The 71,202-nt window shown below is 47.6% G+C and overlaps 3 protein-coding genes and 2 long non-coding RNA genes across 6 annotated transcripts; 2 read left to right on the forward strand and 3 right to left on the reverse strand.

The window, feature by feature from the left end:
• Positions 1–6,545: 6,545 nt before the first annotated feature.
• On the reverse strand, positions 6,546–9,241 carry LOC100284453 (uncharacterized). The gene is made up of 3 exons (NM_001157348.2): positions 8,730–9,241; positions 7,685–7,803; positions 6,546–6,926 (listed from the first exon to the last, which is right to left on the reverse strand). Exons 1-3 carry the CDS (start codon positions 9,150–9,152, stop codon positions 6,779–6,781), a joined length of 690 nt encoding a protein of 229 aa, NP_001150820.2. The 5' UTR covers positions 9,153–9,241; the 3' UTR covers positions 6,546–6,778.
• A 1,821-nt stretch (positions 9,242–11,062) lies between these two features.
• On the reverse strand, positions 11,063–22,090 carry LOC100281406 (potassium channel AKT2/3). 2 transcript variants are annotated; one of them, XM_008649575.2, is made up of 8 exons: positions 18,460–18,480; positions 17,614–17,679; positions 13,636–13,852; positions 13,228–13,545; positions 12,562–13,122; positions 12,289–12,468; positions 11,492–12,167; positions 11,063–11,396 (listed from the first exon to the last, which is right to left on the reverse strand). In XM_008649575.2, the coding sequence occupies exons 3-8, from the start codon at positions 13,828–13,830 to the stop codon at positions 11,236–11,238; spliced, it is 2,091 nt and encodes a 696-aa protein (XP_008647797.1). In that variant the 5' UTR covers positions 13,831–13,852; positions 17,614–17,679; positions 18,460–18,480; the 3' UTR covers positions 11,063–11,235. The 2 variants fall into 2 exon arrangements, with proteins under 2 accessions (XP_008647797.1, NP_001147796.1); NM_001154324.3 differs by lacking the exons at positions 17,614–17,679; positions 18,460–18,480 and adding exons at positions 21,426–21,644; positions 21,806–22,090 and having other exon boundaries at positions 11,072–11,396.
• A 9,279-nt stretch (positions 22,091–31,369) lies between these two features.
• LOC103631533 (uncharacterized) lies at positions 31,370–31,789 on the reverse strand. Its single transcript, XM_020540138.1, has one exon. It carries the CDS (start codon positions 31,787–31,789, stop codon positions 31,370–31,372), a length of 420 nt encoding a protein of 139 aa, XP_020395727.1.
• Positions 31,790–52,912: 21,123 nt separating this feature from the next.
• LOC103630386 (uncharacterized) lies at positions 52,913–53,298 on the forward strand. Its single transcript, XR_555019.2, has 3 exons — positions 52,913–52,978; positions 53,055–53,127; positions 53,224–53,298. It is a non-coding gene; the product is annotated as an uncharacterized lncRNA (long non-coding RNA).
• A 1,520-nt stretch (positions 53,299–54,818) lies between these two features.
• On the forward strand, positions 54,819–55,158 carry LOC109940294 (uncharacterized). The gene is made up of 3 exons (XR_002262977.1): positions 54,819–54,838; positions 54,915–54,987; positions 55,084–55,158. It is a non-coding gene; the product is annotated as an uncharacterized lncRNA (long non-coding RNA).
• The last annotated feature ends 16,044 nt before the right edge of the window (positions 55,159–71,202 follow it).

Raw genomic sequence — 71,202 nt, forward strand, 5'->3', positions numbered from 1 at the left:
CGAACAATATGGTCACGATCTTCATACCATCAAAAGTAACACTCCCATACGCATCTATCCCCACACTTCCTCCATGGTATAGTGTCACTATGGTGTCCATCTATTGTAAAAATGGATTACTAACTCAATATCCATTTAATATGGTATGTGACTAACACTATATAGTAAAAAAATTGGGCAACACCTCCCCTATATGGTCAGGTTTCTAAAACCTGCAAATAAACCTTCAGCGCGATGGCTGAACATATAAATGCTACAAAATAAATGCTAAACAATGTTAATAAACACTAGCTACTGCTTACAAGTAAAACACAAACCTTACACTAGGCTACAAAATAAATAACTACTTACTAACGACTAACTAAAAACTAATAAATAACCTAAACCTAACTCATTACTAACCAATAAATACATAAATCAAATAAATGGCACATGACATGAGAACTAATTATAAATAACTAAAAACAAACTAAACATTAACACAAAAAATACATATAAAATATTTTAAAATTACTAAATAAAATACCTTGAGCAGAGGGCGGCAGGGCGGGTGGCGCGGGGAGGACGGGCGGCTCGGGCGTGGTGGCGCTAGAGCGGCGCGGCGAGGGAGAGCTCATGCGTGGCGGCGCTACGGCGGCTCGGCCGTGCCGGCAGAGGGGCGGCGAGGGAGCGGCCGGCGTGGAGGCGAGGGAGCAGCCGACCTGGGAGCCGCCTCGGCGTGGGAGCGGCTTCGGCAGACGGGCGGCGAGCGAGCAGCCGGCGAGGGAGCAGCGAGGGAGCCGCCTCGGCGTGGCGGCGAGGGAGCAGCCGGCGAGGGAGTGCTCCGGCAGAGGGGCGGCGAGGCAGCGGCGGCGCGGCGATAACGGCGGCGGAGAGAAAACAGAGACAGTGGGCAGAAAATCGCGGTGAGGAGGTAGCCGCGCGATTTCATCCTAGCTCGACGCCAAGATCTGTGGCGCCGAGCTAGATGCCACGCGGCCTGCCACATCGGCTTCGCCACGTCATTGCTCGGCGCCACACTCTATGGCGCCGACATGTGTAGGTTATGACGCCGAGCTAAGGGTTCAAATCTGAGATTAAAATTTTTTATGGTCTATACGTGATTTTACTTCTGTTTAAGGACCAAAATACAAAAAATTCGGCCGGAGCGTCCAGTCACTGCCGCTTCGGGGTAGATAAGTAGATTAGATGTGACTTGCCTGAATCCAGGCCACACGAGATGTACTACTACTACAAGTTGAGAGGGCATCCAGATTCCAGATCGAATGATTTTGAGCGTCACCGTCAGATTGATGCCCTGCCCCTCTCGTCTCGCGGCCATGAGAGACGATGCACGCTTGCCTGCCGGTGCCGGAGCAAGCTAGCACCGTACGCGCGAAACCGTACAGTTCCGGACGCCGTACGTCCGTTTGCGTGCGACCAGAAGAACGCAGGCGAGCAGGCAGCACTGCTCTGCGTCCAACTGAACCAGCTAGCACACAGCACAGTACGCGTGCATATCAGACTAGCAGTTAACGATGAAGCCACGGCCCCGCCATGCTGGTCCGAACCAGCCATCACCGGATCAAGGCCCCGTGTGTTTTTTGGTTCTTGTTCACTGCATTGTGGGCAGAAGGTGGGAATTCTGAATCAAAATGCAGCCAAACAAGAGGGGAGGGAGGAGGACTCGAACACTTGCGTACGACGGCATGAGTCTCTCCTGAAACGATCGTTACTCATTGCCGTCTGAATCTCTCACGATCCCACTAGGATAATTACTCGCGCTTTTTTTTACAGCTCCGTCCATAAGTAACTGCTCCCCGGAGGCCCGGAAGTCCTTGCAGCATCTATTACTGAACGTGACTCTAGAAGCAAAAAAAAAAAAAAGGATGTCAGAGTCACGGAGAGCAAAGGAAGACAGAGACAACCGAGCAAGGGGCCAAGAGAGTAGAACTGCTTGTAGGTAGAGGGTCACTTCAGCGCCCAACACAATAATGTGAAAAAAATCTAAACGAACTTGAAAAAAAAAAGAAAGAAAGAAAGAAATGAAAAAAACCTTGAAGAAATGGAAGTTTAGGATTCTTGACGCAGATCCGTGAGGTGTTTTTAGCTGACACGTCACGCGCTTATCTCCTGGAGCCAATGCGGCCACACAACATGCGGAAAAAGAAATTAGTTGCGGTCATAAAAGAAGGGATGCTAATGCTACCCCACAACCACAGTGTCAACATGTACGGCATGTCGGCATCCCGGACCTCAGGTCCCAGCATCTCCCAATCGTCGCATCTAGCTTATGTGTTCTCGGTATGCAAAGGTGAGGACATGGTTTTTTTAGAAGTACTGATATTTTATCAACTTGTGTATGAGAGAAGTACTGATATTTTATCAACAATGTTTTGCACAACCATATACACAATCTGCTGGAGACAGCCTAAGCTTCCGTTATGTAGGAGAGAGGTAGGACAATGGTCCTTGAGGCGTGCCCGCTGGCCTATCTCATGGGATTGTTTAGATACTTTAGTATTCATCCTAATCCACGTGTATTGATAGGGCAGTTGTCTGAGAGTAAACTCCATCCGGGTGGCAGAATGTACCCCTAATCCTAATAAGGGCTTGTTCGGTTATTCCCAATACACATGGATTGGATGGGATTGGAAAAAATTGAGAAGAAATTTGACTTGTTTGGGATTCAAACCCATCCAATCCCACCCAATCCACATGGATTGAGAGCTAACCGAACAAGCCCTAACATGGAGCAACCTATGGTTTGTCTAACAATATGCAGAACAAAGGGTTTAGAGTGGTTAGGGGCCCCGAAGCGTAATACTCTACTGTAAGTTGTATTGCTGAGAGCTCTGGGTGGATTTCAGAAAGCATGTTAGCCATTTTATCCTCGATAGACTCGAGAGAGCCGGTGAGTCGGCCTCCTCCTTGTAGTGCATGTGTCCTCCCTTTTATAGTATAAGGGGCATGTACATGGGCACTGGGCCCCGACAGGTGTGCCTAGGAATATAATAATATAAAGCATGGAGCAACGAATAGAGCTGGTGGACCGAGGTCTTCTCCTGTGGTGGGCAGATATCTTCTCTTGGTCACCATGCGGATTTTCTGACTAGACTCACCTTCGCCCTGTCTTGTCAGCGTGTAGGCGAAGGCTCTAGTGTTGGCTACGACGTAGATTAGCACGACGACGTGCGTAGAGGTACATAGTCGGTGTCGTCATGTCCCCTCCTACTATCTCCTTCACCTGTCTCTATAGCGAGAACGATAGAAGTCGTGATAAGAGTCGTCCATGCGCGGCGGTGAGAGTCAATGGTCTCGCCTCGGTAACACGCGGGTTACTTCCGCGACACATACCTTGCGGACTACGCACGTCGCCTACATTTAATGCGGGAAGCACACCGTCTGTCACTAGTGCGGATAGGCGCACATCCTGTCCGCATTTGATGCGGGGTAGCCTCCACGCTAGAGGCTTACGTCCGGATATGTCTGGCGGCTTTCGTCATGCGCCACAGTACACGTGGCAGCATCGTATCTCTGCCTGAGTGGAGAGCGAGGGCTGAGAGCGCATGTAGACGTGGTAGCCTCGTACCTCCTCTAGCTAGGGGTCTGGAGGGCACTTGTGAAAGTCCCAGTCCTATCCGTAATGGCCCGGACATGTAGCATCACCAGACTTCCCCTGGTGGGAGGTCTGGATGGCACACGTAGGGGTCCGGGACCGTCCCATGGTGGTTCAGCTCGAGGCTATAACCGCGGTGTGCTTTTACTTTAGGGACATGCGACAAATCCAGGCCTCCCCCTGTCGGGGATCCAATGGGCCCTTGCGGAGGTCCGAGACCCACCCGTGGGAGTCCAGACCCATGATCAAAGTTGTCGAGCAATAATGGGACACGTGGTGACACCGGCCCGACGACCGGTGACCCTGTCGGGCGGGCCTAGACTCTAAGTCAGGCTAGACTATTCGTCACTACATGGCTACAGATAATCACAAGGGTCCTGCCTTGACCCAGCAAGAGTGGGTACCCTGTTTTAGGTACCTACAGTAAAGTGGCATTCTTTTTTGTAGGACACAGGGACGTCACGAACTCACACCACCACTACACACACCACATGCACATACACTCGTGCGTGTCCAATATATACATTAGAAAACGGTTAAGAGGCCTAGATCTCTAGTGCGTGGGAAACACGCAGTACCATTGAACGCGCATGCGTGTGTAAAACCCTACCGAAAATCCCGAAATGGGCACGAGGTGTCATATTTGGAGATCAAACTCATGCACAACCGTTCGTACATATACAGTGTGATTGGTTGCTCGTATAATATTATCCCGGGCCATTGTGTGCATTAACCTTGTCAGAGCACATGTTTAGTTACTTTCACGTGTAGACACGAGATACATGAATGGATGCAAAATAAGTTGTGCTCGTTTAGTTACTTTCACGTGGAGACACGAGATACATGAATGGATGCAAAATAAGTGACTGTATCGGCTTGTAAGCCAGAATTTACCGTATGTGGCCGGCCTGGCTGCGCATAGGCTGCCTGCGTGCGAGCTTGTAACCACGAACAAGCTGGGCTACGGCCCAGTCCGCTAGTGTTGGCAACGTACGAAATGTGTAGTGTTCGTCCAATCGCCCCTCGCCTCATGAAAATAATGTAGAGTTCGTTGGGCCGAACTGGCACACGCCGGGCCGAACGAGGAACCGCTTCGCATCGCTATGGCCCGCTGTCCATCCCATATTCCGGCTCTGGTCGAAGAGGAGCCCGCGAACCAAACACTCGCGCTCGCCGTTGTGCCCGCTCGGCTTACCGACCCGGCGGCCTTTTGGGGTGTCGGACTCCAATTATTGAGCTCAGCTCAAAGCTCAATTTCCTCGACAGCAAAACAAAGAGATCAATATTTGGAACAGCTTCATGGCCATTGGCCTCAAAAAATGAATTATGTATCTAAAATATATTTCGATTCACTGTAGAGCAAATCTACCAGTGCACTCGTGATTCATTAAAATTAATTTAGTTTGTTAGTAATAAAAAATCATGCTTCGACACCTCCTGAAATGAGATACCAAATGTACCAACTTCCTAAATATCACTGTTTAGTTCTAAAAGTTGAGAAGTTTAGTTCGCATTACCAATAGCCTATTTCGCCCATTCATTACACCATGAAAATCACTTGTCTGCCATCAAGTTTACCCTCGTGTACAAGTGTCAAGTGATACACTTTAAATTATTTAAGCTGTGGAAACAATAGATTTTCCATTGAGTTAGCATAACTTCAAATATATTTAACAACTCAAAGATTAGGAACTGTCGGAGGTTAAGTTTGTTTTTGTTCCCGATATGCATTTAGCAACCTGCTAAGGCCCTGTTTCAATCTCGCGAGATAAACTTTAGCAGCTATTTTTTAGCTACTTTTAGCCATTTGTAATCTAAACAGGTGAGCTAATGGTGGTAATTGAAGCTAAACTTTAGCACTTCAATTCATATAGCTAAAGTTTAGCAGGAAGCTAAACTTTATCCCGTGAGATTGAAACGGGGCCTAAATCTAAGTTTATACAACTTTTCGAAGAGAACTACCGGATATGCTCTTATTAGTCTACGTCTGTTTTACCCTTTAAAAGATTTTGCATATAATTATCATATGGCGCGGGGCTGTTTCGGTTCTTAAATATACTGTATACTAGTTCAGAATCATGAAGCGTCAATAACAAAATCTGAAAAAATAAAACAAGCGTTTGGTGGAATTTTCTTTTCTTTTTTTTCATATCGCCTCTTCTATCTTCTTCATCTTACAGCAGGAGATCAAAAGGTACAGTGTACACCATCACGAGTTCACGACTCCGGGAAGCGTAACTGCCGCCATGAAATCGGGTCGGCGGAGCGGCACCTTCAAGTCCCGGGAATGATGTTTCATGATGAACCAGCCTGCACCCGTGGTGGCAAAAGCCTGTGCCCAGGAGCTACGTAGTGCCACCATCCTCGCCTCGCCTCGCCGCACCAGTCGCCCGGTACGACCCGCACCATCATGGCGCCCGCGAATGCCGAGAGGGAACGGGCGCGCGGTCGACCAGCCGTCTCCCGTCCATCTCCGCGGCCATAATTGTGCCCTGCGCGGCAGTGAAGAAGATTGCAATTTTCCCTGACTCCCTGGCGGATTTGTCGCCGCGTCCATCCGTCGGCGTCCCGATGCCGATACGGTTTGTTCTCGGATCCTCGGCTAGGGTCTCGTCTCGGTGGGGACGGGGCACCCTGCGTTGCGTGTTTAGGAGCCTGGCTGATGTGAAGCAGTCACTGTTGCGTGTTAATGAACCTGGGCCAGGTCGAGGAGGGCAAGGGTTTAAACGAGGTTGCCGTCCTATTGTAGCTGTAGTAACTACAATTAGCAGTTTGGTGCTAATTAGTTGTACTACCAGCAAAATGCCAGGGCCTAGTTTTGACATCAAAGCAAGTTCGTTTGCTTCCAGCGTCCTGGAGAGCATATTAAGACGTTGAGAGAAACAGGATGAGAGACAACTGGCGAGGAAGAAGAAGAGGACACACGGACGCGAGGAAGAAGACTGATGACGGAAGAAACGACGTTCATATATAGAGGACTATCCCGTCCCTCCGACCTGCAGGGATTAGGTACGTTATTCCCGAATCCATGGAAACACGCTCACTCCTGTAGGCGATCCCAATTCCCAAACCTCGTATCCCTGAACCAAACGCCATTTCCCAGCCCGTTCCGTTCCATCCCATGCTTTCAAACTCAAACCGAACGCCTTCCAAAGAAGGGGGGAAATATATGGTTGTGGATCACGCGAGGAGCCAGAAGTTCTTCTGCCACCGGGTGCTGACGAGGTAGCCGCCGACGCCCTTGCTCTGCCGCCGCACCGCCAGCGTCAGGCACTCCGCCCGGTCGATGCACTCCTCCACAAGCTCCTCGCTGCTGCTCCGCGGGAAGCTGCAACATTTGTCCACAACGGCCAGCCACTGACGCATCAGCGATCTATACCACTAGCCGTAGCTAGAGAAACAACTGCATAAACATGGAGGCTTTAATTTGATTGTACAAGAGGTGAAAAGGTAGCAGCTTTCCCTTTAGTAACTTTTCTGACGATGTAAGCTTTTTCGTGTGGTCTTAAACTTTCTTTCCGGATTTTTTTTTTTACTTTTACAGATGTGTGTGCAACGCAGAGATGCAGGGCACACAGTGACAGTACCCCTACGGTTGTTGCTGGTTCCTCTTCCTCCATCCGGGGGGAGATGGAATTTTTAAACTGCAAGGACAAGGGAAGGACATCTCCGGTTTATGGATGGCACATGCCTCTACTAGTCTTTGACCTACCCATCCCTGTCCCTGCACCTGCACCGCTCTCTGGTAAAGTCCCTGTTCTTTTTAAAAAGTTGGCAGCTTGTCATTTGTCAAACAGTTCTTGCTACCAAGAAAACAAGACTTTCAGCTGCCAAATGTAGATGCTCTCTGGGAGTTTCAGGCATCTGTTTCTGAATTCTGAAGAGTAATAATGGGCAAGAAGAGCAGTGCGATAGCCAGCCGATAGGCCGTGCCCAGCTCCGCGAGATTCTATCCCTCCCTCTTTCGCTCTGCACAGCCCAACCCGTGAGACGAGCGACGCATCACACACGGACACGGATGTGAAGGCGGTGCGTGCACATGACATGCTGCATGCATGCCGCATGCGTGTGTGCTGCTGTGCTTACCAGCAGAAAGGCGAGGGGCTGCGTTGGCTCAGCACCAGCACGGACGCCTCCAGCTTCTTCACCTGGCTGAGGATGGTCGGCAGCTTGGGCCCCTGGATCACAAGCGCCTCCACCTCGACCTGTAACATCCACGACAAAAAGGAATTAAAAAAACAATTTTGTATGACATCGCACCAGAGATACCGTGATGTAGGGCATCACGGGCTAAAAGACGAGCAGCTGCGCATGCTTCCACTGCAAACACAGTGACTCAAGTACAATGAAATCTACTATGCTAGTACATTTTTCGTACAGACAAAAGATAATAATGGGAAAAGTTACAGTTTGACTGTACTTTTATTAGTTCCTACTGGCGACAGAAACTTTGTGCCGAGACGTCCTTTCTCAATTGTTTGGGAGATCAGGGTTTAATTCCTGCCATGATCCATCAATAATAAAAACTTTAAAGCGTGACTATGATGCCACCTGCTCGCATAACTTGATCCAAGAAAAAGCCACAGGACCAATCGTTTCACTCTGTAATAAGTACAAATTTCACCACATGCGCTGCATAAAAGACCAGCAAAGCTTTTGAGTTCGGGCTAACTAACTCGATAAAGATAACATTATTTATTTCCAATTTTCCATCAGGGTTCAGCCGCGCCCCCCTGAACCTGTGAGGAATTTTATAGAGATTGTATAAAGATTTTATAGGAACCACTTCATTTTTTTACAGTGAAAAAACAAATGAAACGGGAAAAAGAGCCCGCAAACGAAAACCGTGCCTTCTTATTGTTAGCGTAGGTTAACGTCATAATGCACATTGTTGAACACCTCATGGCATGCTCCAAGATCCTAAAATGGACTCCAAGGCAATGTCTGTATTTGCCGAATCAAATGGAGCTTCTAAAAGAGAATGCCAAACACCTATCTCTCCAGTTTGACTGAAGCTTCTGAAACAAAAATGCGGCGACGGCGAGCATACCTCGTCTTGTTTTGGATACATGTTGTAGAAACAAAACAAGCTGCGTGTGAGTCAAGTGAGTGAACAAGACAGTAGACGCACCTCAGGCTTGCAGGCCTTGCAAAGCGCGCCGAGGGAGTTGGCGAGCGCGGAGGCGTCCTCCGCAGCACCGCGGCTGCTGTGGCCGCTCTCCGGCGGCAGGACGTGGAGCAGGGTGAGGAAGTCGCCCTTGTTGGCCACGTGGGTGAGCGCCCACAACATGGCGTGCTTGGCGCCGGAGCTCTGGTCCACCACCACCATTACCCGCTTCCGCCCCGGCGCAGCCTCCTCCGCCCTGCAGAACCCGCCGCCGCGGCGGCGGTGTCCCCGCGCCCTGGTCTTCTTCCGCGACCCGCGCCTGCTGCCGCTGCCGGTGACGCCGCCGCACTCCCACTCTCGCTGCAGCAGATGGTGCGGCGCGCTGCCGCCGTCGCTCGAACTCAGCTGCCGCAGGAAGTGCTCGCTGCTGCCCCCGCTGCTCCCCATCGGTCCACTACTCCACTCCCGCAGCTCGGTGTGCGTGAGCGTGGCTGCGCGCTGTGGTGGTGTCGAGTGCTGGGCTTGGGCGCTTGGCTTTGGTGCGCGTGTGTGCGTGATGTAACGTTCTTTCTTGTTTTAAAGTGGAGGGCATCAGGGCACACCCGCAGAGGTCACAGGTCAGAGTTAATATACGCCCCCCCTATATAATCAGGTGTTTCGTTTAAGTGTGGACGTGAAGATTGATCGCATATTAGTTCTCAAGACGACAAGATCATTAAGTGCGGGCGTGAAGATTGATGGTCACATAGCACATTTATATTGTATATCCTGATTCTTGTTCATGTGCTTTATCTTTTTAATTAGTCGATATGTTTGGAACATTGGTTTTATGAGATATCCAATAGTTCTCTAAACAACTCTCTAAATCTAAAATTTAAGAAGCAAATAGAAAAATGATTCTCTAATATTTCCCTAAATAGATTGTTAAATTTAGTTACTTGTTATCTAACCCCATCTAGGTTGTCTCTAGCAACATCCTCTATATCCATCCTCTATATTCGTTCTTTACAGTCTCCTTTAAAAGATTTCATTCTCTATATCTCCTTCCTCTTCAACAATGTCCTCTAAATCATATCCTCTATGCGTAAATATCTATATCAGAGACATTTTTTTTATTTTTGTACATACATATTTGTTATACTCTCAAATATATTGTACATATTTTATTTTTGTTAAACCGGTTATTTAAAGTATTCAAATGGACAGATGATCGTTTAGAAAAACTCTATATATAGAGAGAATCCAAGAGCGTCCTCTAAATTTAGAGGATCGTTTAGAGGACGCTGCTGGAGAGTGTAGAGGACCGTTTGATCCTCTACATTTAGGGTACAATAGCTTTTAGGGTACCTTGTTGGAGACAGTCTTACTCCCCACATTTGGCAATTCGATAGGAACTCACTAAACACAGTTGTCGATAATTTCTTTACGCTCGTGTGCTATTTTCCCCTTTCACACACAGTGAGGTAGCCAAGTATGACATGTTTTATTTCCCGTTTCCCGCATAGCGAGGCAGCTAGGTTCAACACGTGTGACACAAGTTTTTTCTTTATTGTCAAACCACTGCTGCTCCATAGGTTGCGCCATCGGACATCTACTCCTCTACATGTCGTGTCAACTGATCTTTTCTCCTCTCCCATCGACATCCTCTCCTCTCAGTCTTGCTGTCAGCCAGATCCTATAGGGGCAGACCTGCCAAAGATAGATTCAAAATCGAACTACTCTCTAACTCTAAATATAAGCAACTATTGGAGACCAAACTAGTTTTTACATCTAATAGCTATTTAGCAACATGCTAAATATGATTTTAGCAAACTCTCTTTTAGAAAACTATTGGAGTTGGAGTTGATAAAGCTTAGTCAAAAAACTTTAATTGCATATAAGATCAGGGGTGGACCCAAGACAATTAGAAGTAGGGGCATACTTGCAAACAAGAGCACTAAAATGTTAGAGTGGGGATATCCAAGTTAGCTGAGCATAGACTTTATGATGAAAATCTGATCGCTACTACTTGCAACCGATAAATAAGCAAAGTTTGGGCACATCAGGGTTACCCATCCCGTTTTCTACATGAATTTTGTCCCGCGACGAAATGGCATTTAACTGAATTTTGCATTTACCGACCGGTTGACTTTTTCAAATTTGGCTAACTAAATTTCACTTTTTTGGACCGAATTTTACTGCTTTCTGACCGAATTAAGTTTCTCGAGATGGATTGGTTATTCAACATACATTTTTCGTACTGAAATAGTTATCGTTACAGTAATCATGTCGCTCAAATTTAACTAGAATTGTAAAAAAGTATTAGCAACATTTATATCTCTAAACAAATTTGTTATAGAATAGATTAAAAGGCTATATAATAATATACCATAAAGTTTAGTATTTCTGTATATATTCGATCAAAATTTAAAAAGTTGTATTTAAAAACATGAAATATTGACTATCTTGAGACCCCGAGGAATACACATTTTGTTAGTTGGGTGCACATCTACCGTGTGACTTGCTACGGAAAAACCTGAATCTACAAATGCTATGACGAAGGCACCGAGTCCATTGGTGCCAGCCGCGTCAGATCTTCTTCGGTGACCACGAACAGCTTGTCGTTGTCCCGGATCACGTCGATCGAGTCGACCTCCGCTCCTTCGTCGTTCACAATCAGCGCCTTCTCCGTATCAACCTTCAATTTCTCACCTGAAAAAAAGCGCGACAGCATGCTTGAGTGCTTTAATTAATTTGTCACTGCAACTGCAATTAACTGAATGAAGTAGTGTGCTTTCTGCTCCTACCGACGACGGCTATGAATTCTTCCATGGTGGCTGGCAGATTGATCAGCTTGCCAGCTTCAGAGCTGCGGTTTCTGAGGAACGGGTGGCCCCTGTATATGCTCACCCGAGGCCAGCGCGTGTTGTCCGAGCCTGTGCTCTGTAATCTGCCCGGACGGCTGTGCCCCGACGAGCCGCCGTCCGGGACCACCGGTGGCGAGTCAGTGATGGTTATCGAGTGGACGAGCTCCCGCTTCTGCAGCAGCTCGTGCAGCTCTGTCGGCGACATTGTAAGCCGCGCGGCGCCGGAGCCGGAGCCGTCGTCGTCGAGGCTCGCCTTGTCCACGCTGGCCCCGTTCGTGATCAGGAACCTTGCCGCGTCCGCGTGGCCCTCGGCCATCGCGACGCGCAGCGCAGTGGCGCCATCGTGGTCCTCCGAGTCCACGTCAAGGCCGAGCTTGAGGAGCTCCCGGAGCGCGTCGAGGTCGCCGCGCCGCGTGGCGAGGCACATGACGTCTCCGCCGGCGTGAGGGTTCGACGCGCGCGCGGAGTGGTACAGGATGTTGAAGATCTTGTGGTGCCCCGCCGCGATGGCGTTCCACATCGCCGTGTTGCCCTGCGCGTCCCTGATGTTGGCGTTGCACGCGTGCTTGAGCAGCACCAGCACGCAGTCCTCGTACCCCTTAGACGCCGCGATGTGCTGCAGGTGGCGTCGCCAACAGCAGAGTAAGCCGCTGTTTCCCCTTGGACGCCGCGATGTGCTGTGCGTGGATGCAGAATGCCCTGGGTACGTGTGTGTGTGTGTGTGTGTGTTCGCTTACCAATGCTGTTCTGCCCATGGCGTCACCGACGTCAGCGTCCTTCCCTGCCCTGAGGAGGTCTTCGAGTAAGCCGCTGTTTCCCATCGCGGCGACTGTGAGCACATTCGCGTCGTCGTCGTGCTCGCTAGTGTTGTCTCCCAGCGAGTCATCGGCTTTCATGCCATGCATCTCGACCTGATGCTGAAACACATATGGACGGAGGTGCAATTTGTTCAGACCTGAGGTGCAATTTGTTCAGACTTTTGCATACAGCTGTGTGAGATGACTGCTAACCTTGACGTAATTCTTGATGATGATGACGCTGTCGTCGGGCCAGCTCTGCATGGCCTCCTTGAGCGTGGCCTGCTTCAGCCGCAGCAGCTGGCTCAGCGTCCTCGTCCGGAACGTGAAGGGCGCCTGCGGCCGGTCGCTCAGCGCGCTCACCTCGCCGAAGATGTTGCGCGTCCCCAGCGTCGCCTCCACCCGCTCGTCGACGCCGTCGAACAGTACGACCTCCACCTCGCCAGAGACGACGACGTACACGTCGTCCGGAGCCTCGTTCTGCACGATCACGTCTTCCTTGGGCGGGATGTACTCCGGCTTCATCTTGGTGGCCAGGGACAGCAGCATTTCCCTTGAGACACCCTTGAACAGGTAGACATCCTTGACGACCGGCACGAAGAGGTGCTCGCAGATGCTCTTGCAGATGGACTTGGGCAGCTGGTCCATGAGCTGCTGCTGGTTCAGGCTCTCCGCCCTGAACTTGAGGCACATGTAGGCCAGGATCTGCTGCTTCAGCCGCGGCGGCAGGTGGTTCCGGCCCACGAAACTCGACGCTGTCCTTACGCTGTTCCTCTGCATCCAGATGCAAGTCGGTCGTGTCATCGTTTTTGCACACAAAGCAATAGCATGAGATTGCTACAAGGCCAAGGCCAGCAGTCGTAGTGAGCCGGTGCTTACAAACTCCATAGTGCGGCGGGTGCCCTCGACGACGAGGTTGGTCATGTTGCCGATGAGGTAGGCGGTGAGCCCGAGGTTGAAGAGCATGTAGAATATGTTGAAGATCATCTCGACGGTGTTCTGGGCGTGCAGGTCGCCGTAGCCGACTGTGGTCATGGTGGTGATGGACCAGTAGACGGAGGAGATGTAGCGGATCCGCAGACTAGCCTGCCGGAAGTTGGGGTTCACCGCGCCGATCCACGTCTTCTCCCTGTCCGGGTACCGGTCGGCGATCAGGTAGTACAGGCACCCGGCGCAGTGGACCAGGAACAAGGTCACCTGAGCGTGCACGCGCGGCGCGGCGCCAAATGGTTCAGAATTCAGCCGTCGGAATTCGGAATTGCGCGGTGACAAATGCTTCCAACTAACCGCGATTAGACGCGCGCTGCGGATCCAGAAGTAGCTGAAGCGGATGTCTTTCTCGAGCCTGGTGAACAACTGCTTGACCCTGCGGAGCCGCCAGAGGCGTAGGACGCCCAGCATGCTGTACGCGGCGTTCTCCCTGACCTCGCCGGTGATGAGGTAGGCAAGGCTCTGGAACGGGATCGTCGATGCCACGTCCATGATGAAGAACGTCGACAGGTACCTACGGGCAGAGCGCACAACAGCAAAGCCCGAAGCGTCAATTACTTGATGAAGCAATCATTCTGCTTACCCTTTTCATTTTTTTGTGGGATTTTTTGTCTTCATATAGGAGGAAGGATTGATCAATAATCAATGCCCTGTTTGAGCAAGGGGCCGCGCTAACTAGTGATATCATATAGACCAAGAACCAAAAAAAACATAAATCTAAGAGCTAGTTTGGAAAATCAAATCTCTTTTAGAATTTGAGGGGATTAAGGGAATTTTTTCTGAAAAAAATATAACTATTGTATGCCACATATATATGCTTGACGTTTTATGTAAGTTTCTTTTTAAAACTAGACATTTTTTAGCCAACGGGAGCTTTCTCTTTTAATTAAGCAGAAAAGAGAGTTTATGTACAAGAATAAAATTTAAATGACTAATTATTGGAAATTATCTTCGCAATCTGTACAGCCGGCCAACTAAACCCTCCGGAACACGCAAATAGAAAGGCCTTTTGGAAAAAACAATAATCTGTGCAAATCTCGGGCACTTCTATACTCCCTCTAGTTTCTCTTAACTACTGATTGGTTACAGCGCTCCATGCGCTCAGGCTGGCGCTGGCTTGGACCCGCTAGAGATTATCCCTCACCGAACTTCAGTAAATCAAATAGTGGGTCTCTCTTTAATTGTTTCTTTTGCTCTTCCCTCTCCCATTTAAGTTCTCTTGCTTGGATCTTTCATTCAAAATCACTTGAATTGCTCTCTAAGTTAATTCTGCATCCATAAGCAACAAATGCAAGAGAACCTCTCTCTCTACTCTGATTCGATCCTCTCTCGATCTAACCACTAATTTTGGGATCTAGTGTGTTTTGAGTGTTGACATTCAAGTGTTGCATATTCATCTCTCTCTAGACGACTATCACACTACTTCAGTCTTCCTCGTCTCTCTCAATCGATGACCTTGCCGGTGACCAGAGGAGCAGGGACCTGACCCCTTCATAGATTTAGTTTTTGTTGATCCTTGTTATTTTAAGAGTTTTTTTTATGTCATCAATGAGGTGGCGGTAGTGATGGTGCACTGGATCCAACCTCTCCCTGCCTCGTAGATGTTCGATTCAACATCGAAGGATTAGTGAGAGTATGGTATATCAGATGTGTTGGTTTTCTTAAGATCTTGATATTGTGATTATAAAGGGGAAAGTTAGTTATCTTTTGATGCATGATTATGACCTTTTTTGGTCTGTTCTATTGCAAGGTCTAGTATCTCCAACGGATGGTGAAAAATTGTAAGCCTACATTCCTTGGAGAGTTCTTCCAATCCATGTTGTTTCGTCATCGGGTATTAGATATCATTGCCAATGATGAGTGATTTTGTTGTCTTCAAAACTTTGTATGGTGAGGGTATATGTATGTGTTTCTTCTTATTTTTGTGTGTGGTTTTCAACCTCTAACGGATGGTGGACGATCGGAGAAATAAACTGATTTTGGTCTTCTATATACTCTTATTTTTTACGGATCGTTTTGTGTCAAGATGTTCACCATTTTATAGTAGCTATTATTTTCCTTGATATATATATCATACAATATTATTATTCTAAAAATAAAGTGTTTAAAAATTTTCCAAAGAAATTCAAATTCATTCGTGAGTATTTTTATTCTTATGATCCTATCAAGTACTAGAATAATCAATAACAACATTTGGCTGTTCATCATTTAAAAAATATTCATACAAATATCTAGAAGAGTTAACACTACACGACGGTTGATCTTTAGCGACCCTTATTTGGGACCGACGGTTGGTCGCTAAAAGTTATAGACCGACGGTTGGTCGCTAAATGCGTTTATAGCGACGGTCTGTGGGTCGCTAAAAGTCTAGAAATTTAACGACTTATGGTCGGTCGCTATAGAGGTAAGTGTGTGACTGATGGTGGGTCGCTATAGGGGGCCGCCCATACCTGCTACCCGTCGGGGACCCGATATGACAGGTGGGACCATTACCTCAGTGTCTCAAATGTCTCAGCGTGGAATACCATATCCTCATTTCCAAGCAGCCCGGCCCAAGGAACGCTAACCCTAGCTTCTGTTTGGCACTTTGGCGTGGGTGGCGGCTGCTCCCGAGGAAATCCTCATCGCCAGAACGCCGCTCGCCCGCAGCCCACTCCCTCCCTCCCTCCGCGGACCGCGGTCCCCTGCCGCCGGCAGCCCTGCTCCGCTGCCTGCTCCCTGCTCGGGCGGTCGGGCCAGACGTCCTGCTCGGGCCAGCACCCTGCGTCCCTGGCGCGCTCGTCCGTCCATGCTCGCCCAGCTCGCGGAGCTCCCTCCTGCTCTGCTCGTCGGCCGCGCGAGCTCGCCGGCGTGCTCCTGCTCCAGCTATGGCGCGCACCCCTGCTTCCATGGATGTCGCGCCCGCTGCTTGCTCCCCTTGCTTATCCAGTCCGAGCTCCTTCCCCTCGTCTTCCCATGGCCGGCTTCGAGCTCACCCAGCCCCTGCTCTGTTTCTCCCACGGCCGAGTCCCTTTTTCCATGGTCGCCGCCGTTTTCCTGTGCCGCGGCCTCGCCCAGCCGTTCTCCTCTTTCCACGCGGATCTGGTATAGCATATAGCACGTCCACGCGGATCTGGTATAGCACATCCCCAGGCGGCCAGGCGTTCTGCATCCGCTCGAGCACATCCCCAGGCGGCCAGGCGTTCTGCATCCAGGCGGCCAGGCGTTCTGCATCCAGGCGGCTAGGCGTTCTGTACCAGTTACTACTTTTTCAGGTATAGCATATATTGTTTTCAGTTACTTTTTCAGGTATATACTACGGCAAATTCTGTTTTGAGTGATAGCAGTAAGTCATCTAGACTTGTTCTCACAGCATAAATTTTCAGTTGGAAAATCAGTATATATAAAATTTAATTCTCCAACTGGGAAAATGTCAGCATATATTACATCTTTAATTCTCCCACTGGGGGTCCAGGTAGTTTAGATGTGGAGTCAAGTGAGCTCTACCGTTATAGTCGATCTTTTGTAATCCAAGTACGAAAAGAACAAGATGAAGGACCGGATAGAAATTCCATAGGCAAAACTTCCATTAGACATTATCACGATGCAATTCGACATCATCAACCTAGGCAGAAGGATTTAGATAAAATGCAATAACTAAAGCATGAAAACAAATGAGAATGTGGACCAAACATCCAAAAAATATCTAGACTATTTACCACTAAAATTAATCATAAGAGGTATTCAGATTCCATAAATGCAGCAACTAAATTGTCCATGGGGTGCAACCATTTGGAATTATCATCCAAAGTTAAGTCAGAGATCAAATTCATAAAATGATAAAGGTATGGGTATGGTTTCTAATATCAAATATAAAATGCTTCTCTGGAAAGTTTGTACAAGGATATACATGTTGACCAATATTTAAAAAACATGGAGGCTATTTTTACTGCAGTGAATCCTTGTATTCAAAAACAAGGTGACTTCAAACACAGTAATCTATAACCATTGTCCACCCACAAATTAAGATATATCATTGACATGGTGAGACCGTAAGAGACACATTGGTGCTACATGTACAGCTTTCAACATAAAAAATAGGCCAAGATATCGCATCAGATATCCAAGGCTCCAAGCTTTTGGACAGCTCGCATTTAGTAACTAAATAGATCAACTTATACCATTCAATGGCATATTTCAATAATCCGACATCAAGGTGACAAAAATGACATTAATGTGATATTACAATATATCAAAATATATAAGCAGTCAACTGTAGTAAAAATACTGTCTTACCTAAAATAATTCCCTGAGCACCTCTGTAGTAAGAACTAGTTATTGTCCTAAACCTCTCCTGGCCAGCTGCAAAGCATTGTAAGTATTTATTATTTATTTATTTTTAAGGAAAGTGGCAGGAGCTCTGCCTTACATTGAAGCAAGGGGAAAAAAGAGACGAAGGTTTTGCCTTGATGGCAGGCACGCCTCAACAGGCTACAGTGCAACCACGAGCTCTTGAGAGATCCAACCCACAAATAAACATAAACAAAAAGCACACGATGGACTCCAAGTTTTTGGAATATTGAAAATATCAGAAAACAAGGTAACATAATTTATGTCGTTAATAGATAACTTAGAAACCTTCAAGTTCTAGCAGTAGTAGACAGAGGTAACATGGTGAAGCACCTAGATACCTTTGGGCAAAATGAGTTGGTGGGGCTAAACAAGAAAACTTTTAATAATATTGGAACGTAGGGTCACAATGATTTAGAGATGTGAGGGCTAACATGGCGAAAGTAGCCAAATATTTTAGGCACAAAGCAGCAATGTCGAGCTAAAATCTGTGAATAAGAAACCCCAATAGCCATGATGTAAGGACAGGCGTGGAAGAAGAAACCAAATATATTAGCTGAAAAGCAAACCTTGATTCTCAAACCACTAACAGTAATGATAGCAGAAAAGGGTGGAATTCTAAAATGAGTAAAAACAGAAGCATTTAGCAGCAAACATTGGAATGTCCAGCAAGTTCTGATGAAGATACCAAACTGCATGCAAAACAGCCTTGCTAGCATTGTGTATTCCCATAAAAAAACAGAGATATAATAACAAATAGTAAGTTTTTTTTTGCATAATCTAAGTTCTTACCAGTATCCCATATTGTCAACTTTAGTTTCTTTCCACCAACTGTAAGGAACTTGATTTTAAAATCCACACCTGGCAACAAGTAACACAATTCATACTTTTAATTAGATAAGAGTGTCACACACCAGAAGCATGCAATACAGAAAGATGCTATTACCAAACTGGAATCAAAGAGATGTCTTTGTTAAGATTGCAAAATAAGTTGTTAGTACATGAAAAGAAGTTTATTTGCGGGGAAGAATAAAACACATGCAAATAATACGTTCAACTCACATGTAAGTAATATGTTAACTCTTTTGTTAGAATTTTGTTGGCAGATGCCTACATCTCTTATATGTTCGCAAATTCTTATTGTTTTGGATAAATCAGGTCATGTTGAGCTTAAATGCTTGTTATTTGAAATCCATTGGTTCACTTTCATCAAAGTCATATACTTAGGGGGTGTTTGATTTCTAGGGACTAATTTTTAGTCCTTACATTTTACTTCATTTTAGTTCCAAAATTGCCAAATATAGAAACTAAAACTTTATTTTATTTTCTATATTTGGCAATTTATAGACTAAAATGGAATAAAATGAGGGACTAAACATTAGTCCCTAGAAACCAAACACCCCCTTATATGAACTTGTGGATTGCTTCGTCTTACTTAAAAAATAAACTTATGATGTGTTGCAGGAGTTGCTATTTTTGGGGGGCCTGTTGCACATGAAGTATTGTGCATTCCAGAAGCAAATTCATTCCATCATAAGGCTGCAACACCATCTAGTGGAGGTAGATAAGGCATCAAAACTGTATTTTTATTTGCAAATGCAGCAACAATATACTAATTTGATGTACTTTTTTCTAGGGTGTTCTGGACAAAGAAAGCTTGTACCTTAAAACAGGAGGATACAAGAAGCTGGAGTGGTTGTCTGAAGGCTTTTGAACTGCTTGAAGCATTAGTGTAGCTTTGGTACTTTTGTGACTGATCAGCTCTGGAGCAGCTAGAGTGATATAGTTGTGGGCTTTTGAACAATAGTTGGAGTGATATGAAACATTAGTGATCTAGTTGTGAATGATATTATAATTGTGATACTTTTGTGAATATATAATTGTGGTGCTTTTGTGTTTATGTGATGGATCTATGACTGTGGTATACTGATTAACTGTGTATGTCTTTATGATTTGTGTATAAAAATCTATGATTTGTGATGCTTAATTAAATGTATATTATTATTAATAACAACTATAAAAAGGGTGACTTTCTGTTGGTTGCTAAATGTATAGAATGGCGACTTACGGTTGGTTGCTAAATCTATAGTACAACAACCCACGGTTGGTCGCTAAATATACAATATTAGCAACGGACGGTCGGTCGCTAAAAAGATGTCGGTCGCTAAAGCCTTTAGCGACGGCACATACAGCGACCATCCTTATGGGTCGCTAAAAGTTTTTAGCGACCAACCGTAGGTCGCTGAAGGCCGTTTTAGCAACCAACCGTAGGTCGCTGTAAGTGAACCGTCGTGTAGTGTAAATGCATGAGAGGACCTGAACTTGTCAGGGATGTCACATATCTATGAACTTTAAAAACACATTTTTAGGTTTTAAACTTGTTAGAGCATCTCCAACAATGCCTCAAACTAATGCCTCAAATCGAAATATAGGGCTCTACACAGGAAAAACCACTCCAACAGTGCCTCAATTCAATAAATTTTGTCAAAAAACTATAGGGCACCCTCTCAAGTGCCTCAAATATACTACACCGTAGTGGGCTGCACTATAATCTAAATTTGGGGCTTTACTGTTGGAGAAGGGTGTTTTGTTGGTGCCCTAAATTCTATAAAATTTACTTATTTTTAAATTATAAGGCATTTTTATAGGTCACGTTGTTGGAGATGCTCTTAAGTGGCACACCACAGTTGTCGTTATGGTCCAAAAATAGTCATGTGATGCACCATTTTTATAAGTTTAGAGACGTGTGGCATATCACTTAACAAGTTTAAAGACTTAGAAATGCATTTTTAAATTATATGGACCTAAGTGGTATCGCTAGTAAGTTTAGAGGTCACCGATGTATTTAACTCTATCTAGAAATACTACCGGCATAAAAAAAAAATCTATCGGCGTTCTTTGCTTTCTAAAAAAATTAAGCAAATATTGGTAGTCAATAAATACATAGTAAAATTTAAAGCTGGTGCTTTAAAAGCTGCTCTAGTGCCTCCAGAATATCGAATATGTCAAAGAGGAAGGTGATGAGACGATGTGGTACATTTGGGCTGTCTGGGAGCTGCACACTCAGTACTGTGCTCGCGTCCAATCTCGAACATATATTTAGTCTAAAACGAATTATATTTTAGGATGGAAGACGTAGTTTTTTACTTATTTGCTTTCTTGACGGAGTGACCACGTGTCGTGCTTCCCGAAACCTCTCTATCGTTGTCTATAGTGTCACGTTTAAAATATTATCTTTGATCTTAATGGTGTGATGATAATTGAATCAAGCATGGTATGAGCGTCACCTACGCACCTGTGATTCATTAATTATTAGCGTGTCGCACACATTATTCTGTTATCCATATCCAACACCTACTTTAAATTTCGTACTAAAGAATTACAACACATATAGGTTGAGGTGAATCTCTGTAGTCATCTAATGAAGGCCTGGATGATCAGGGTGATATGCAACAACACCTCGCTCGAACTACGCTTGCCATTTTCTGACGGACCGATGAAACTTGCATCCGGCCGAGACAGGAATCGAATGGCGATGCAAGCAAGAGCTAGTTTCAGCGATCACCTAGCTACTACGCTATTTGCAGAGGAAAAGGTGGCTCATCAGTCATTACAGCCACAGATGCTTTCGTAAACTCTTTGACCAATGTCAAGACACTACTGTATACCAATTACAGCGTGCCTATACTATGACGTTGCAAGTTTGCAACAACGCAGAGGGATCGAGCAAGGCAAAGGCATGCATGGTGTGTGTGTACCTGAGGGTTATCTTCTTCCTGTCGCGGACGAGCAGCTGGGTCCTGGGGTCGATGTAGGCGACGAAGAAGGTGAGCACGATGTCGACGGCGAAGAAGAGGTCCACGACCATGTCCGCCACCTCCAGCCCGCCCTTCGGGGACGCGTTCATGAAGGCCACCTCGAACGGGTACACCCACGCCGAGTACGCCACCAGGACTACCATCAACGTGTCCCACCACCTGATCGATGCATGCATGCGTGGATCGAGCACCCATGACATGTAGTATGTCAGATTGACTAGCTAGCTCGAGAACTAGAATGGCATGCCTGTTGGACCAATAATGAGCTTAAGGCCTAAGCACGCATGACCAGACGTCGTCTCTACGGTTCGTTGCATCACCTGTATCTGGAGTCGAGCGGCGAGATGACCCACTTGTCCGACCCGCCATGGGACTGGCTCTGGCCGGACGGCCCGCCGAGCGGCGGGAGGATGACCTTGGACAGGTTCCGGACGTTGAAGGAGCCAGAGCCGGACCCGCCGGCGGCGGCGCTGCACGTGTTCTCGAAGCTCGGGTTGTTCTTCATCACGCAACGCTGCGACTTCCTGCTGCTGCCCAGCAACTAGTGTGCTATATCTAGGACTAGCTTGGATGCGCGGCTTGTGGTACGCTGGAGCGTGCTGGACGCCTGGACGGGGGAATTACGCGAAGAAAATATAGCTGGGCCGGCAGAGAAAGGAGAAAGGAAAAGCGAGAATCAAATCGGGTCCGGGGAGGCATCGAAATAATGAGGCCGAAGCATCGAGGCGTCAATAATGGAGCGAGGAGGATGAGGATCTGGCCGCTGGGGGGGAAGGGGATGCTGTCCGGGATGGCAGTGACCACCAAGCGCAGCTGCTGCACACATCTCGCGAGACACGGCCTGCATGCAGGTGTGTGTGTGTTTTGTAGTTGTAGACTTGTAGTTGTAGAGAGAACGGCCAGTGGATGTGGCTATACGCGTGCATGCAGGCCGGTGGTCTGGCCCGAGCATGGCTTGGCCCAGTGGCCAGCGGGTCTAGCTTATGTATAGACCCATATATGATCCGCTATTTAGATATGTTGAACGGTATAATTAGGCGGGTGTTTAGTTTATATAGACTAATTTTTAATATCTCCATTTTATACCCTAAATTACTAAGTACAAAAATTTAAAAATTTATTATAGTTTTCGTGTTTGGTAATTTAGAGACTAAAATAAAACAAAATGAAGTGACTAAAAATTAGTCCCTATAAATTAAACACTCACTAAATCCGACATATAAAGGTATCAGCTCGATGACCCAGCACGTGACGAATCCCACTGCATGCCTACTTTATATCCTAACCCTAACTTTCTCATCCTCGTCTTTTTTATCCCGCGTTAGCACTACCGGAAACATGTTCTTTGCCGAGTATATGAAGCACTAGGCAAAGCCCGAAAAACACTTGGCGAAGGCTTTACCGAGTGTGACACTTGACAAATAGAGCTCGGCGAACTGCACATCGACAACGACTTTTTTGCCGAGTACTTTTTATCGGACACTCGGCAAAGACTTTGCCGAGTGTCACAAGGTACTCGGCAAAGAAAAGTCACCGTCACGACGGCTGGTAACGGAGACAGAGCCTTTGCGAGCGTATTAGGTGTCGCAGACTACCTCTAGGCAAAGAGGTCGCTAGCGGGCCCAACAAAAAGCACTCGGCAAAGAGCTAGATTCCGGTAGTGTAGGCTTAGTCCCTCCCAAGTAGGCTGTATAAACGATCGTGCTAAAGAACTATTTTATACTGAGTTGAGTTTAACATAGAGAGTATGATAGTTGGTCTGAGATAGAGAGTGAGTCAATCTAAGGGCCTGTTTGTTTACCCCCATGAATTATATAATCTAGATTATTTTTGGAGGATTATATAATCTGGATTATATAATCTAGATTATATAATCTGAGTAGTCATGTTTGTTTACCTAGATTATTTGAGTTGTTAATAGGATTCTTTTGTATGAGGAAGACAAGAATGCCCTCTATATTTGTACTAGGTTGAAACTCATATATGAGATAAACAATGTAACAAACGTTTCTGAGTATTCATAATTTATTACATAAATAATTTGAAAAAAATAATTCAATTGACATTGGCAAATATTACATTAGTAATATTATCACGAAAGGCATTCATGTCACCTTCTTCATCCAAGGAAAAAACGATTCGGTGGATTATAATGGCAATGATGGGTAATTTCTAGGAAACTTGAAAGGGTAGTGGGGAAGTGGGAAAAAAATAATCTGAAATAAGCACCTCCTCACTTGCTTATGGATTATCATAATCTAAGGGGTTAGATTATATAATCTGGGCAAATAAGCTGGACTGTTTGTTTGCCTCTTAGGATTATTTAATCCAGATTATATAATCTAGGGGGTAAACAAACAGGCCCTAAGATAGTTTACACTCAAAAGTTTTCCGGGGTATTCATTCCTCGTGTGATGGTGATGTGCATGTGCGAGTGCGTCTCTAGGGACTTGTTAGAGAACAAGAGGCTTGAAGGGGCTACCTCACCTCTCGTCTTGTCCGATAGATGACTGGATCTGAGGGCTTGGCTCCTTCCTCCCTTGCTCCCTAGTGTCGAGTTGAAAATGTTGGATTAATGTGGGCTTGGCCCAAATTAATATTCAATAATAGTCAATGCTAATGGCCCACTTTAATGCTATGGTGTACTAATTATTTAGTACCATATTGGAAGTTCAAAGGACAAATCAATCAACTTAAATAGGTGGACCATTGGTGCATCTATTGAGAAGTTGAGAAAAGGATGAAGGACTGCCACACGCGCGCGCGCGCGCGCGCCGCCGGCCGGGCCGGGCCGTGGCCGTGGCGATGACCGTCTGTTTCCTGTCTCTGTCCGTTGTCCTTCTCCCTTCTTCTGACCTTCTATAAGAATGGAGAGGGAGGGCTCTTCCAGTTACGCGAATTATCTCACGCGAATTGCAAACAACACATTCCCGTCCCATCTTCTGCGAGCACAGAGAGTGGGAGAGCAGGCCTCCGAAATCACCGACCGCAGAGATACACTTGCACGGGTGTGCGGGCGATCAGATTTTTGGGGAGCGTCTTCACGACAGCTCGCGTGATCTGTTTGTCCAGCTGCTTCGTTCGACGTCTTCCCGAGTGCTCGCGTGATCTGTTTGTCCAGCTGCTTCGTTCGACGTCTTCCCGAGTTGACGCGTGCTGCTGTTCTTCTTCCCGGCCGCTGGGTACACTCTGTTCTTCGTATTTGTGCATGTTTCATTGCTGTTTACTGCTTATGCGAGTAGTTATACACACATGCACATACATGTCATCACATATATCGCACTGATTTTCTGGATTAAATTAAAACTAAAAATGCCTAACTTTCTAACAATCCAAAAATCTGATATTAGGCATTTTTCTGTTAGTGGTTTTGCTGCTGCGTTAAAACAAGTGAACCTTTTGATGGGACGTTTTACAAGAGATGGCGTAGTAAGATGATACTGTGGTTGACCGCAATGAACTGCTATCACGCCGCACAGGGGAAACCCGAACAGTTCACTCCTGAAGAGGAGAGAATGTTCGACGTTGCCGATAACCTGTTTCGAGGCGCCGTGATTGGCGCTCTTGCCAACAAGTATGTTGATTCTTATCTAACGTGCACATCTGCAAAAGAGTTATGGGATGCATTAGATGAGAAGTTTGGTGTTTCTGATGCTGGTAGCGAGCTGTACATCATGGAGCAACTATTTGACTATAAGATGGTGGAAAACCGTCCTGTAGTTGAACAGGCTCATGAAATACAGGCACTGGCTAAAGAACTCGAACAATTCCCATGTGTCTTGCCTGACAAGTTCGTGGCCGGCGGTATTATCGCTAAACTGCCACCTTCTTGGACGGACTTTGCTACCACTCTAAAACATAAGAGACAAGAGTTTAGCGTGGCTGAGCTTATTGGTTCTCTTGATGTTGAGGAGAGGGCGAGAGCAAAAGACACTCGTGGAAAAGGAGTTGAGACTTCTAGTGCCAATATGGTACAAAAGAAGAACTCCAATGCATCACATAATAATAAAAAGAAGAACAAGCAACAGAATGCCACGAAGCCCAAGCAGGCAGCCTCGTTCAAAAAGAAGAACAAAGGAGCTGGTTGCTTTGTTTGCGGGAGTACTGATCATTGGGCAAGCGCTTGTCCAGACCGCAAATTTAAGCAAGAGAAAAAACCAGCTCAAGAGAAGAAAACAGTAAACATGGTTGTTAGCGAGACTGCAGAAGGAACATCGGGGTATGGTAATCTTTTACCTACTGTTCTTTCAGTGTGTCAATCCCCTGAGTGGTGGGCTGATACCGGTGCTAATATTCATGTGTGTGCTGATATTTCTTTATTTTCTTCTTATCAGTGCAAAGGGACTGGAGCCTTGCTGATGGGGAACGGATCACATGCGCGTGTTCTTGGTGTTGGTACAATCATTCTGAAGTTTACTTCGGGAAAGACGGTGCTATTGAAGAACGTGCAGCATGTCCCCTCCATCAAAAAGAATCTAGTTAGTGGCTCTCAATTGTGTCGAGATGGCTACAAAATTGTCTTTGAGTCTAATAAATGTATACTGTCTAAGTATGGAACGTTTGTTGGAAAAGGCTATGACAGCGGAGGCTTGTTCCGCTTATCTTTGCATGATGCGTGTAACAAGTCTGTGAACAATGTTGTTTCGAATGAGTCGTATATTTGGCATTCACGACTTTGTCATATCAATTTTGGTTGTGTCTCGCGGTTAGCAGATTTAAATTTAATCCCGAAATTTGATTTAGTCAAAGGTTCTAAGTGCCAGGTGTGCGTGCAATCTAAGCAACCTCGCAAGCCTCACAAGGCTGCGGAGGCGAGGAATTTGGCACCACTAGACTTAATACATTCCGATTTATGTGAGATGAACGGAATATTGACTAAAGGAGGCAAGCGATATTTTATTACTTTTATCGATGACTCTACTAGATTTTGTTATGTGTATCTCTTGAAATCAAAAGATGAAGCTTTGCATTATTTTAAAACCTACAAAGCTGAAGTTGAAAATCAACTCGAGAGGAAAATTAAACGGTTAAGGTCTGATCGTGGTGGAGAATATTTTTCGGGTGATTTTTCTGATTTTTGTGTGGAACATGGTATTATTCATGAGAGGACACCGCCATACTCACCACAATCCAATGGGGTTGCTGAAAGAAAGAACCGTACTCTAACTGATTTGGTTAACGCCATGTTAGAGACTTCAGGGCTATCTAAGGAATGGTGGGGTGAGGCGATCTTGACGGCATGTCATGTCCTGAATAAAGTTCCCACAAAGAATAAAGAAATCACACCATTCGAGGAATGGGAAAAGAAGAAATTAAATATCTTCTATTTGCGCACCTGGGGTTGTTTGGCTAAAGTGAATGTGCCAATTAACAAGAAGCGCAAATTAGGACCGAAAACTGTTGATTGTGTTTTCCTTGGATATGCTTTCCACAGCATTGGATATAGGTTTTTAATTATAAACTCTAGAGTACCGGACATGTTGGTTGGTACAATTATGGAGTCCAGAGATGCTACGTTTTTTGAGGACGAATTTCCCATGAAAGCTACACATGATACGTCTAATGATGAACCAACGATACCCCATGAGCATTTTATTCCGGTAGAACACACTGTGGAATCCCATATACATAATCATGTGGAAAATGACAATGTATCAACTCGAAAGAGTAAGAGACCAAGGATTGCAAAGTCCTTTGGTGATGATTACATTGTATATCTTGTGGATGACACACCAAGTACCATTGAAGAGGCATATTCCTCTCCTGATGCTGACTTTTGGAAGGAAGCAATAAGGAGTGAGATGGATTCTATTATGTCTAATGCAACTTGGGAGGTAGTTGAGCGTCCTTATGGGTGTAAGCCCATTGGAAGTAAATGGGTGTTCAAGAAAAAACTTAGGCCTGATGGTACTATTGAAAGGTACAAGGCGAGGCTTGTAATTAAAGGCTATTCACAGAAGGAAGGTGAGGATTTCTTTGATACTTATTCACCTGTGGCTCGATTGACCACAATTCGTGTGCTACTTTCTTTGGCTGCCTCTCATGGTCTACTCGTCCATCAAATGGATGTTAAGACATCATTCCTAAATGGAGAGCTAGATGAGGAAATTTATATGGAGCAGCCAGCTGGGTTTGTAGCAAACGGTCAAGAAGGCATGGTGTGTAAATTATTGAAATCTTTATATGGCCTAAAACAAGCACCTAAGCAATGGCATGAAAAGTTCGATAGAACTTTGACATCTGCCGGTTTTGTTGTGAACGAAGCAGACAAGTGTGTATACTATCGGTATGGTGGGGGCGAGGGAGTAATTTTATGCCTATATGTTGATGACATTCTAATCTTGGGGACGAGTCTTGATGTGATTAAAGAGACAAAAGACTTTCTGTCTAATAATTTTGAAATGAAAGATTTGGGAGAAGCTGATGTTATTCTTAACATTAAGCTACTGAGAGAAGGCATTGGTGGGATCACACTTGTGCAATCCCACTATGTGGAAAAGGTTTTGAGTCGCTTTGGTTTTAGCGAATGTGAACCTGCTCCAACGCCTTATGATCCTAGTAAGCTATTAAAGAAAAATCGAAGGATAGCTAGGGATCAATTGAGATATTCCCAAATAATTGGTTCACTCATGTATTTAGCTAGCGCTACGAGGCCTGACATCTCATTTGCTGTGAGCAAACTTAGTCGATTTGTTTCAAATCCGGGAGATGATCACTAGCGTGCTCTTGAGAGAGTTTTGCGCTATCTAAAGGGTACTATGAGTTTAGGCATCCATTATACCGGGTACCCAACAGTGCTGGAGGGTTATTGTGATGCAAACTGGATATCTGATGCTGATGAGATATATGCCACAAGTGGATATGTGTTTTCACTTGGAGGTGGTGCTGTTTCATGGAAGTCTTGCAAGCAGACCATCTTAACGAGGTCGACTATGGAAGCAGAACTCACAGCATTAGATACCGCTTCAGTTGAGGCTGAGTGGCTTCGTGAACTCCTTATGGATTTACCGGTGGTTGAAAAACCTGTGCCGGCTATTTCCATGAACTGTGATAATCAGACTGTGATAATTAAGATAAACAGTTCTAAGGATAATATGAAGTCGACAAGGCACATAAAGAGGCGTTTGAAATCTGTCAGGAAATTGAGAAACTCCGGAGTAATAGCGTTGGATTATGTCCATACGTCTAAAAATCTGGCAGATCAATTTACTAAGGGGCTATCACGTAGTGTGATAGATAGTGCATCAAGTGAGATGGGCATGAGACCCACCTAAAGTTTATCATAGTGGTAACCTGTTCTATGTGATCGGAGATCCCGTGAATTAGAATGGTGAAACAAGCTAGTGGTAGACTGAGAGGAAAGACCCTTAATAAGGCTCATTTCAGATGCATATCTTTCCTTACTGTAAGGTAGGTTGGTGTTTACACCTTAATATGTTCCAAGTGGCTTTGTGAAGCAAAGATGTTGTCCTACAGAACATCTTTAGAGGAACATACCTATATGGGTTAACTGCTAGTCACAGTTTATGAGATCTGGGTGGTTTCTAGATACCCATGAAAGGCTATGGAGTTTGACTTATATGCTCCAACCAGAGGGGATGCGTTCAGCAATCTAGTACTGGTAAAGAGTTTAGATGAAACTCATTCCACGCAAAACTGCCAATTCAAGGCCTAGTCCATTGTGCAGTTGTGGTCAAGTGTAGTCTAAGTTCTAGGTGGATGTTCAACTTAACAGTCTCCATCGAAACACCAGTATATCAAACGTTTGAGATGATGAGAGCCTTTTTGTGTGACTTAGCATTTGGTGGGGATTGTTGGATTAATGTGGGCTTGGCCCAAATTAATATTCAATAATAGTCAATGCTAATGGCCCACTTTAATGCTATGGTGTACTAATTATTTAGTACCATATTGGAAGTTCAAAGGACAAATCAATCAACTTAAATAGGTGGACCATTGGTGCATCTATTGAGAAGTTGAGAAAAGGATGAAGGACTGCCACACGCGCGCGCGCGCCGCCGCCGCCGCCGGCCGGGTCGTGGCCGTGGCCGTGGCTCGTGGCTCGTGGCTCGTGGTAGATCGGACCTTGGTGGCTCGTGGCTCGTGGCTCGTGGTAGATCGGACCTTGGTCCGAATATTCCTTTCAAACGATTGCGCATTTTGCCTGGAGTGATGACCGTCATGATAACCGTCCGTTTCCTGTCTTATGGCTAGTAACGGACGTCAGTTTCCAGCTCTAATGCGCGACCGTTTCTGTCCGTTGTCCTTCTCCCTTCTTCTGACCGCCTATAAGAATGGAGAGGGAGGGCTCTTCCAGTTACGCGAATTATCTCACGCGAATTGCAAACAACACATTCCCGTCCCATCTTCTGCGAGCACAGAGAGTGGGAGAGCAGGCCTCCGAAATCACCGACCGCAGAGATACACTTGCACGGGTGTGCGGGCGATCAGATTTTTGGGGAGCGTCTTCGCGACTGCTCGCGTGATCTGTTTGTCCAGTTGCTTCGTTCGACGTCTTCCCGAGTTGACGCGTGCTGCTGTTCTTCTTCCCGGCGACCGGTGACCGTTCGAGGGACTGCACAGCGTACATCTTCCTGCACCGACTTCGTACGGCTACATCGAACAAACACACGAGATGTCTCGTGTGAATGGAGCCACTGGTGCCTTGAGCATCGGTCCCTCCGCTGGGTACACTCTGTTCTTCGTATTTGTGCATGTTTCATTGCTGTTTACTGCTTATGCGAGTAGTTATACACACATGCACATACATGTCATCACATATATCGCACTGATTTTCTGGATTAAATTAAAACTAAAAATGCCTAACTTTCTAACAGAAAAGAGGACGATAGCGCTCGGCGAAGCGTAAATGGCGATGTGGGAACACAAGTCGCTTGCCTGATCTGCTCGGTTCACAACGGACAACGGCGCTCGTGCTCCTTCACGGCGTGGGGCGAGGTCGTAGAGGCAGAAGTGACGGCATGGAGGCTCGGTGTTTGATTTTATAAACTAAAGGTTAGTTTAATGTCAATTACGAGTATTAAATATATACTACTCTATTAAGACAATAGCTTCAGCGTCCACAACCTGTGCCCTCGCCTGCCCCTGCTTCGCGTTCCCCTCTCCCCGCAGCCACTCCCCTCTCCCCACAGCGATAGGTACTTGGCGCGCAGGAACTTGCCAAGCCCGCCCCACCACGGGCTCCTCGCGTCCAGGAACGAGCTCACCGGCTCTGCCTTCATATCCGTGAAGTTGAAGTCGCGGCGGTGGAGAGGTGAAGCTCGTCCAGGAAGCTGAAGTTGAAGCCGCGGCGGTGGAGAGGTGGAGCTCGTCGAGCGACGCCAGGGTCCGCCCCAGCAGGTGGAGCCGCGCCTCCAGGGCGCGCTCGGCGCGGAGCTCGGCGGTCACGGAGCTCCTGGCGCGCTCGGCCTCGACGTCCCTTGCCCGGAGGTCCGCCGCGACCTCCAGCGTCACCTCCCCCGCACCCGTAGGCTGTCGGACCGCTCCCCCTCCCGCCGCTCGCGTTCTCCGGCCAGACGTACAACGAGGCGGCGGCGTTGCTCGCGTCCATATACCCCTCCGTCTTCCCTGTCGCCAGGGGCGGCGCCGCGCCGCGTCGCCTCCTCGGCCTCGCCTCCGCGCTCGCCGACGACTCGTCCTACTCCGACCTCCTCCCGCCGACCTCCTCCTCACGTCGATGGAGCGGACCGTGCGCGCGCTGGACCGCCAGATCTCGCAGTTCATGGCCATGGACCGACTGATTTGGGCGGACTCCACCGACGCGAACGCGTTCCTGGAGGTGGTCGACGATCTCATCGGCACCGTGCAGGAGCTGGACGCTGCGGGGACCAACCGTGCCCTGCTCGACCGCGCTGACGAACTGCTCAGCCGGTGCATGGCGACGGCGCGTACGCGTTGCACCGGAAGAACCGCTGAGGCGGGGGAGGCGCCGGTGGGACCGCGCCCTCGCCGAGCAGCAGCGGGAGCGCGGCGGAGGGCAGCGTCGAGGGGCTGAGCAGCGCGTCGCGGTTGGGCGAGCTGGAGACGAAGAAGGCGTCGTCTAGGGCCAGCGCGCCCGCGTAGAGCGAGCCCAGGGAGCCCAGCGCGGGCTCACCGCGCTTGGCCAGTGCGCGCGCCGCGAGGCCCGGGGGCACGCGCAGCAGGCCAATCAGGAAGTGCACCGCGTCCTTGCGGGCCTCCGCGTACAGCACGCGCCGCGAACGCCTGTCCACCAGCAGCTTCAGCTGCGGGCCGCTAGCGGCCGACGCCGGTTTCACGTCTGTAGCTGCCGTCATGGACGCCATTGCTATGGCTGGTGCTGGCCTAGCCTGGTCTGCTTGATGTTGAGAGCTGCAGAGCTTTCCTTGTCTTGTACGTGGCCGGGGCCAAGTTACTTATACTGTGCAGTGTGTTTGTCCGTGTCTGGTTGCGAAACTTGCCGCGTCGCCTCCTCGGCCTCGCCTCCGCGCTCGTCGACGACTCGTCCTGCTCCGACCTCCTCCCGTCGTTCCCATTCACCGGCGGCGACACCGCCTTCCTCCTCCATGATCTGTCGACGCCGCCAACTCTGACGCCGCGGATCCCCGGTTTGTCATGCATTTCAGACTCTTCATTCTCCCTGGTTTCACCGTCAGAAGGGAGCTCATCCTCTGCATTGAAAGAATCGTGGGCTATCTCATAGACAGGAGTTGGCACATAATCTCCATCGCTATGTGTTGCTTCCTCGAGTCTTGCACCAAAAGATATATTCCTCTCTGATGGTTGTTCTGATGACTGCTCACCCTTTTTTCTAGGGGAGAACTTGAAAAGCCTTGAACACTTCTGTAACAAAGAAAAACGACCACCTGAATTAACAAGGGTTCCTGTATCTGGAGTTCTGGACCTGATGTATCGGTGGTCAAGGCATGATCATCTCCCTCAACAGCCAAACTTGGATGCTCAATTTCAGCACTCTCTTTAAGCAGCAGAGAATCCAATCCCTCAAAAATAGAAATCCCACAGTTTTTGCACGCCTTGTACTTTTCAAATAGTTCGACGAGTCTGCTCCTGTCCCTGTTATATGCCTCTCGACGTTCCTTCAAACTCTTGCTCAATGAGTGCAGACTCTCAATATCCCTTCTAATATCTGCCTTGTCAGTCTCCATTTTCCTTCTTTCCTCCAACAGTAATTCTCTTTCCATCTGCACCTCCCTTTTCTCCAATAATAACTTCTCAATCTTGGACTCATTCAACTCAATTGCATGTCGGAGTTTATTTTCCACAAAATCTATTCTTATTTAACTCATTTTCCTTTTCTTCCAGTTCCTTCTCCTTCGTGGCTTGTTTTTGCTCCATCTCCATCTCCAATTCATGTTGTTTGAGTTGCAATTTACGTTGAAGATCAGAACGTTCTCCCTTCAGAAATTCATCATTTTCCATTTGCTTGTGCTTCATATCATCACTCAAAGCCTTTTCCTTGCGCTCAAGACTCTCCAGCTGCTGCTTGTATTCTTCATCCATTTTGAGTTTCATATCATTTAACCTTTTTCTTCGTTGTCACGCCACCGTTCTAAATTCATCCTCTCAATGTTCAACCTTTTGTCCTCCTCCACTGATGATGAAGTATATTTTTAGTTAACTAAAAAAAGATAGATGCCATATATTTGGCATTCGATGAAAACTAACTCAATAGCAGATAATAGTAACAGAGGTTAAAGTTTTGGGACACTGAAATGAGAACCGAAAAAGGAAAAGGTGAAATATCCCGGTTCTAAAGACACATATTTCACAACTAATGGTTAATCTAAACCAAACAATACATATAGTGCAAGTTGGTTAAATAAATAAGGAATTAAATTACAAAGTGGCTCACAAAATCAACCATCATAATTAACAATGGTATAGTAACAATGGTGGTCATCATATTCGTTTAATATAATATAGTATAGGTCAGTTCTGTTATTTCTTTCTAATTATCTATATATTTTTTGATTTATCATGCTTCATGCTCTTCTCTTGTTTGGTTTACTCTTATTTGATTTTCTGAAGCATTTGGAGTTGCATTTTCTATAACAACATTTTGTGTTCCGATCAGTGAGATCAGTCATCCTCAATTGTTATATATTATCATTGCATGTTCTGCTAATAAAGAATTAACATGCCTTGTTATGTCATGAATTAATTAATATCACATCACAATTTGACATATGCTTCGATTAGTGGATGTTTAGGGTTTATGATTAAATGGTTGAAAAGTAAGCACATGAATTATATTGAATTAGAATTAAAATTTATATATGCAACAGATTAAGTAATATATAATAATGCCAAACTGATGCGTGGTGGGGGTATTGATTGGGGTATAAAGTTTATACGCATGCGGCCGGTATATAGAGGTTGATACTTTTTTAGATAAAATGGTAGATGGAAGGCTGCTTTTCTGTACGGAGCCCCTGCATCCGTCCAGAATCCTCTCTCACCCCCTTCTCTTCATTCTTCTATTCCGGATCTACCAATCATGATAAAGCTATTTATTCAAATGAGTACTAAAATGAACCCGAACGCCTCTTTTACTACACCGAATTGAAAATGCAAGTTTATCTAACATATTTTCCATAAAAAATGTTTCGATGGAACCGACTGTATTAAACCGTGAAAGAAATGCAGCGGACCCTCGTCTTCGTGCAAAGCTAGATACCAATGTATTGATAAATTTATTTGAATGTTGGCCTGACATGGAGTATAATATTTTAGATTGCAGCCAAGTAAGCTATTACTCCTTTATATTTTTTGTAATCTTTAATTTTGTTCTCTTAAGATATTTGTTTAACTTGCAGATTCTATTGCCCTTTTGTTTCTTGGGTCACTTCAGTTTATATGTATTTAACATGAACACCAGAAGCATCTATATAATGGACTCCATGCCTCTACCATCATGGTTTAAGGGTAACGATCCAAGCATGCATTATATTCACAAAATACATAATATTGCCAATAATATGAATGTTGTCATGGAATTGGCTAATCCTACATGGAAGGACGATATTTATATGTGGCGTCGTGTAGTACCATCACGGGTTCCAAAAACATTAAACTAGTAATTTCTTATACCTTGAAGACAACTAAATAATTTTGGCTATATATACGTAAGAACGAGTTATTTTAATTTGTAGGGATTTATCAGGCTTTCTTGTTATCAACTTTATGCACTCGTGGAATGGTAAAAGGTTACCCTGCATTTCCACTGTGAGTAACTGTGTAGTTCTAATTCTTGGTCAATATCATTTTTCTATAACTAATTGTCTTTACTGAATTTAATGTTGTCTTATATTGAATGTACAGACTTCAAGTGTACTGAGGACCAAATTCTTGGTAGAGTTGATGAAGTACCAGGAGAATGAATGTAATGACAATATTTCAGAAGAAATACAAAAGATTATTAAGCGCATCAGTGTTTAGTTGACTTAGATATATGTGATTTTATTTGCAAATACTCGAGTTTACGATAAAAACAAAGATTCAGAATTTTTGCTCACTTGTTATTCCCGTCCTTTTAGTATGAATTTTAATGTATATTCACGTTTGATTGTAAATTGATTTGTATAATTTATAAGATTGTGATCCATAATATGTGTTACTTGTTTTTATGTAATCATTGTGCATGAATAATTTGCGTGCCGTCGCAAAGAACGGGCACTTGACTAGTAAGGAATTAAATTACAAAGTGGCTCACAAAATCAACCATCATAATTAACAATGGTATAGTAACAATGGTGGTCATCGTATTCGTTTAATATAATATAGTATAGGTCAGTTCTGTTATTTCTTTCTAATTATCTATATATTTTTTGATTTATCATGCTTCATGCTCTTCTCTTGTTTGGTTTACTCTTATTTGATTTACTGAAGCATTTGGAGTTGCATTTTCTATAACAACATTTTGTGTTCCGATCAGTGAGATCAGTCATCCTCAATTGTTATATACTAGTATCTTACTCGCGCCTTGCGCGAGTTTTGTCCAGTCAACAAATTGTCTTATACACATAATACACATAAGAGAAGTAATTTACAGTAGTGGAATAGTTCAGTTAGCAGTGGCGAAATCAGTACTCAGTAGAACCCCCGGTGGCCCTTCCATCGCCCCAAAACGATGTACTTCTAGATCCTCGTACTGATGACCCACACATAACTGGGAGTGATCTGAACCACTAAACTGGACTGATCTGAACCACTAAACTGCAATGTCCCAGAGCAGCTGTGAATACAAGCAAAGAGTTGAGATCCCCTAGAGCTGCAAGTCTGCAACCGCCTGCTTTGAGATCATCTTCATAGTATAACTAACACATCTGGTGGTCTAAATTCTTTTTATATTTAACAATCCCATATGAACTATGTATTTTCAGAATAATTTTGTTTGAACAGCTTCAGAATAAAAAGATAGTGGAACTCAGTTTTTGAGCTACTAATAAATAACTGCATATATTTTGTACAACTAAAAAGCCATGTGTTGAATCTACAACCAGTTTTCTGACACAATAATAAATGAACTCTGTTACCAACAATCTTTACTATGAATACCGAAGTGATGGACACCAGTTCAAGAATGATCAGGTAAACTGCATGTAAGCAAACAGTTTTGGAAGTGTATATTTGCCAAACAATAATTAACTGCCACAAAGAAAATGATAATCATGGTAACAATACTAACAATTCATTTTAAATTCAATATACGATTTTAAATGGCATTAGTAATAGAAAACCACAACTCATTTGATAATATTAAGATCATTGCTACATAAAGTGTTTTAGATTTTATATAGTTTTTTTCCGAGAAGGCATCTAAAGTTGTGTTGTTGCTTTATTAGAAGAGATTGACCCATTTTAAAGGAAAAACCTAGCCCAAAACCCTTTTTAGATTTTATATAGTCATAGGATTTTTGTTTCGAGAACATAGAAACATTTCTACATAACACTTTAATTTATTTCTAGCAGTCATCATTCCTTGATTTAGTGCTAAGCTATAAAAAAGATAAGTTATGATGGAAGTATGAAACGTTTTGCCTTAACAGTGCTGCACAGTTCAATGCTTTTCTAAGACCCATCTAGCAAATTTTTGTATGCACAGTTCTTATACGACAATGAGTATATTCCGTTCAAAAAAATCATTTTTTTTGCAAAAAAGGTAATCCAAAACAGACTTTGAATCATGCCCCATTGAATTCATACATGCGAAACCCTATCGGATTTAGATGCTTATTCTTGTTGGCCGAACGACGTTCTGTACCTGATGCCCACTCGTCACACTTCGCTGAAACAAATTGTGGTTTGTGATGCTCCTGGGCCTCTTCTTGCCAAAACTGCTGAAGGAGTTGGCCCTTAATACATCCTCTTCCTTGGTCCTTCTAATTGGATTGGTGTTCTCAGGAAAATGTCCATTCTGATGCCAATTTTGGGTGATTATTGGATAGGTTGCAACGTTGGACTAGCCTTCTGGGTGGTTAGAAGGGCGTTTCTGAAAGGTGGCAACCAATGTAGATACATTGAAGCTGCTGATATATATGACAATTATGAAATAGAAAATGGTGACGCTATATAAGAGGAACCTGGATAGTATGGCTCTTGAGGGAAGGATCATCGAATGCAGGTTGCTTGGAGATGTGAACATAGTCGATGATATCTCCATCGAGGCTATGGTAACTAATTGTCCAAAAAAATGTTTGTCATTCAGTGGCCAATGTGTCTTAAAGTTTACTGACCTAAAGTGAGTATCATGTAAGTTTAATTCGTGTGTTGTGATTTGTTCCCTCAGAATATTATGTTCTTTAACACCTAAAGTGTTTTAGATTTTATATAGTTTTTCGATAAGATAGCAAAATCTTTGTTATTGTTTTATTAGAAAAGATTGACCCATTTTAAAGGTGAAAATCTTGCCCTAAAACCTTTTTAGATTTTATATAGTGATAGATTTTTTGTTTCGAGAACACATGAACATCTCTACATAACACTGTAATTCACTTCTAATAGTTCTCATTCCTTAATTCAGTGCTAAGCTACCAAAGAATAAGAGATTGACCCATTTTTAGGCGGAAAACCTTGCCCTAAAACGTTTTAGATTTTATATAGTGACAGATTTTCTGTTTTGAGAACACAGGGACATCTCTTCATAAAACTGTAATTTACTTCTAGCAGTCCTCATTCATTAATTCAGTGCTAAACTACCAAAAGATAACTTACGATGGAAGTATGAATTGTTTGCCTAAACACTACTACATAGTTCGATCTTTTTTCCGGACCGAGCTAGCAAATTTTTGGGGCAACAATCTTATGTTCTCAGCATGCGGGGAAATAAATCATGGATAGAATGTGTGATAGACATGTAGTAGTTCTGATTCTGTGAGGATGGTGCAATGCATAGTATTGTAAGTGAGGGGGAGAGGAAAAACTCTGCATACCTAACATGAACATTATGTTGCAAATAAACCCGTGAAGAGGAAGGGCGGAGATATCTCGCATGTTCTGGAAGCTGTCGTCGTTGAATGACAGCGTCACAAATAGCCACTTGGAGACGCCGACACCACCGTGCACAGAGGTGGCGCAGAACGACGCCGCAAGAGCGCCACGTGGGGCCCACACGAAGGCAGTGACAGATGGGGAGGGCAGTCATGAGGAGCCTGTGAGCGACAACGGAGCAGGGGCCGGTGAGCAACAAGCCTGACGCGGTGGCAGGACGAGGAAAAGCGCGAGAGCGAGCGAGATCGCAAGAGAAGACGCGAAGGCGGCGAGACATGTGGTGGCGGGTTGCGTGAGGAGGGCGAGGATGCACAGCATCACATCCTCCGGCCTTTGTGCGTTTTAAACATGTCGGGGACCATAATTAGGGGTACCCCCAAGACTCCTAATCTCAGCTGGTAACCCCCATCAGCACAAAGCTGCAAAGGCCTGATGGGTGCGATTAAGTCAAGGCTCGGTCCACTCAAGGGACACGATCTCGCCTCGCCCGAGCCCAGCCTCGGGCAAGGGCAGCCGACCCCGGAGGATTCACGTCTCGCCTGAGGGCCCCCTCAAGCAACGGACACACCTTCGGCTCGCCCGAGGCCCAGTCTTCACCAAGAAGCAACCTTGGCCGGATCGCTACACCGACCGACCGTATTGCAGAAGCATTTAATGCAAGGATGGCCTGACACCTTATCCTGACACGTGCCCCTCAGTCGATAGAGCCGAAGTGACCGCAGTCACTTCGCCGCTCCACTGACCGGCCTGACAAGAGGACAGCGCCGCCTGCTGTGCCGCTCGACAGAGTGAGGCTGACAGCAGCCAAGTCCGGCTTCGGGCGCCATAGGAAGCTCCGCCTCGCCCGACCCAGGGCTCGGACTCGGCCTTGACCCCGGAAGACGACGAACTCCGCCTTGCCCGACCCAGGGCTCGGACTCGGCCTTGGCCCCGGAAGACGACGAACTCCGCCTCGCCCGACCCCAGGGCTCGGACTCGGCCCCGGCTCCGGAAGACAACGAACTCCGCCTCGCCCGACCCCAGGGCTCGGACTCAGCCTTGGCCTCAGACGATGGTCTCTGCCCCGCCCGACCCGGGGCTCGGACTCGACCTCGACCTCGGAAGACAGACTCGACCTCGACCTCGGAGGAGCCTCCGCCTCGCCCGACCTAGAGCTCGGACCGACCACGACACAGGGGGGGCCATCATTATCCTACCCCTAGCTAGCTCAGGCTATGGGGAACAAGACCGGCGTCCCGTCTGGCTCGCCCCGGTAAACAAATAATGATGGCGCCCCGCGTGCTCCATGACGACGACGACTCTCAGCCCCTTACGGAAGCAAGGAGACGTCAGCAAGAACTCAGCAGCCCCGACAGCTGTCCTTCTGCAAGGCTCCAACGCTCCTCCGACGGCCACGACATCACATGAACAGGGTGCCAAAACCTCTCCGGCTGCCACGACGACATGTACTAAGGGCACTAGCTCCTCTCTGCTAGACACGTTAGCACACTGCTACATCTCCTATTGTACACCTGGGCCCTCTCCTTGCTCCTATAAAAGGAAGGCCCAGGGCACTCGTACGAAAAGGTTGGCGCGCCAGGTAGGGGCCTGCTGCGTGTTGACGAACAGCTTCCCGTCAAGCTCCAGATGGGTAGTCTCCAGCAACCTTTTCAGCCCGGGACGGTGCTCCATTTCGGGAGTCTTGAGTTCATGTCCCTCGACGACAGTTACGACATGATACTCCTTCCCCCGCCGCGCGACAACGACAACGGCGGCCGACAACCCGCCTGCCGGCGGCGGAATCGACGACGTCTTCCCCACGTGGTGGAAGAGCAACATTCGGGTTTGTCCCGTCGCCTCCCCCGCCGACGGAGGAGGAGGCGGGGCAACCAAGGCCAAGCAGGAGGCGGCACCTCGTCGGCTGTCGAGCGAGTCGACGGCGCCGGCGCCCCAACGGGGGACTCGTCGAGCGTCGCCCTCGCGTCTGATACGAAGACGAGCGCCGTTTCCCCGCAACACGCCAACTCCAAGCGGACGGACGACGCAAGCACGCTCGCAAAGGACTTGCTGGGCGTCACCCTCGTACCTGAGACGACGGTGCAGTCTGCCCCTGACGTGACTTCGTCACCGCCCGTCGACCAAGAGGTACCGACCGATTCCCATCTTGTGCCTTTTGGATTCAGCCTCGACCCACCAAGCGACTTCGCTTTGGTGGACGCTTTCATAGAGGCGTGTCCAAACCCTCCGGGGTACGGTATGCGGTCAACCTGGGACCGGCTGACAGCCGTCTCGACCTACGGGCCCTTGGGTTCCGAGGAAGATGACGAGCCTGACTTTTGTTGGGATTTCTCCGGACATGGTAACCCCAGTGCCATGCGGGACTTCATGACCGCATGCGACTACTGCCTTTCCGATTGTTCCGACGGTAGCCGCAGCTTCGGCGACGAGGACTGCGGCTCAAGTCGTGAATGTTTCCACGTCGATCTAGGGGGTCCCAGCGAAGGCAACCATCTTGGTATACCAGAAAACGGTGATCCCCCTAGGCCTGCGCCTCGCGTTGACATGCTTCGGTAGCTAGCCGTGGTCCCAGTCCCTGCGGGGGGTCAGGACTCACAGCTCGAGCAAATCCGCGAGATGCAGGCCAGGCTCGACGAGGGAGCAGGAACACTTGAGTCGTTCCACCGGGACATCGGGCAGGAATGGGCAGGCCAACCTCCGGCCGGAGAAGCGCGCCATCTACCCCAGGGCATCCAGCACCGCATCGCCGACGATGTCAGGGCAAGGCCGCCACTGGCTTCCAGTGGGGTCGGCCAGAACCTAACTGTAGCGGCAATACTTCTCCGCGCGATGCCGGAGCCATCAACCACCGAAGGGCGGCGTATCCAGGGAGAGCTCAAGAATCTCCTGGAGGATGCCACGGTCCAACGGGCCGAAAGCTCTGCCTCCCGAAGGCAGGGATACCCCTCAGAGCATCGCGCCGCGACTTCCCGATTCATGCGGGAAGCCTCGGTCCACACCGGGCGCACGCGCAACACAGCGCCTGCGGCCCCGGGTCGCCTCGGCAATGAGCACCATCACCGCAACCGTCGAGCCCACCTCGACGAGAAGGTGCGCCGAGGCTACCACCCCAGGCGTGGGGGACGCTACGACAGCGGGGAGGATCGGAGTCCCTCGCCCGAACCACCCGGTCCGCAGGCTTTCAGCAGGGCCATACGACGGGCGCCGTTCCCGACCCAGTTCCGAACCCCGACTACTATCACAAAGTACTCGGGGGAGACGAGGCCGGAACTGTGGCTCGCAGACTACCGGCTGGCCTGCCACCTGGGTGGAACGGACGATCACAACCTCATCATCCGCAACCTCCCCCTGTTCCTCTCCGACACCGCTCGAGCCTGGTTGGAGCACCTGCCTCTGGGGCAGATCTCCAACTGGGACGACCTGGTCCAAGCCTTCGCCGGCAACTTCCAGGGCACGTACGTGCGACCTGGGAACTCCTGGGATCTCCGAAGCTGCCGCCAGCAGCCGGGAGAGTCTCTTCGGGACTACATCCGGCGATTCTCGAAGCAGCGCACCGAGCTGCCCAACGTCACCGACTCGGATGTCATCGGCGCGTTCCTCACCGGCACCACCTGCCGCGACCTGGTGAGAAAGTTGTGTCGCAAGACCCCCACCAGGGCGAGCGAGCTGATGGACATCGCCATCAACTTCGCCTCTGGCCAGGAGGCGGTTGAGGCCATCTTCCGGAAGGACAAGCAGCCCCAGGGCCGCCAGCCGGAAGATGTCCCCGAGGCATCCACTCAGCGCGGCACCAAGAAGAAAGGCAAGAAGAAGTCGCAAGCGAAACACGACGCCGCCGATGCGGACCTTGTCGCCGCCACTGAGTACAAGAACCCTCGGAAACCTCCAGGAGGCGCCAATCTCTCCGACAAGATGCTCAAGGAGCCGTGCCCCTATCATCAGGGGCCCGTCAAGCACACCCTTGAGGAGTGCGCCATGCTTTGGCGCCACTTTCACAAGGCCGGGCCACCTGCGGAAGGTGGCAGGGCCCACGACAATGATAAGAAGGAGGATCGCAAGGCAGGAGAGTTCCCCGAGGTCCACGACTGCTTCATGATCTACGGTGGGCAAGTGGCGAACGCCTCAGCTCGGCACCGCAAGCAAGAGCGTCGGGAGGTCTGCTCGGTAAAGGTGGCGGCGCCAGTCTACCTAGACTGGTCCGACAAGCCCATCACCTTCGACCAAGGCGACCACCCCGACCGCGTGCCGAGCCCAGGGAAATATCCGCTCGTTGTCGACCCTGTCATCGGCAACGTCAGGCTCACCAAGGTCCTCATGGACGGAGGCAGCAGCCTCAACAACATCTACGTCGAGACCCTCGGGCTCCTGCGGATCGATCTGTCCACGGTCTAGGCAGGCGCGACGCCTTTTCACGGGATCATCCCCGGGAAACGCGTCCAGCCCCTCGGACAACTCGATCTACCTGTCTGCTTTGGGACTCCCTCCAACTTCCGAAGGGAGACCCTCACGTTCGAGGTGGTCGGGTTCCGAGGAACCTACCACGCAGTGCTGGGGAGGCCATGCTACGCCAAGTTCATGGCTGTCCCCAACTACACCTACCTCAAGCTCAAGATGTCGGGCCCCAACGGGGTCATCACCGTCGGCCCCATGTACCGACACGCGTACGAATGCGACGTGGAGTGCGTGGAGTACGCCGAGGCCCTCGCCGAATCCGAGGCCCTCATTGCCGACCTGGAGAGCCTCTCCAAGGAGGCGCCAGACGTGAAGCGCCATGCCAGCAACTTTGAGCCAGCAGAGACGGTCAAATCCGTCCCTCTCGACCCCAGCAACGATGCCTTCAAGCAGATCCGGATTGGCTCTGAGCTTGACCCCAAATAGGAAGCGGTGCTCGTCGACTTTCTCCGCGCAAACACCGAAGTCTTTGCGTGGAGTCCCTCGGACATGCCTGGCATACCGAGGGAGGTCGTCGAGCACTCACTGGATATCCGAGCTGGAGCCCAACCCGTGAAGCAGCCTCTGCGCCGATTCGACGAAGAAAAGTGCAGAGCCATAGGCGAGGAGATCCATAAGCTGATGGCTGCAGGGTTCATCAAAGAGGTATTCCATCCCGAATGGCTTGCCAACCCTGTGCTTGTGAGAAAGAAAGGAGGGAAATGGCGGATGTGTGTAGACTACACTGGTCTGAACAAAGCATGTCCGAAGGTTCCCTATCCTCTGCCTCGCATCGATCAAATCGTGGATTCCACTGCTGGGTGCGAAACCCTGTCTTTCCTCGATGCCTACTCAGAGTATCACCAAATCAGGATGAAAGAGTACGACCAGCTCGCGACTTCTTTCATCACACCTTTCGGCATGTACTGCTACGTTACTATGCCGTTTGGTTTGAGGAATGCGGGTGCGACATACCAAAGGTGCATGAACCACGTGTTCGGCCAACACATCGGTCGAACAGTCGAGGCTTACGTCGATGACATCGTAGTCAAGACGAGGAAAGACTCCGACCTCCTTTCTGACCTTGAAACGACATTCCGGTGTCTCAAGGCGAAAGGCGTAAAACTCAATCCCGAGAAGTGCGTCTTCGGAGTCCCCCGAGGCATGCTCTTTGGGTTCATCGTCTCCGAGCGGGGCATCGAGGCCAACCGGAGAAAATCGCGGCCATCACCAACATGGGGCCCATCAAGGACTTGAAAGGCGTACAGAGGGTCATGGGATGCCTTGTGGCTCTGAGCCGCTTCATCTCGCGCCTCGGCGAAAGAGGTCTACCCCTGTACCACCTCTTAAGAAAGGCCGAGTGCTTCACTTGGACCCCTGAGGCCGAGGAAGCCCTCGGGAACCTGAAGGCGCTCCTCACGAACGCGCCCATCTTGGTGCCCCCCGCTGTCGGAGAAGCCCTCTTGATCTACGTCGTCGCTACCACTCAGGTGGTCAGCGCCGCGATCGTGGTTGAGAGACGAGAAGAGGGGCATGCATTGCCCGTCTAGAGGCCAGTCTACTTCATCAGTGAGGTACTGTCCGAGACCAAGATCCGCTACCCACAAATTCAAAAGCTGCTGTACACGGTGATTCTGACGCGGCGGAAGTTGCGACACTACTTCGAGTCTCATCCGGTGACTGTGGTGTCATCCTTCCCCCTGGGGGAGATCATCCAGTGCCGAGAGGCCTCGGGTAGGATTGCAAAGTGGGCGGTGGAAATCATGGGCGAGACAATCTCGTTCGCCCCTCGGAAGGCCATCAAGTCCCAAGTCTTGGCGGACTTTGTGGCTGAATGGGTCGACACCCAGCTCCCAACAGCTCCGATCCAACCAGAACTCTGGACCATGTTTTTCGACGGGTCGCTGATGAAGACAGGGGCGGGCGCGGGCCTGCTCTTCATCTCACCCCTCGGGAAGCACCTACGCTACGTGTTGCGCCTCCATTTCCCGACATCCAACAACGTGACTGAGTACGAGGCTCTGGTCAACGAGTTGCGCATCGCCATCGAGCTAGGGGTCCGACGCCTCGACGCTCACGGTGACTCGCAGCTTGTCATCGACCAAGTCATGAAGAACTCCCACTGCCGCGACCCGAAGATGGAAGCCTGCTGCGACGAGGTTCGGCGCCTGGAAGACAAGTTCTACGGGCTCGAGCTCAACCACGTCGCCCGATGATACAACGAGACTGCGGACGAGCTGGCTAAGATAGCCTCGGGGCGAACAACGGTTCCCCTGGACGTCTTCTCCCGAGACCTACATCAACCCTCAGTCAAGACCAACGACACGCCCGAGCCCGAGGCACCCTCAGCCCAGCCCGAGGCACCCTCGGTTCAGCCCGAGGCACCCTCGGCCCCAGAGGGTGAGGCACTGCGCGTCGAGGAAGAGCGGAGCGGGGTCACGCCTAATCGAAACTGGCAGACCCCGTACCTGCAATATCTCCACCGAGGAGAGCTACCCCTCGACCGAGCCGAAGCTTGGCGATTGGCGCGGCGCGCCAAGTCGTTCGTCTTGCTGGGGGACGGGAAGGAGCTCTACCACCGCAACCCCTCAGGCATCCTCCAGCGATGCATATCCATCGCCGAAGGCCAGGAGCTCTTACAAGAAATACACTCGGGGGCTTGCGGTCATCACGCAGCGCCTCGAGCTCTTGTTGGAAACGCCTTCCGACAAGGTTTCTACTGGCCGACCGCGGTGGCTGACGCCACTAGAATTGTCCGCACCTGCCAAGGGTGTCAATTCTATGCAAGGCAGACCCTCTTGCCCGCTCAGGCTCTGCAGACGATACCCATCACCTGGCCGTTTGTTGTGTGGGGTCTGGACCTCGTTGGTCCCTTGCAGAAGGCACCCGGGGGCTACACGCACCTGCTAGTCGCCATCAACAAATTCTCCAAGTGGATCGAGGTCCGACCCCTGAACAGCATCAGGTCCGAACAGGCGGTGGCGTTCTTCACCAACATCGTCCATCGCTTTGGGGTCCCAAACTCCATCATCACCGACAACGGCACCCAGTTCACCGGCAGAAAGTTCCTGGACTTCTGCGAGGATCATCACATCCGGGTGGACTGGGCCGCCGTGGCTCACCCCATGACGAATGGGCAAGTAGAGCGTGCCAACGGCATGATCCTGCAAGGACTCAAGCCACGGATCTACAACGACCTCAACAAGTTCGGCAAGCGATGGATGAAGGAGCTCCCCTCGGTGGTCTGGAGTCTGAGGACAACGCCAAGCCGAGCCACGGGCTTCACATCGTTCTTTCTAGTCTATGGGGCCGAGGCCATCTTGCCCACAGACTTAGAATACGGTTCCCCGAGGGCGAGGGCCTACGACGACCAAAGCAATCAAGATAACCGAGAAGACTCACTGGACCAGCTGGAGGAGGCTCGGGACATGGCCTTACTACACTCGGCGCGGTATCAGCAGTCCCTGGGACGCTACCATGCCCGAGGGGTTCGGTCCCGAGACCTCCAGGTGGGCGACTTGGTGCTTCGGCTGCGACAAGACGCCCGAGGGCGGCACAAGCTCACGCCTCCCTGGGAAGGGCCGTTCGTCATCGCCAAGGTTCTGAAGCCCAGGACGTACAAGCTGGCCAACAGTCAAGGCGAGGTCTACAGCAACGCTTGGAACATCCGACAACTACGTCGCTTCTACCCTTAAGATGCTTTCAAGTCGTTCGTACACCTCGTTCACACACAAAGTCTAACCATCAAGGAAGGGTCAGCCTTGCCTCGGCAAAGCCCGACCCTCCCTCGGGGGCTAGAAGGGGGGAACCCCCTCCACGTCAAAATTTTCCTCGGAAAAGATCTTTTCTGCCAGAACGTCTTTCGTGCTTTTCGACTACTTCAAAAGTGGGATCCTGAAAACGATGGAGTACACGTAAGCAGCCAAGGCTGACCGAGCCGAGGGACTCCTACGCCTCCGGGATACGGATACCTCACTCATCACCTTCTGCGATAAGTAACTCACGCTCGGATAAGTGATTCCGCGGACCGAACAAGTCTTCACGCTCGAAAACTCTTCTGCCGAAACGATTTTTTGGGCCTTCTCGACTATATCGATAGCAGAATCCTACGGACGAGTAAGAGTACACGTAAGCGGCAGGGCCGACCGAGCCGAGGGACTCCTACACCTCCGGGATACGGATACCTCACTCATCACCTTCCATGAAAAGTAACTCTCGCTCGGACAAACAATTTTGTTACCGACAAATGAGTCCAGATACTCAAAACAGGAGGAAAAGAAACGCAGCTTTACAACACGACGACAATATGTTTGGGCCTCGGCGGCCACAGAAAACATACGCACACTACAAGATGAACCAATCCTGCAGGCTCAGACGTCGACGGAAGGGGAGCAGCAGCACCCTCGGTGTCAACCCCACCTTCGGCGAAGTCCGACCGAGCCTCGGACGGCAACGCGGTCGGAGGATCTCCACTCCGAAGGACGACGTCAGCACTGCGCCCGGGCCATCACCGCCAGGGTCTTCTCTAGGAATCTGGCCCGAGCAGACGGCTCGGCCGGCCGCCCCGAAGCCTCAGCCAGCTGTCCCCTGAGGACACCAGCCCGGCTCGTGGCCTCGGCAACTCGACTCCGGCGTCGATCCCGCCAGTGGACGGCCCGGCCAGGCTCCGGCCGATGAAGTCTTCTTTTCGAGCCAATTCTGCCTATGTCCATGCTAACACCGCTGCCTCCGGCTTCGGCTCATTGAAGAGCGGCTGAGGGTTCCTTTAACTAAGTAAGAGAAGCCTCAGGCAGCGAGGCCGACCGAGCCGAGGGACTCCTACGCCTCCGGGATACGGATACCTCACTCGTCACCATCGCACGAGGCGACTCACACTTGGTTAAGCGGTTCAGTTAGCCGACAGGCGAGTCCTAATGCTCAAAATGAGGAAAAAACACAGCTCCGTGCCAAAAATACATACATGTTCAGGCCCCGACAGCCACAATGAACAGACACCGGCACTCAAGGTGCCATTACAAACGGAACTCCGGTTCCGCCTCCACGGGTACGAACAACCCCCCACATTGGAGGGCCCGCGGGGCGACAAGGCTCCAGGTGGCCCACCGCCACCCGCTCCAACAACAGTGACAACGACCTCCGCTCCAGGTGGCCAAACTGCAGCGGCGATAGCCTCAGGGCGGACGCCGCTGCAACAATGCCCTCGCCCACGTCTCCGCTCGAGGGGCGAGGACAAGCTATCAAAGCCAAAGAGTCGGAGGCCCGAAGCGCGGATGGTGGCGGTGATCCCGTCGGCGACGAGGACTTCTTCAGCCGCCACCACCTCAGCGCCGACGACGGAAGCCATCTGCCCACCGGCACATCCCCACTCGGATCCTCCCGGACGAGCGGAGCACCGACCTCCGCGCAGAGGCGCCGTACCGGGGCAAAGGCAGGACAGCCCCAGAACACGAACGCCACCCTGGCAGCGCGCGACGTCTTGGGCGGTCCTCCGGTGCGTGCGGCGCGACAACCGCTCTTACGGCAGGAGGGGGCACCGGGAGTCGAGCCAGAGTCAGCTAAGCCAGCGAGCCCAACACGCTGAAGCTGACGACGCTCGCCGCCGACCAGCCCCGCGTTGTCGAAGTCCGACCCTCCCGCTAGGCTGGTGAGCGCCCTCTCCCTTGAATGCTGAGGGAGAAGGTGACCCACGAACCCGCACGGGAGGTAGAGCTCCGGCTCAGCCCGGCCTCCACCCCAGCCAGGATGATGAAGATCCTTGAAGCTGAGGGCGGGACCAACATCGCAGCCCGGCTCGCTTCTCCCCACCATTGAACTGGTGGTCACCGTCTTGGGTGACCACCGGCGAGGGGATGCGGCCGGGCTGTCTGATGAAAATCCTTGAAGTCGAACGATGGCTGAAAGGTACCAACTTCTGCGAAGTTGTGTTCCTCCAACGACGACAAGGCGGAAGAACTGCGAGTGTTCCCCATCCGGGGGCTCGGAAGGTGGAAAGACGCAATGCATGAGGGGAGCGCAAAGACATGGTTGCCTTTCAAGGGGGTCACCCTCCTTTTAAAGGCAACTCTCCCCACTTGCGTCTTCAGCCGTCGCGGGCTGAGTCTTCTCCAACACGCTCCAAGGCCCTCCCCCTACGACACGGGGGCTGGGTCCCATGTGTCATGCAAGCTGGCGCAGGGCAGAAGAAGCCAAACCGCCGCGCGCGGTGCGCGCAACTGCCCAGCGGTTACGAGCATTCCTCCACTTCCGCCCAGACCAGCGGGTGAAAAGGCGGACCGCCATGCAGGCGGCATGCAACCGCACCAAGGGGGCGCACCCTTTCGACTTCGACGCGTCCAGCATGGAGGCCCAGGCCCACACGTCATGTAACCGACGCGCCGGTTGCTACGTGCAAGAAACTGCACCGCCACTCGCGCCACTACCGTGCCTCCTCGACTGCGGAACCAGTACCACGACTCGAGGCAACCCTGCGCATGACCCAACAGTGCCAACCAGGCACCTCGATCACGGGTCAGTCAGCCGCGGGAGAAGGCGCGACGGTCGATACGGCCAGAAATGGGCCGGCAGTAATGGCAGTGGCAGGCGGGCGAAAGCAGCAGTCAAGTCGTCAGCCAAGCTCACGTCCCCTCCTGGGACAGCGAGAGAACCCTCTCCCATGGCGTGAAGGCGACACGCCCGTGTTCCGTTCCCCGAACGGCTCACGCACGCACAATGGCCGCCCCGCAAGCCACTCGTCTCGTCGCATTAACTCCGCGGCAGGGCAGGCGGCACCTTTGGCAGGCAAAGCAGGCGACGCTTCACCTCCGCCATAATGACCGCATCAAAAAAGGTGTGCCACGTTGTTCGATTTTGTATCCTTTTCCTTTTTCCTCTTTCTCTCTCTTACAACAGGGACCGGGAAAGGGGATACCCCGAAAGGGATCCTTCTCCGCGAAGGAAACGGGCCCCGAGCCCCCCTACTGATCAGAGGTTCGAAGGCTGGCCCCTCGGAAGGGTTCAACAGCCGTCTCAAAGCACTCGGGCTCCGCGCCCACTACTGGTCAGAGGTTCGAAGGCCGGCCCCTCGGAAGGGTTCAACGGCCGCCTCAGGCCACTCGGGCTCCGCACCCACTACTGATCAGGGGTTCGTAGGCTGGCCCTCGAAGGGTTCGACAGCCGCCTCAGACGCAGAGCGAGGGATGACCCTGGGTACGTTCGATACATAACCAAGGCTCGGGCTACGCTCCCGAGGTACCCTAGGACATTTCTGAGACCAACGGGAACGATTTTGTAACAGAATCCCATCAGAGGGAGACATCGAGCCCTCGGACCCCGTCAAAAGGGGACCGGGTCCGGCAAATCACCCGCAGGTACTTTTGGAGCGCGCCTCCGGGCCACTAGCCGACCCCTAACAAATGGGGCACGGGCGTCCACTCGGATTACCCGTTAGCAGCTCACTGGAGACACCATGTTCGGCGCCCTCCAAGGGCAACATGGCGCTTTTCCCCCCCTCCTCCTTGCGGAAAGGCGACGCAGTGGCGTATGTAAAAAAGTCGAGTCTGTCCTTGACCGTCCTCTCGCTCTGTGCGGAGGCTCGGGGGGTGCTCTCGCAAACCCGGCTTCGGCCAAACCGTTGACAGCGTCAACATACCAGCCCGAGAACATGGGACTCGACTGTGCACCCGAGCTACGGCCAGTTCGCATGAGGGAACAACCAGACCGGCAGAAGCATCGCGAAACGCATTAAGACCTCGAAGGAGTCAAACCACTCCTCCGAGGCCTCGGGGGCTACACCCGGCGGGTGCGCTCGCGCGCACCCACCGGAATGAAACGCAACCGAGAAAGGCCGGTCCCCTTGCAAAAAAGTGCGACAAAAGCCTCCAAGCGAGTATTAACACTCCCTTTGAGGCTCGGGGGCTACTATCCGGGACCATAATTAGGGGTACCCCCAAGACTCCTAATCTCAGCTGGTAACCCCCATCAGCACAAAGCTGCAAAGGCCTGATGGGTGCGATTAAGTCAAGGCTCGGTCCACTCAAGGGACACGATCTCGCCTCGCCCGAGCCCAGCCTCGGGCAAGGACAGCCGACCCCGGAGGATTCACGTCTCGCCCGAGGGCCCCCTCAAGCAACGGACACACCTTCGGCTCGTCCGAGGCCCAGTCTTCGCCAAGAAGCAACCTTGGCCGGATCGCTACACCGACCGATCATATTGCAGAAGCATTTAATGCAAGGATGGCCTGACACCTTATCCTGACACGCGCCCCTCAGTCGATAGAGCCGAAGTGACCGCAGTCACTTCACCGCTCCACTGACCGGCCTGACAAGAGGACAGCGCCGCCTGCGCCGCTCCGACTGCTGTGCCGCTCGACAGAGTGAGGCTGACAGTAGCCAAGTCTGGCTTCGGGCGCCATAGGAAGCTCCGCCTCGCCCGACCCAGGGCTCGGACTCGGCCTCGACCCCGAAAGATGACGAACTCCGCCTCGCCCGACCCAGGGCTCGGACTCGGCCTCGGCCCCGGAAGACGACGAACTCCGCCTCGCCCGACCCCAGGGCTCGGACTCGGCCCCGGCTTCGGAAGACGACGAACTCCGCCTCGCCCGACCCCAGGGCTCGGACTCAGCCTTGGCCTCAGACGATGGTTTCTGCCCCGCCCGACCCGGGGCTCGGACTCGACCTCGACCTCGGAAGACAGACTCGACCTCGACCTCGGAGGAGCCTCCGCCTCGCCCGACCCAGGGCTCGGACCGACCACGACACAAGGGGGCCATCATTATCCTACCCCTAGCTAGCTCAGGCTACGGGGAACAAGACCGGCGTCCCATCTGGCTCACCCCGGTAAACAAATAATGATGGCGCCCCGCGTGCTCCATGACGACGGTGGCTCTCAGCCCCTTACGAAAGCAAGGAGATGTCAGCAAGGACTCGACAGCCCCGACAGCTGTCCTTCCGCAAGGCTCCAGCGCTCCTCCGACGGCCACGACATCACATGAATAGGGTGCCAAAACCTCTCCGGCTGCCACGACGGCATGTACTTAGGGCACTAGCTCCTCTCTGCTAGACACGTTAGCACACTACTACATCTCCTATTGTACACCTGGGCCCTCTCCTTACTCCTATAAAAGGAAGGCCCAGGGCACTCGTACGGAAAGGTTGGCCGCGTGGGGAGGACGGGACAGCGCGTGCAGGCCTCTCGCCCCCTCCCACGCAAACGCTTGTAACCCCCTACTGCAAGCGCACCCGACCTGGCCGCGGGACAAACACGAAGGCCGCGAGTTTCCCCTTTACGCCTGTCTACCTCTGGTTTCCCCCCTTCGCGCTCCATCTCGCGCCGACCCATCTGGGCTGGGGCACGCGGCGACAATTTACTCGTCGGTCCAGGGACCCCCGGGGTCGAAACACCGACAAAACACGAAGAGGAAAGGTCTAGACTATATAGGAAGCTGCTTCAGCAATCCACCGTCGTTGGTGAAAACGCCCCTTCCAGAGAAGACGAGAACAAAGTGGCAGAGGTGATCAGAAGGGGTAGGTAAGTCGCCACCGAGCGATCCATATCGAACGGCTAATATTTAGAAGGCGACGTGGCGCTCTGTATAGCCAGGTTTTCATCCGGCTTTCATATAATAGAAATTATCATTGCATGTTCTGCTAATAAAGAATTAACATGCCTTGTTATGTCATGAATTAATTAATATCACATCACAATTTGACATATGCTTCGATTAGTGGATGTTTAGGGTTTATGATTAAATGGTTGATAAGTAAGCACATGAATTATATTGAATTAGAATTAAAATTTATATATGCAACAAATTAAGTAATATATAATAATGCCAAACTGATGTGTGGTGGGGGTATTGATTGTGGTATAAAGTTTATACACATGCGGACGGTATATAGAGGTCGATGCTTTTTTAGATAAAATGGTAGATGGAAGGCTGCTTTTCTGTACGGAGCCCCTGCATCCGTCCAGAATCCTCTCTCACCCCTTCTCTTCATTCTTCTATTCCGGATCTACCAATCATGATAAAGCTATTTATTCAAATGAGTACTAAAATGAACCCGAACGCCTCTTTTACTACACCGAATTGAAAATGCAAGTTTATCTAACATATTTTCCATAAAAAAGGTTTCGATGGAACCGACTGTATTAAACCGTGAAAGAAATGCAGCGGACCCTCGTCTTCGTGCAAAGCTAGATACCAATGTATTGGCAAATTTATTTGAATGTTGGCCTGACATGGAGTATAATATTTTAGATTGCAGCCAAGTAAGCTATTACTCCTTTATATTTTTTGTAATCTTTAATTTTGTTCTCTTAAGATGTTTGTTTAACTTGCAGATTCTATTGCCCTTTTGTTTCTTGGGTGACTTCAGTTTATATGTATTTGACATGAACACCAGAAGCATTTATATAATGGACTCCATGCCTCTACCATCATGGTTTAAGGGTAACGATCCAAACATGCATTATATTCACAAAATACATAATATTGCCAATAATATGAATGTTGTCATGGAATTGGCTAATCCTACATGGAAGGACGATATTTATATGTGGCGTCGTATAGTACCATCACGGGTTCCAAAAACATTAAACTGGTAATTTCTTATACCTTGACGACAACTAAATAATTTTGGCTATATATACGTAAGAACGAGTTATTTTAATTTGTAGGGATTTATCAGGCTTTCTTGTTATCAACTTTATGCACTCGTGGAATGGTAAAAGGTTACCCTGCATTTCCACTGTGAGTAACTGTGTAGTTCTAATTCTTGGTCAATATCATTTTTGTATAACTAATTGTATTTACTGAATTTAATGTTGTCTTATATTGAATATACAGACTTCAAGTGTACTGAGGACCAAATTCTTGGTAGAGTTGATGAAGTACCAGGAGAATGAATGTAATGACAATATTTCAGAAGAAATACAAAAGATTATTAAGCGCATCAGTGTTTAGTTGACTTTAGATATATGTGATTTTATTTGCAAATACTCGAGTTTACGATAAAAACAAAGATTCAGAATTTTTGCACACTTGTTATTCCCGTCCTTTTTGTATGAATTTTAATGTATATTCACGTTTGATTGTAAATTGATTTGTATAATTTATAAGATTGTGATCCATAATATGTGTTACTTGTTTTTATGTAATCATTGTGCATGAATAATTTGCGTGCTGTCGCAACGCACAGGCACTTGACTAGTAAGGAATTAAATTACAAAGTGGCTCACAAAATCAACCATCATAATTAACAATGGTATAATAACAATGGTGGTCATCGTATTCGTTTAATATAATATAGTATAGGTCAGTTTTGTTATTTCTTTCTAATTATCTATATATTTTTTGATTTATCATGCTTCATGCTCTTCTCTTGTTTGGTTTACTCTTATTTGATTTACTGAAGCATTTGGAGTTGCATTTTCTATAACAACATTTTGTGTTCCGATCAGTGAGATCAGTCATCCTCAATTGTTATATATTATCATTGCATGTTCTGCTAATAAAGAATTAACATGCCTTGTTATGTCATGAATTAATTAATATCACATCACAATTTGACATATGTTTCGATTAGTGGATGTTTAGGGTTTATGATTAAATGGTTGATAAGTAAGCACATGAATTATATTGAATTAGAATTAAAATTTATATATGCAACAGATTAAGTAATATATAATAATGTCAAACTGATGTGTGGTGGGGGTATTGATTGGGGTATAAAGTTTATACGCATGCAGCCGGTATATAGAGGTCGATGCTTTTTTAGATAAAATGGTAGATGGAAGGCTGCTTTTCTGTACGGAGCCCCTGCATCCGTCCAGAATCCTCTCTCACCCCCTTCTCTTCATTCTTCTATTCCGGATCTACCAATCATGATAAAGCTATTTATTCAAATGAGTACTAAAATGAACTCGAACGCCTCTTTTACTACACCGAATTGAAAATACAAGTTTATCTAACATATTTTCCATAAAAAGGTTTCGATGGAACCGACTGTATTAAACCGTGAAAGAAATGCAGCGGACCCTCGTCTTCGTGCAAAGCTAGATACCAATGTATTGGCAAATTTATTTGAATGTTGGCCTGACATGGAGTATAATATTTTAGATTGCAGCCAAGTAAGCTATTACTCCTTTATATTTTTAGTAATCTTTAATTTTGTTCTCTTAAGATGTTTGTTTAACTTGCAGATTCTATTGCCCTTTTGTTTCTTGGGTCACTTCAGTTTATATGTATTTAACATGAACACCAGAAGCATCTATATAATGGACTCCATGCCTCTACCATCATGGTTTAAGGGTAACGATCCAAGCATGCATTATATTCACAAAATACATAATATTGCCAATAATATGAATGTTGTCATGGAATTGGCTAATCCTACATGAAAGGACGATATTTATATGTGGCGTCGTATAGTACCATCACGGGTTCCAAAAACATTAAACTGGTAATTTCTTATACCTTGAGGACAACTAAATAATTTTGGCTATATATACGTAAGAACGAGTTATTTTAATTTGTAGGGATTTATCAGGCTTTCTTGTTATCAACTTTATGCACTCGTGGAATGGTAAAAGGTTACCCTGCATTTCCACTGTGAGTAACTGTGTAGTTCTAATTCTTGGTCAATATCATTTTTCTATAACTAATTGTCTTTACTGAATTTAATGTTGTCTTATATTGAATGTACAGACTTCAAGTGTACTGAGGACCAAATTCTTGGTAGAGTTGATGAAGTACCAGGAGAATGAATGTAATGACAATATTTCAGAAGAAACACAAAAGATTATTAAGCGCATCAGTGTTTAGTTGACTTAGATATATGTGATTTTATTTGCAAATACTCGAGTTTACGATAAAAACAAAGATTCAGAATTTTTGCTCACTTGTTATTCCCGTCCTTTTAGTATGAATTTTAATGTATATTCACGTTTGATTGTAAATTGATTTGTATAATTTATAAGATTGTGATCCATAATATGTGTTACTTGTTTTTATGTAATCATTGTGCATGAATAATTTGCGTGCCGTCGCAACGCACGGGCACTTGACTAGTATAGTCTAATTTTAAAAAAACCAATTACATAGTTAAAGACTAAACGAGTAGACAACTTTTTTAAGCCTAATTAATCTATGGTTACCAAATATGTACTCTAGCATCACATGGACATATTATAAAATTCTAGGTGGGGCGACCTATAAGAGATAAAACATTAGACTAGATCACTAGATAAAGGTAGTTTCATGCAGGGACAAAGCCATGAATAATTTTAGCAGGGACTAAACTGCACCGATACAATATAGGATCCCCTTATACATTATACTGTGTACATTTTAAATTTAGGAGCACAACAGGAATTCAGGTAACTCCCATTGGCCAAGAACCGACGGGAATTAGCCTTATACCGACGAGAATTACTAATTCGCGTCGGTTCTTGGCCGATGGAAATTACTAGTCGGAGTTTAGTTAATTCCCGTCGACGGCTTGAGAACAAACTGATGGGGATTACCTTAGCCGACGGGGGATTTTCAGTATGCTTGTTGTGGATAGGCTCCAGTGGAGCTCCATGGGTCGAGTGCGTTAGGGGGGCTCGAGCCCTGCCCGCCCCACCACTAGCTCCGTCCCTGGTTTCATGATAATAATATGAGGGTTAAGTGATAATGTCACAAATGTCCCGTAATGACATGAATACCATAAATACTTTTTTTGGTTGCACCTAGTTAACAATAAAAAAAATCTAATCTATAGTTAGAAAAATTGTATATTAGATAAACATCAATGCAAGAAAAAGTATATTGCCAAAAATAATGTAGTGATATACCACTAAGTTGTCAATCTTGTGGCTATAGCTCTAGGTAATTGCATTCTTCTAGTTTTGAGTTGCTAAAATATTCTATTAATGGTCTCATTTATCAAGGGATTTGAAGGTCTCCTTTTCCATACAACAAACCATCAAATCATTCATACAATCATCTTCCGTTTTGAATATCTCTTTCTCCGTATAGAAAAATATCAAATCATTCATCCAATCAATGGATTTGAAGATCTCTTTGACCAGACACCAGCCAGAGCGGTCACGTTGGCGCATCGTCGTGGCAAGTCCCTCATGAGATGGCGGCGACGAGGCAACGACGAGGGTAGGCAGTGATGGTGAGGCGGCAAGGTGATGATGATGATATGGCAAGGCAGCGAGGTGGCAAGATGGTTGTCGGTGTATTTAGTGTCCGACCGCACACCCGGGGTACCCTCGTGGTGCTTTTGGATAGGACGGTGTTGTAGATCGTAACTCGATGGTTCGTGCCAGAGGCACGAGGAAGAGAGAGTCGGGTGATTTTTTGCAGGTTCCGACCGCTTTATGGAGCGTAATACCCTACTTCCTGGGGTGCCTTTGTATGTGGTGTGTTTACAAGTGGTGTCTCCTGAGTGGAGAGGTGCTAATGAGATGAAAATGATGGGGATCCACCTAGGCCTTATATACACGACCGTAGGGTACTCCCTGCGCACATGCTGATCACACTTTTCCAGCTTATCTCCTAACTAATAGCGAACATACTTTGCTTATCCTAAGGAAAACCCCCTGACTCCATTCCAAGGTATCCCCGACATTTGAGGACGTCGGGCGCGGAAAAAACGAACAGCTTCCACGGGATCACGCCCAATCCACGAACAACGCGGACGTGAGCCCATCGCCTTCTTGGGTCATCCCATTTCAACTGTAGTCTTTGCCCGACCCATGATGCGGCGACTAGATTTTGGCCCCATGCAGGGTTTTTTGCCTTCTAGTGGACCCAGGGGATATTTGTCCCCCACAATGGTGGCATCACATGGCAATCGCTATCATGTTGTGGTGATGCAGTGAGATCTCAACGAGATAGTGATGGCAAGTGGCAAGGATTTCACCGATATCCTGCCTACTGATGCGGACTAGGAGGCAAAGTAGCGACACTGTTTGCAGGATCCCAATGAGGGAATGCGCCGCCAAGTGATGAGGAGACAAGGCAACATTGGCAGGGGGCCAGGGTTAGGTTATCTACTGACCGTTCGGTCGATGACCGAAGGAGCGAGTGAGCAACGAGGGGAGGGGATCGAACGACTTAGGTGAGGAGTGTGTCGAACGGTGAAGCGCTAGATGGGTTGGACCGAGAAAAGGTTAAATCAAAACCTAGTTTCTATTAAATTTAGCCCCACCTTCCGTATAAAAAAATGATTATCATGTTGCACATTTAAACATAGGTATAATAGGCTATAAAAATTGAGGTGGAGCCATGGCCCACCTTGCCCACCTATTGCATCCGCTCCTGAACGAATCATACACTAGCTAGGTTTAATAGGTTTGTCTTGTCGTTGAGTCCCCATATGCATAATTAGTTTGTAACTAGACTATATTTAATTCTTCTAACTATCATCTAAACAATTGATATGATAGGGATTAAAGTTTAATTGGTGATCCAAACACTTCCTTAGGCTGGCTCCAGCAAGGGTCGCTAAAGGCTCCTGTACCCTAAATATAGAGGATCAAACGGTCCTCTACGCTCTCCAGCAGCGTCCTCTAAATGGTCCTTTAAATTTAGAGGACACTGCTGGATTCTCTATATATAGAGTTTTTCTAAATGGTCCTCTATCCATTTGAATACTTTAAATAATCGGGTTCGTAAAACTAAAATATGTACAATACATTTGAGAGTATGACAAATACGTATGTACAAAAAATAAAAAAGTCTCTAATATAGGTATTTGCATATAGAGGACGTGATTTAGAGGACGTTGTTGGAGAGAAAGGAGATATAAAAGATGAAATCTTTTAGAGGAGACTGTAAAGGACGAATATACATGATGGATATAGAGTACATTGCTGTAGACAACCTTAGGCTATCTCCATCAACTTACTTATCCTCATCTCTCATTTTAAAATATTTGTATCAAATAATGTATGTGTTATATGGTTTAGTACCTATACGAGATACTAACAAAATATTAACATAACTTATATATTTGGTCTATGTTTGTCTATGATAGGTGTACCTACTGCACACGTGCCAGTGTGCCACCATTGTCGAGTCGATGCATGTCATGTCATGTCATGGTGTAGCGTGGTGTGGCTCGGGGTGTGGTCGTGGTGTGGTGTAGCTTACAATCTCTTAGGATTCCAGAGTTAATCTAGAGTTATGGAAGTTTTCTGTGTCTTGGGATTCTAGAGCTACGAGAGTTTCATGACTATTTTCCAAGTTCGCCCGGTTCATCGCGCTCACCTGATTCTTCTTGATCACCTATATAAGCTTCATTCTATCATCATTTCTCGGTTTACTTCTCTGCTCTTGCTCCTCCCTCAACAGTTATCCAAGCACTCCATTCTAGTTCTTACACACACTAGCACTAGAGATCATGCCTTCAAAATAAAGTGTGTCATCTAAGAGTTCAACTACTTAGATGAAGGACATCAATCATGTTTTTAGGAGTGTCCACAAGCGACACGACTGCTCGCTTGGTCCTCTCCTTTCTGGTGATGATTGAGCTCCATCATCTCCTCGCCAGGTTTAATTGGTGATGATTGACATGGCTACCTATCTGCACTGCACTGAGCAAGGAAACTACACCAATTAGTCAATGTTCATCATGCATAGATCCAGTGGTGAAGCCAACACTAAATTAAGCCCTAGGCACCATTGCTCGAAGGGGAGGAACAACGGTGGCCAGTGGCTTTCCCGAAGGCAGTAGCGACGAGTCTCATGTTAGTCAGATACACCACCATCCCAAGCTATATACGTGCACCCACACCAGTCGACCATGTGTGCGCCTTCAGGCTACAACACCTCCCCTACGCTAATGGTTCCAGAATTGTGAATCCTGTTCCAAGAACAAGCATTGCGGGCACCGAATGGCTAGGGATAGGCCTCACGCGCGTGGCGGTCCATGGTGCCACCCCAATGCCCTAGAATGCCATGACCCCGATGAGAACCATGTTGTCTATTTTGTGGATTTTCCTCTTATTATTAAAAAAAAGGAAAAGAAATGTGGCCAGCTGGACTGGGCCACTTCAAGGCCTAAAGGCCGAGCAGCCCAGCCGGCTGGATAAGGTGCTAGGGCACCCAGCCATCGTGTGGCCTTTGGCCTAACCGTAGCAGAGGCAAGGAAGGAACGACGGCAGGCTTAGGGGCGGCGTTCGTATGGACGTCGCAAGCTGCGGCTCGTGGTCCGGTTTTCTCGCAAATCGATTAGCTTCTTCCTCTTCTCGTCTCCTTAAAGGTATGGGTTGTCAATTCTCCGGGAGATATAGAAAAACTACATCTCGCTGCTGCTCCTCTCTGCTGCTCACGGTTCCAATCGGATCCATTCGGTCCCCGGTGTTTTGTATTCAACTCGCTGGTGGTGATTGGAAGAAGGTGGAGGTGGTGCTGCTCTTGTGCAGTGCGGTTCTCCTGCACTCCCTGATTCACTTGTGCGCCTGTGTGGTGCTGTGTTCGTCTGATTATTGTCCACCGTGGCCTGGTGTCTGGGCTCCCTGCTGCACGGTGTTCGTCTTCTCGGGCTGGTGCTGTGGACATATCCCACAGCCTCAGCAGCAGCTCTAGTATCTCCGTCAACCTCCCGCCGTGCAGGCCCGGACGTGGGCAGCGGAATTGGTTTTCTGGGATAGAACCTTGTGTTCGCTGAGCTGATCTTCCCACGTAGACAATCTACGTGCAGTGAGTTATTCGTTGCCTCTCTTTATTTACTGTTTAATTTTTGTGCAATCTGCTAGTATTAAATACTTGGGTGTGATTGCACTGTTGTGGTCGGATTTGTGTGCTCGATGATGATAGCGGTGTAGTGAGACAACGTGACAGTCTGGGTTTTAGTGTATTATCATTTTCAACATTGATATTATTTGTGCCTAATTAAATCTCTCTTGTTGAGGCTGTTTACCTGTGTTAAATTCTGTTAATTTATTTAGTACACAGCTCCTTACTATTAGTATTTATACTTGATTATTAGGCTTATTACATCTGATCTAAAACCCTGATTTGGTAAGATAGGACTGTCACGTTAGTCGAGGATCTCTGATCATCTTTCAGCGTTGGAGGGCTGTTTATTACAGCAACCCGCTATTTTGAGAGCAATACTTTAAGATAAACAATCATGTTTATTTGTTTAATCTGCCTTCTTCGTCTCCAAGCCATGTTTAATTATAAAATAGACCTGAGATGCTATTTTACATGTTTACATGTTCTAGAATTGCTACTGTTCATTGCTGCAATAATTATATATGACATTTGTCTGAGTTATATGCTTGTTTTATTCGGAATTAAAATATTTACTTTATTTAAATATGAAGGAAGCATGTCACTTATTTCTCTAATATTACAACAATCCAGAAAACCAATTCGTATTATGGCCTCCAGTTCTGATGTCATTAAGCCTGAAGCGTTCGACGACGCTAGCTTTAAGCGCTGGCAGATTAAGACTCGCATGTGGCTCACTGACCTAAAATTATTTTGGGTAGTGACATCGGCTGTTCCCGAGGCTGCATCAGATAATGCTGATGATGCAGCGAAGGCCGCCGCACTAGCGGAGAAGGCCAAGTGGGACGAAGCCAATGAGGCATGCTTGTCTCGTCAGCTGAACGTCTTGTCGAACCGCTTATTTGACGTGTACTCTGGTTTTACCTCCGCTAAGGGTCTATGGACTGAACTTGAGAACGAGTTCTCTGAAGTTGACAATGGCAATGAGTCATTCACAATGGAAAACTACCTCAACTATAAAATGGCTGAGGGAAGGTCTGTTATGGAGCAGCTACAGGAGATTCAACTCCTGGTTAGGGACTTGGTCCAATATGGTTGCGTCCTACCAGACAGTTTTCAGGTGAATGCAATACTGGCAAAGCTCCCACCTTCTTAGCGAGACTTTGTGACTTCATGCCGCCACATGAAGAAGCAAATGACTCTCACTGAGTTGTCAGCTGCGATTAATGTGGAAGAGCGTGCAAGGTCCAGTAACAAGCCATCCCAACAACTCCAGGTTCACGTTGTTGAGAAGGGTGGAGATAGAAAATTCCAGAAGAAGAAGAAGAACTCTCCACAGAAGAATATGAACCAACCTAAGTCCAAAAAGATGAAGAAGAAAAAGGGGGACTTTATCTCCTACGTTTGTGGTGTCTCCGGGCATACAACTCGGAGGTGCAAACTTAGGAAGGGAAAAGGTCCTCCACCTCAGCGCAAAGAAGGGAACATGGTGGTTAACTCCACCCCAGGGTATGCACCTCAGGCCTTTATGGCAAGTCCATCAGATGGCTGGTGGATGGATTCCGGTGCTACCGTTCATATTTGTGTTGATCGATCCATGTTCTCTTCATCCCAGGGATACAACAGCGCACCAGTCTTGATGGGAAATGGTGTTCCGGCAGTAGTTCGAGGTACTGGACAGGTCTACCTGAAGTTAACTTCAGGAAAGACGCTCGTGCTGAAGGACGTACTCTATGTGCCATCGATGAGCCGGAACCTCATATCAGTGTCGCTGCTATGTCGACAAGGTCTCAAATTAGTGTTTGAGTCTAATAAAGTGGTCCTGTCTAAGTTTGGTACTTTTGTTGGAAAGTCATATGAGTTAGGCGGTTTGTTCCGTCTTTCTGTTTTGAATAATCATTCTTCTTACCATGTTAATGTGGTCTGTAATAACGATTCCATTAATGATATATGGCATTCCCGTTTGTGTCATGTGAATTTTGAGGCCATTAAGAGATTAAGTGACATGTCTTTAATTCCTGAATATAAACATGTTAAAGGTGTAAAATGTGGTATTTGTGTGCAAGCTAAGCAGCCTAGAAAACCGTTTCATACGGTTGAAGGCAGAAGTACCACTCCTTTAGAACTAATTCACTCAGATATTTGTGAGATGAATGGTATAATCACAAAAGGCGGTAAAAGATACTTTCTTACCTTGATAGATGATGATACTAGGTTCTGTTATATTTACTTACTCAGAACCAAAGATGAGGCACTAGAACACTTTAAGATTTATAAGACTGAAGTTGAAAACCAGTTAGACAAGAAAATTAAAAGGCTGCGTTCTGATAGAGGAGGTGAATACCTTTACAACCTTTTTGATGAGTACTGCAAAGAGTGTGGAATCATTCATGAAACCACCACTCCATATTCACCTCAGTCAAATGGGGTAGCTGAAAGGAAGAACCGAACAGTGTGTGACTTAGCTAATGTTTTGTTGCAAAGTTCGGGGATGCCTGACATCTGGTGGGGCGAGGCAGTACTCACAGTATGCTATGTCCTGAACAGGGTGCCGCCTCGCAACCGTGAGGCCACACCCTATGAAGGATTTAAAGGAAGGAAGCTAGATCTTTCGCATCTTCGGACTTGGGGTTGCCTTGCAAAGGTGAATGTCCCGTTGTCGAAGAAGAGAAAGCTAGGCCCTAAGACCGTAGACTGTGTCTTCCTAGGTTATGCACATAACAGTGCAGCTTATAGATTTCTAGTGGTCCGTTCCGAGACGAGCAAAGTCGCTGTAAACGTAATAATGGAGTCTCGGGATGTGACATTCTTTGAGAGCATCTTCCCTATGCGGGATAAGGAAGTAGTAGCCCCAGATGGTCCATCTCGGACATATTCTCTGCCCTCGAGTGTCAATGACCAGACTCCAGATTTGGAGTTAAGGAGGAGTAAGAGACAAAGAACTGAAAAGTCTCTGGGTGATGATTATATTATTTATCTAGTGGATGAATAACCACGCTCCCTCACAGAGGCATATACATCTCCGGATGCAGAGTACTGAAGGGAGGTTGTCCGTAGCGAGATGGATTCAATCATCTCAAACGGAACCTGGGAGATAACTGATCTCCCAGCTGGTTGCAAGCCTGTGGGCTGTAAATGGATCTTTAGGAGGAAGAGGAGACCCGATGGTACTATTGAAAAGTACAAGGTCCGTCTTGTGGCTAAGGGTTTTACTCAAAAGAAAGAGGAGGATTATTTTGATACTTATTCTCCAGTGGCTCGATTGCCCACAATCCGTGTGCTCTTAGCGCTGGCAGCTACTTATAAACTTCTTGTCCATCAAATGGATGTAAAGACAGCATTTCTAAATGGAGAGCTGGAAGAGGAAATTTATATGCAGCAACCAGAAGGATTTGTGGTTAAAGGACAAGAGAGCAAAGTGTGTCGCTTGATTAAATCCTTATACGGTCTGAAGCAAGCTCCCAGACAATGGCATGAGAAGTTTAATAATACTCTAACCACTGTCGGTTTTTGTGTAAATGAAGCCGACAAGTGTGTGTATTATCGCTTCTCTGGGGGCAAAGGTGTCATCATGTGTTTATACGTTGATGACATATTGATATTTGGGACCGATTTGGAGGCTATCATGGAGACAAAAGTATTCCTCTCTAAGAACTTTGATATGAAGGACTTAGGTGAAGCTGATGTAATATTAAACATCAAGCTAATAAAGGGTGAGGATGGGATTACTTTGTCATAATCCCATTATGTGGAAAAGGTCCTGACTCGCTTTGGACATATGGACTGTAAACCAGTCACCACGCCCTATGATCCATCCTACACGCTCAGTAAACATGAAGGCGAGCCTGTGAACCAGCTACTATATTCACAGATCATCGGATCTCTCATGTACCTGAGCAGTGCAACTAGACCAGATATCTCATATGCAGTATGCAGACTGGCTCGTTATTTGGCCAGTCCAGGAGATAGACACTGGGTAGCCTTGTACAGAGTGCTTCGGTATTTGAAGGGAGCGATGAATCTTGGTATTAAATATACCGGATTTCCGTCAGTACTTGAAGGATTCAGTGATGCAAACTGGATCTCTGACTCGGATCAAATGAAGTCTACAAGTGGCTATGTGTTCACTTTAGCTGGTGGGGCCGTGTCATGGAGATCGTCTAAACAATCAGTGTCGACACGTTCCACCAACGAGGCTGAATTAGTTGCACTTGATTCAGCAGCATTGGAGGCTGAATGGCTGAGAGACCTGTTGTCAGACCTTCCAATGCTAGCAAAGCCGATACCGGTTGTCCTAGTATACTGTGACAACACTTCTGTGTTGCTGAAAGTGAACAGTAGAAAGGACAACCAAAAATCCTCGAGGCATATCAGAAGATGACTTGATTCATATCGGCATGCTAGAGAGACGGGTGTAATAACCGTAGATTACATCAAGTCTGAAAGGAACCTTGCTAATCCTTTCACCAAAGGACTGGCTCAAAAGCCAATCCAAGCAGCGTGCATGGGAATGGGACTCGTACCCTATTAGCGGTTTCAACTGCGGATAACTATCCTATGCGACCGGAGATCCCGAGATCCAGGCTCCAGGAAACGAAGCACTGTGAAACCAAGAGCACAAAATATAAAGAGTCTCATGAGCTGTTGTGCTCTGTCTGTATGGCAGGTTGAGCGATATGCTCTTAATGAAGTCAATGCTATAAGCAGGGAAATTGTCCTACAGAATTTCCTTAATGATTTCACCTATATGAGCTGACTGTGGGGTCGCAGTCTGGGAGAGAATGGGGTTTTCTCTCTAGTGAGTTCATGAATAGATATTAAGGGCATGACCGTAACTCCCTGCCCCATAAGAGAAGCAGATAATCTGCCTAGTACTATGTGCCTTTTGTGCAAAGATTCTCACACTAGGGTTTGTGGATCAAGGCGTAATCCTTCGCTTACTCGTGCAGGGTTGGAGTACACTGGGATAGGCTTTGGTTCAAACCTAACAAGTACCTCTGCCGAAAAGTAGTATATAAACAGTACGAGAGCTCAATGACATTGATCAGCAAATAAGAGTGAAAATGGTGGGGATTGTTGTCCATTTTGTGGATTTTCCCCCTTATTATTAAAAAAAGGAAAAGAAATGTGGCCAGCCAGACTGGGCCACTTCAAGGCCCAAAGGCCGAGCAGCCCAGCCGGCTGGATAAGGTGCTAGGTGAAAGGGAAATGTGCCTTTGGGCCATTTCTAAGTATTTTGGTGATTAAGTGCCAACACAAATGGTTTAAGTGTTAAACTGTGCCAAGTTGTGAATGAAGTGCAAATCAACACAAAGGTATGATTCTAGACTTAGTACATTGGTTTTTGTGTACTAACATATTTGTCTAAGTGCTAGAATCAGAGAAAAGACAAAAGGAAAATGTCTTGGCTGAAGCAGCCAAGACTCTGCTCTGTCTGGGTGCACCAGACTGTCTGGTGGTGCGCCAGGCTGGCGCTGGTCAACTGGCCGCTCTCGGGAACTCGACGGCGGCGTACGGCTATAATTCACCAGACTGTACGGTGAGCCAACGGTCGGCCAAGCCAACGGTCGGCCGCGCAATCCGCGCGTGACGCGTGGCCGAGCCAACGGTCTGATGGGGGCACCGGACTGTCCGGTGTGCACCGGACAGTGTCCAATGCGCCAACGGCTCCAAACCTTCAACGGTCGGCTGCGCCAAATTAGGAAAGCAATCTGCACCGGACAGTGATCAGTGCCTGTCCGGTGGCACACCGGACTGTCCGGTGCGCCACCCGACAGAAGGCAAGAATTGCCTTCCTGGATTGCTCTCAACGGCTCCTAGCTGCCTTGGGGCTATAAAAGGGACCCCTAGGCGCATGGAGGAGAAAACCAAGCATACTTTGAGCATTCTTAATCATTCACACTCCATCTTCGCACACTCGATTGACATTCTTAGTGATTTGAGCTCCGTTCTAGTGGTGAACTTGTTGTGTTTCATTTGAGCTCAAGTCTTGGCTTGTGTATGTGCGTATTGCTGGGATTTGTGTGTGTTGCTTTTCCCTCCCTTACATCCATGTTTCTTTGTGATCATCATTTGTAAGGGCGAGAGGCTCCAAGTTGTGGAGATTCCTCGCAAACGGGATATAGTGAAAGAAAGAAAAACACCGTGGTATTCAAGTGGATCTTTGGATCACTTGAAAGGGGTTGAGTGCAACCCTCGTCCATTGGGACGCCACAACGTGGACTAGGCAAGTGTTGTACTTGGCCGAACCACGGGATAAACCATCATGTCTCTTGTGCTTGTTCTCACTGTGACTATTGTGTTTCACAAGAGCTCGGTCCTTAGCCACTTGATTTCACTGTGCTAACACTTAATCAAGTTTTGTGGCTTTAAGTTTTAAGTTTTTACAGGATCACCTATTCACCCCCCCTCTAGGTGCTCTCAATTGGTATCGGAGCCGTTCTCTTCACAAAAGGGACTAAACGCCCGAAGAGATGGATCCTAAGGGAAAGGGGATGGTGGTCAAATACAATGAGAAGGAGTCCATCTTCAACGAGCCGAGGGACGACAAAGCCAATGACTCCGGCTCAAGTCAAAAGAAGAAGGATGGAAAGAAGAAGAGGCGCATCAAGAAGGTTTACAAGAAGGCTAAGGGTGAGGCACACCTTGGAAAAGAATGGGACTCAGATTGTTCTTCATCCGACTCCGACGACGAAGGACTCGCCGCCACGGCCTTCAACAAATCGTCTCTCTTCCCCAACGAGCATCACACCTGCCTCATGGCAAAGGAGAAGAAGGTAAGTACTCGAAGTACTATTACGTATGCTTCTTCAAGTGATGATGAGTCTAGTGATGATGAAGTAGACTACGCAAGCTTATTCAAAGGTTTAGATAGAACTAAAATTGATAAGATCAATGAATTAATTGATGCCTTGAATGAGAAGAATAGATTGTTAGAGAAGCAAGAGGATCTTTTATGTGAAGAGCATGATAAATTTGTAAGTGCGCAAAATTCTCTTGCTTTAGAAGTTAAAAGAAATGAAATGCTTTCATGTGAATTATATACATGCCATGAATCTATTTCTAGCTTAAAGAGTATTAATGATGACTTGAATACTAAGTTAGAAATAGCTAATAAATCAAGCTCTTGTGTAGAACATGTTGTGATTTGCAATAGGTGTAAGGATTTCAATGTTGATGCTTGTAGTGAACACTTAATTTCCATTTCCAAATTGAATGATGAAGTGGCTAGTCTTAATGCCCAACTTAAGACTAGCAAGAATGAATTTGACAAACTAAAATTTGCAAGGGATGCCTACACTATTGGCAGACACCCCTCAATTAAGGATGGGCTTGGCTTTAAAAGGGAAGCCAAGAACTTAACAAGCCAAAGGACTCCCACTTTCACAAAGGAGAAAGGGAAGGTCCCTATAGCTAATAGTGCTCAAAAGAATCATGCATTTATTTATGATAGGAAATTTTCTAGAAATGTTCATCATGATAGGAGTTGTAATGCTTATGATTCAAATGCCATGTTTGCTTCAAGTTCTTCCTATGTGCATGGTAGAGATATGCCTAGGAAAAATGTTATTCATCATATGCCTAGGAGAAATGTTGCTCATGTTCCTAGGAAAGTAATTAATGAACCTTCTACAATTTACCATGCTTGCAATGCTTCCTTTGAAATTTGTAGAAAGAACAAGAAAGTGATTGCTAGAAAATTAGGGGAAAAATGCAAGGGAGATAAAGCTTGCATTTGGGTCCCTAAGACTATTGTCACTAACCTTGTAGGACCCAACAAGAGTTGGGTACCTAAAACCCAAGCCTAATTTGCCTTGCAGGTTTATGCATCCGGGGGCTCAAGCTGGATTATCGACAGCGGATGCACAAACCACATGACGGGGGAGAAGAAGATGTTCACCTCCTACATCAAGAACAAAGATTCCCAAGATTCAATCATATTTGGTGACGGGAATCAAGGAAAGGTTAAAGGACTAGGAAAGATTGCTATTTCATCCGAGCACTCCATTTCTAATGTGTTTTTAGTTGAGTCGCTCGGGTATAACTTGTTGTCTGTTAGTCAACTTTGTAATATGGGTTATAATTGCTTATTCACAAATGTAGATGTATCTGTGTTTAGAAGGAGTGATGGTTCATTAGCTTTTAAGGGTGTACTAGACGACAAACTTTATTTAGTTGATTTTGCAAAAGAGGAGGCCGATCTAGATGCATGCTTAATTGCTAAGACTAGCATGGGCTGGCTGTGGCATCGCCGTCTAGCACATGTGGGGATGAAGAACCTTCACAAACTTCTAAAGGGAGAACATGTGTTAGGTCTAACAAATGTGACTTTCGAAAAAGATAGACCTTGTGCAGCTTGTCAAGCAGGTAAACAGGTGGGAAGTACTCATCATAGCAAAAATGTGATGACCACATCAAGACCTTTGGAGCTACTTCATATGGACCTCTTTGGACCCGTCGCCTACCTCAGCATCGGGGGAAGTAAGTATGGTCTTGTTATAGTTGATGATTTTTCCCGCTTCACTTGGGTATTCTTCTTGCAGGATAAAACAGAAACCCAAGGGACCCTTAAACGCTTTCTAAGAAGAGCTCAAAATGAATTTGAGCTCAAGGTGAAGAAGATAAGGAGCGACAACGGGTCCGAGTTCAAGAACCTTCAAGTGGAGGAGTACCTTGAGGAGGAAGGAATCAAGCACGAGTTCTCTGTTCCCTACACACCACAACAAACGGTGTGGTAGAGAGGAAGAACATGACACTCATAGACATGGCGAGGACGATGCTTGGAGAGTTCAAGACGGCCGAGCGGTTTTGGTCGGAAGCTGTGAACACGGCTTGCCACGCCATAAATCGGGTCTACCTTCATCGCCTCCTCAAGAAGACTTCGTATGAGCTTCTAACCGGTAACAAACCCAACGTTTCATATTTTCGTGTATTTGGGAGTAAATGCTACATTCTAGTGAAGAAAGGTAGGAATTCCAAATTTGCTCCCAAAGCTGTAGAAGGGTTTTTGTTAGGTTATGACTCAAATACAAAGGCGTATAGAGTCTTCAACAAATTATCGGGTTTGGTTGAAGTCTCTAGCGACGTTGTATTTGATGAGACTAATGGCTCTCCAAGAGAGTAAGTTGATCTTGATGATGTAGATGAAGAAGATGTTCCAACGGCCACAATACGCACCATGGCAATTGGAGATGTGCGACCACATGAACAAAAGGAGCAAGATGAACCTTCTTCCTCAACAATGGTGCATCCCCCAACTCAAGATGATGAACAGGTTCATCAAGAAGAGGCGTGTGATCAAGAGGGAGCACAAGATGATCATGTTATGGAGGAAGAAGCACCACAGGCCCCTCCAACTCAAGTCCGAGCGACGATTCAAAGGAATCATCCCGTCGACCAGATTTTGGGTGATATAAGCAAGGGAGTAACTACTCGCTCTAGATTAGTTAATTTTTGTGAGCATTACTCTTTTGTCTCTTCTATTGAGCCTTTCAGGTAGAAGAGGCCTTGCTAGATCCGGACTGGGTGTTGGCCATGCAGGAATAGCTCAATAACTTCAAGCGAAATGAAGTTTGGACCCTGGTGCCACGTCCAAAGCAAAACGTTGTGGGAACCAAGTGGGTGTTCCGCAACAAACAAGACGAGCACATAGTGGTACAAGGAACAAGGCTAGACTTGTGGCAAAAGGTTATGCCCAAGTCGCAGGTTTGGACTTTGAGGAGACTTTTGCTCCTGTGGCTAGGCTAGAGTCTATTCGCATTTTGTTAGCCTATGCCGCTCACCATTCTTTCAGGTTATTCCAAATGGATGTGAAGAGCGCTTTCCTCAATGGGCCAATTAAGGAGGAGGTGTACGTAGAGCAACCACCTGGCTTTGAGGATGAACGGTACCCCGACCACGTATGTAAGCTCTCTAAGGCGCTCTATGGACTTAAGCAAGCCCCAAGAGCATGGTATGAATGTCTTAGAGACTTTTTAATTGCTAATGCTTTCAAGGTTGGGAAAGCCGATCCAGCTTTATTTACTAAGACTTGTGATGGTGACTTATTTGTGTGCCAAATTTATGTCGATGACATAATATTTGGTTCTACTAACCAAAAGTCTTGTGAAGAGTTTAGCAGGGTGATGACTCAAAAATTTGAGATGTCAATGATGGGCGAGTTGAACTACTTCCTTGGGTTCCAAGTGAAGCAACTCAAGGACGGCACCTTCATCTCCCAAACGAAGTACACGCAAGATTTGATCAAGCGGTTTGGGATGAAGGACACCAAGCCCGCAAAGACTCCAATGGGAACCGACGGACATGTCGACCTCAACAAAGGAGGTAAGTCCGTTGATCAAAAGGCATACCGGTCTATGGTAGGGTCTTTACTTTATTTATGTGCTAGTAGACCGGATATTATGCTAAGCGTATGCATGTGTGCTAGATTTCAATCCGATCCAAGGGAGTGTCACCTTGTGCCCGTTAAGCGAATTCTTTGATATTTAGTTGCTACGCCTTGCTTCGGGATCTGGTATCCAAAGGGGTCAACCTTTGACTTGATTGGATACACAAACTCCGATTATGCTGGATGCAAGGTCGATAGGAAGAGTACATCAGGGACGTGCCAATTCTTAGGAAGGTCCCTGGTGTCTTGGAGTTCAAAGAAACAAACTTCCGTTGCCCTATCCACCGCTGGGGCCGAGTATGTTGCCGGAGGACAGTGTTGCGCGCAACTACTTTGGATGAGGCAAACCCTCTGGGACTTTGGCTACAATCTGAGCAAAGTCCCACTCCTATGTGATAATGAGAGTGCAATCCGCATGGCGGATAATCCTGTTGAACACAGCCTCACTAAGCACATAGACATCCGGCATCACTTTTTGAGAGACCACCAGCAAAAGGGAGATATCAAAGTGTTTTATGTTAGCACCGAGAACCAGCTAGCCGATATCTTTACCAAGCCTCTAGATGACTCAACTTTTTGCAGGCTGTGTAGTGAGCTAAATGTCTTAGATTCGCAGAACTTGGATTGATTTATAGCATACATGTGTTTTATGCCTTCGATCATGTTCCTTTATGCATTTTGTTGCTTAATTATGGTGATCAAGT

The sequence above is a fragment of the Zea mays genome, chromosome 6, assembly GCF_902167145.1.
Source record: "Zea mays cultivar B73 chromosome 6, Zm-B73-REFERENCE-NAM-5.0, whole genome shotgun sequence".
Lineage (NCBI taxonomy): Eukaryota > Viridiplantae > Streptophyta > Magnoliopsida > Poales > Poaceae > Zea > Zea mays.

Bases quoted from the DNA above. Each gene is read 5' to 3' on its own strand.
- LOC100284453 (NM_001157348.2), bottom strand. From the start codon at position 9,152: ATGGGGAGCAGCGGGGGCAGCAGCGAGCACTTCCTGCGGCAGCTGAGT. The intron at 7,804-8,729 runs GTGCGTCTACTG...TGGATGTTACAG, and splicing joins GCAAGGCCTGCAAGCCTGAG to GTCGAGGTGGAGGCGCTTGT. The intron at 6,927-7,684 runs GTAAGCACAGCA...CAAATGTTGCAG, and splicing joins AGCCCCTCGCCTTTCTGCTG to CTTCCCGCGGAGCAGCAGCG.
- LOC100281406 (NM_001154324.3), bottom strand. From the start codon at position 21,990: ATGAAGAACAACCCGAGCTTCGAGAACACGTGCAGCGCCGCCGCCGGC. The intron at 21,645-21,805 runs GTGATGCAACGA...TGCATCGATCAG, and splicing joins CCGCTCGACTCCAGATACAG to GTGGTGGGACACGTTGATGG. The intron at 13,546-13,635 runs GTTAGTTGGAAG...GTGCACGCTCAG, and splicing joins GCAGCGCGCGTCTAATCGCG to GTGACCTTGTTCCTGGTCCA.
- LOC103631533 (XM_020540138.1), bottom strand. From the start codon at position 31,789: ATGGCGTCCATGACGGCAGCTACAGACGTGAAACCGGCGTCGGCCGCT.